At 40.9% G+C, this 72,089-nt stretch overlaps 1 protein-coding gene across 1 annotated transcript; it reads right to left on the reverse strand.

Annotated features, from left to right (window-relative positions):
• Window positions 1–5,604: 5,604 nt before the first annotated feature.
• On the reverse strand, window positions 5,605–59,920 carry LOC126251263 (CD63 antigen-like). The gene is made up of 5 exons (XM_049951625.1): window positions 59,768–59,920; window positions 21,847–22,035; window positions 17,408–17,578; window positions 6,797–7,021; window positions 5,605–5,923 (listed from the first exon to the last, which is right to left on the reverse strand). Exons 1-5 carry the CDS (start codon window positions 59,831–59,833, stop codon window positions 5,858–5,860), a joined length of 717 nt encoding a protein of 238 aa, XP_049807582.1. The 5' UTR covers window positions 59,834–59,920; the 3' UTR covers window positions 5,605–5,857.
• Window positions 59,921–72,089: the final 12,169 nt, after the last annotated feature.

A 72,089-nucleotide genomic window follows, 5' to 3' on the forward strand; every position in this document is an offset into this window, starting at 1 on the left:
TCATGGAGGTGGATGTGTTAGGACCAATCATCTGGATGACCGCAGGAAATAGGTTTGTGTTAATCATCATATATCATTTTTCTCATTGTATCAAGATGATGCTGATGCTGGACAAGCAGGCAGTCACAGTGACGCAAACAACAGCGAATGGGTATTGAAGTTACCATAACAATAACTGCTCACATAATGAACTTTATGTCCGACCTCATGAAGGAATTGGGTCAGTTGTAGAAATTAGAAACCATTCCACTTCATCCTCAGTCAAACAAAAGGACAGAGTGAGTTTATTCAACTACTGGGAGAATGCTTAGTTATTCAAACTCCCACCATACAGATTGGAACACGTTTATCTTTTGTGGTGAGTACTTTTAATTCAAAAGTGTGTACTAGTACAGGAGGTGATGTACAATAAGGTTATGCTACCGCCATTCAGTATGATTAAGCAGAAAAAGAGCAGGAATGGAAAGTCAGTCTGAAAATTGCGGAAATAGTGAGAGATCTGGAGGAAGGATTAGCAAGCAAACAACAAGGCATTGGAAAAACAAGAGGAGGCAATGAAAATAAGTACGATTTTAATTCAGTACAAGGTGGGCCAGTGGTAATAAGTCTGCATACAACAAAAGGAAAGATGTTTGTGACAAAGCACCAGGGTCTGTACCAAGTGATTGAAGCCATATCCCAACAATGTCAACAATTTAACATGTAGGGCATCTGCTAAAATTCAAAGGTGCCCCAGAAGCAATCCCAGTTGGAGTATTAATGGAAGCAAGGAAAGAAGTGAGAAAGCTGTGGAAGAATGAATGGTAGGAGATGGTACATATACATCTTATGGCATAGGCATTAAAGTTTGAAGTAGTTAATCTATATTGTGTTTTTTTATGATTCTTGTGAATTTGGTTATTTTATTTGTGTGTGGTATAGATTGTTGGAGGTAGCTATTGTATGTTAGGATAGGCATTATACGTAGTTACTGTATGGAATATGGAGGTTGTGGAGAGGATACGTTTAGGATCTCTTCAGCCATTCAGCGGAAGTGGAAACTTAACAAATGGTTGCACATATCAGTGAAAGTACCAGTTTCAGACGAGCATGCATTTGTCAATTGTTACAGAATGTACACCCATCTGGTGAGGCTACGAACAGTGGGGTAGATTATACAGATTAAAGGGCCTGTCATGTTACTTTAGCATTGCTGAAACTCGTTCAGTTGTCACCACATGTTTATGACTGCGGGAGAGTTTCAGCGATGCTAAAGCAGGGAAGTTACTATATGTCCTACTTATGAGATTTAGATGGAAGTACTCCTGCCATGCAGAAGGAGGTGATGAAACCAAAATTCTTCCATTGGGTTGGGATACACAGGGTATATTCAGTGTATGACAACACAGTAGTAGTTGCACATTGCTATGAGCAACAGAAGTTCATGGGTGTCAGATGCTCAGAACTAAGAATAACTCAGTTGTTTATAAACAAAGTACTATGATGTGTGATATTAACAGGACCAACTTCTCATCTAACAGCTACCGTGATGACTGTCACTGTGTTAAACGTAACACAACAACAGCTATATTGGCCAGCTGAGCCCTTAAAGTATTACCTTAGCAAAATATTACCCTTTCTAGACAATACCTGGTAACCATACCTAGTTCATTCACTGGGTCAGATGATAGTCGCAAAGGAAGGGCAGATCACTGTGGAGCAGGTAATGCAGCATGTGGAGCAGTTCAGGGTGGTAGACAAGTCGCCATTACCTTTAACACTGCAATTCCTAGTGCCATAGTGAGATACTTTGCAGAGCTTTTGTTTATCTGAGAGGAGCTGTACAAAAATGTATTCTACCAGTAATTCAGGTTCTAGTGGACTGGATCCCAAGAGCAAAAGATTGACAGTGAATTTGAAGAGTAAAAATGAGAGAAGCTAGCCATGAAATTTTAGTATAGTGAATGTATCATGTCTGAAGTTGATAGCATTGTGTAAAGGTGGAAGTGGTCATTGTGGAGAACCAGTCCTAAGCAAAGCCTGAGGGGCTGGGTCTCAGCCACACAAAATAGTGTCACTACCTAGTTCTGGTGGAACCAAACTACTGCTGGGCAGTAGCATAGTGTGACACATGAGTCATAGGAACGTGTATGCTAAAAGATTTCATGACAGGCTAGCCAAAATAAGTGGAAATCTACTCTGTGCAGTGATAATGGGCATGACTGTGTCGTTACACCAATACAATAATCCTGTTAACAATGCGACTGGGTGCAGGCTTTTAGTGTAACAGGTGTACACCTGAGCCATATAGTAGTAGTGGATATAGAGGCTCACACATTTGGAGTCTAGTAGCAGCACCATGATGCCAGGACAACACCAGGTGACAGGACGACTGGAGAGCACCAGCTGCAGCCACAGGTTCAAGACCAGATCGGGCCCGTCGCCGCCACCACCACTGTCAGTGAGTCTCCCTGTGGGATTTGGTGCCACAGAGCAGCTATCTGCTACCGTCCAACTCCTGCCAGGGGAAGCCAGTTGTGTCTCGTGCATGGCACTCTTCGCCTTTGCAGTGGACGGCACCGGGTCTAAGCCACCTACGTGCAGGCGTCGGTCATTGCAGAACACCATCACGGCACGCCATGGAGCACGCAAACATCAGAATGAACAGTGGCCCACTGCCAGGCCATTGGACATCACTGCCTGATATAAGCATTTGAGGACACTGATTCTGTTAGTTTTTGCCAAGGCTGAGGCCTTCATCTGCGAGCTTTTGCCAGCCAGAATCAATGGAGTGGGACATGTTAGGATTACATTTTTTTGTAGCATTGTTTATCAGTCATCATTGTATCTACTGGGCCCAATCACCACCACCACTCACCCTACTGAGTACCGCCAGCAGTCATCAGTTGAAACGTTTTCCAGGTCATTGTTACTAACAAATTTGACAACAGCATTAATTTATGGTAATTGCAGACAGTATACATTCCTTTCAAGAAGGGAAAAATAGTGTGGCATGATATTTTACTTATTTACTTACCTGTAGGAACTAAACTGCAAATGCCACTTTACCATGAAGCTGATTATGCACAAAATTTGCAACTTAAAATTCACAAAAGTACTCTTGCAAGCATCCAAAAATTCTCAAAAATATATCTTTTTCACATAAATACATGACTAAATTAGTAAACGACTGGTTTTGAACAGGGATGTTGTGTCCCTAAGTTTCTAGAAAGCACAAATTAAAGTTGCGACTGATTATAAAGTATTTTTTTTTTGGCACCACCCATGTTACAGCCATCAATACACACAAGTGTTGACAATGAAAGACTCCGTGAAAACAGCACGAGCAGTATTTCAGAAAATTAGAATCTAGATTTTCGGATCTGACTTATCTGGCATATGCACTCAAAAGAAAATTCAAGAATCTGCTTTTATAAGCTGTCCTGGGAGGAATGGTCAACGTTTGACGAGATGACAGGAATGATCATTTGAAGTAGAATGACTTCATATGGACGTATGCCATATTCAGAGTGGTTTCTGAACTAAAACATGTAATGTACATTGTTACTTTTCTGTATTATGCAACACATTGTCAGGTTTAACATGCGCAACCTTCACAAAACATTACTGCATGCGTTTTGAAAGTATAGATGGAAAAATACGTATGTTTTACACGTTCACGTCTAAGCATTATTGTACATGTCACATTACAGCTCTTTTATGGTTCCCAAATGTACGAATATCCCACCACCAATTTCAGTCTATTGGTGCACTCTTGGGAGAATGTGTGTTTCTTGCGAGTGTGCCTCTGCACACTCCCTAATGAGGGCAGCAACACAGACGTTGCACACCCAGACAATGAGAACTGAAGTGTGAGCACATGCAACATGCAGCCATTACCTCCAGATTTTGGCATAATTCATTTGGGTGATTAATAACCAATACAGATTTGTCCATGAACAAAAATATTTATTCAGAATTTCGATTTACATAAAAACAATTACCACTTGTGATTAAGAATCTATGAATAATCCAGTCACATTCATTGCTCCACTTTGTTATACATATGTACATTGTTAGTTCAAATTTGTTTTCAGGACAATTCTTCAAGCATTTCATCAGAAATCGTTTATTTTCAAAGACTGGCCACTGTGAGACTACATTCTCTACCTTCAAAGATATCACCTGAAATCATTTCATGTATTACTTTCAAATCACTATTTTCACCAAAAATTGAGAAATAATTCTGCTGTGATTTTTGGCACAGAACTTCCTATGATTCCACGTTAGTGTAAGCTCTTGGACCAATTTTCTTTTTACATTTCCGATTACTTCTTTGGCTGTTATGTCTTTAGTTTGTTATCATAACTCATTGATAGCACAAGTCAACTGTTTTTAAATTGTAGGTAAGATATTTTAATAATTTCATTTGGTGAAGAAAGATAAGGGTCTTCCAATCATCTCTGAACTTTGATAAAGTTGCCAGTATTCTAGAATTCCATAAACACAGTCAAAAAAAATTCTGTTCTGAAATTTATCCATCTTTAAACTTTTTGCCGGCCGGAGTGGCGGAGTGGTTCTGGGCGTTACAGTCTGGAACTGCGCAACCGCTACGGTCGCAGGTTCGAATCCTGCCTCGGGCATGGATGTGTGTGATATCCTTCGGTTGGTTAGGTTTAAGTAGTTCTAAGTTCTAGGGGACTGATGACCTCAGAAGTTAAGTCCCACAGTGCTCTGAGCCATTTGAACCATTTAAACTATTTAAATACATAGAAGCATGTCTGATCTGAAAGCTATCACATCTCTTAGTGGAAAGCTTACCCCATTAATCTTTGAACACTTTCAGATGAAGTCCAGTAGCATTCCACACATACATATTTTAGTAGCTTTTCAAATCTGTTGGCAACCACTGAGTTGTTCTGAAGTGCTGTGTAGCATGCACACCTGTGCAACAAGTCTACATCGATTTTCTAAAGAAGCTTTCAAATGTTTATTCATATTATCCAAGTGAAGTACAAATGTGGGGACATTACGTAACACACATTTACTTTGCATCTTCAAGTTATTTTTGCCCATACTACCTTTTTATGCTAACATTTCCCAACCCCAGCAATTTCTGTAATTGTACAATGTGTTGACAGTTCACTTTGAACAATGTTCTTACAGAGATGTGTGCCTGCCTGAAGGAACAGACATTGAATCCACAGCTGCTTATTATGTAACAACATTTGATTTGCAAATTATGAACATTTATTTCAGCTGTACTATTTATTGGCGACAAGAAAATTTTGCAATTTCGGCATCACTGAAGGAATCTACAATATATGCTCTCAATGTACTATTCTCCACTTCCAACACACAGTCCTTCACATAATTGAAGTATTTATATCACCAGGGAATGTGGCAACTAGAATACATTGGTCTCTCCAGAACCAGTACATTTTTGAATTATTTGTTCAGCAACACTAGCAATTTTTGTTTACTGGTGTGAAACAAGGAAGTTTGAAATTAAATTTTCTAAAGTCACCATACATTGTCTTTGTAGACCAGACCAATAATCCCATCAGTAGGATTAATTCACTGTAACTAAGTTGGAAGGTAGAGTAGAAAGTTTTTTCACTATAATCAAACTTGAGCTCAATTTTATTTGTTAAAATTGTAGTTTCAATACAAAAGGAACACAGAATTAGCCATTATTTATTTACACAACAGTTCTCAGTAATTGTCTCTGACCAACAAGATTAACTGTAATAACTTTCAATGCTTTTAATTTTGAGTATGGCACAACATGATTTTACTTCATTTCACATGCATCAGTCTGAAAATTGCAGTTGATGAATCATGTACATGTTTGCCTTACTTAGAGGAATTTCTAATGTTACACAGATTCATAGTGTTTTCGTATGGACTTGGCGAGACAGCAGGACAGAATAATTCCCAGTAGCTGAAACAAAAATATCACAATAGTACATTGCAGGTGGTGTGAGAAAGGAACGTATGGTGTACCTGTTCATAACAGGAAACATTCAGACAAAATTTTAAATCCTTCCAAAAATATAGGGTGTACTAGTTCCCCTTGAATTATTGTTATCACAATTAAAGTAGTTCATCTATTATCAAACACAGGAAGTATGTAATGCACCACTTTAAATTCTGTTAAATGCTTTAATTTCCCACACCATTCATTGAACATGCTCAGGTGTCAGGTACCTTGCACCTTGTGGAGTTGCACATGTAAGCATTTTTAGTAGCCTGTGGTTTATAGCATTTAGCAGCAAATGTAGTGGTAGTAGCAGTGGTGGTTATTTACATGTACCTTACACTATTAACACCTGTGGCAGCACAGTGTGGAACATGCATGAAGCTTTTTAATGATAAGTATTGTTCAGTTCACACAGAGTAAGAAATGGAGTGTGAAACCTTTTCTTGGCTGTAAAGCAATACATTAATCAGCAATTTAAATGGAAGAGGGGCTGACTATCTCCCTTGCCTCCTCACCAAAGTATTTCAAACACTTACGTTAACTATCACCATATCAAACATTTCATTGTTTATCCAAAGGCAGCACCACAACTGTGTTACAATACTTTTAAGGTTCAGAGGAAGATTGTTTACTGTAGTAGCTACATGACAAATTTTGGTAACCATCACTCAGGGCTAAATGATTGGATGTAACGTAATATCCTTTCAATGAAGGCACTATTAGAGTTACCACAAGCTATGCCTGGCATAGTATGATTCCTTTTTGAAGGAATCATCTGTGCTTTGCTTGCAAGTGACAACTTTACCACAAACCTCAATTTTAATTTACACTAACCTGAATAAATGCTATTCCAACACCAACACCACCCAGTGTAACAGCATTTGCTATTACAGATTCTTGAACTGCAACATGACAGCTCCTAATGTGATGCTCTTCTGCCATTGTGACATTACAGCTGTACTGTGTATGTAAGAAACTGGCACAGCAAGAGTCTGGTAGTGACCCATTTTTGTATATAATGCCCCAGTCTGTAATATTATTGGTCCCACAGCAACTGAACTGGAAAAGATGAATACTAATTGAGTACATACCGAATTAGGCACACTTTGTGAAACAGACATTTTAAGTTACATGACAATTGGCAGACATGAGGAATAGAAATGATAACTGAAGAGGGTCAGCAGAAGAAAGTACTAATAAACAACAGCATATTTTGCATTACTGTCTTAAGGAAAGAACATGTCTTAAAAGGCAAGGACATACAATGATACCAAACAAGTTATGTAGGAGATAATATTTTCTGATAGTTGCCTACTCAAAGAACTAATTGTTACATTCAGTACATAACTTTATCAGATCAATCATTATTAAATGAGAGTTAGCACTTTTTGTAACCCCTTCAATTCCTGGCTACTCAAAACAAATTAAAGGAATTTGTTAATGAGAACTTATGTAATTTTGAAAATATTTTAGTTCATGACAACTTTCAACTCTCATTAAACAGATCTCAATTGTCCGTTTACAGACAAATGACAATATTCTGTTCAGTGTTATGTAAATGTTATTAAGTGTCTAGAAACAAATGCTGAGTAGCTTAAGCATAAAAGCCATAATTTTTTCAGATTAGTTATTTTTCTCCAAATGGACAAAGTAATACAGCACTCAGCTTCTCGTATTTGCATGTGTGTGAGGTAGACAAATATAAATGCAACAAGCCAACAGCTTCTCTTAAATAGGGGCAAAGTTTCTTCTCCATTCCTTGGTGAAGGCTTTTAAATTCCAGGTTTCTTCCAACTTTTGTAAGGTACAATGTCAGATGTGCCGTAAGTCACCTTATGGTATTTGCAATGGCAGCAGGCCTGCTGTGGATGTCTCCTCAGCTCATATCAGCACAATCATTCCCTTGAATGTGTCAGTCAGCATCTTGAGCTTGGCCTCTATGTATGAGAATCAGGCCTTTCGACTGCTGTGTGTGCTACGGGAATAACCTGTACACTAGAATATCTTTAACACAATGACAGTAGTTTATTTGATCATAGAATGCCAAATACAGAGCTCAGACTGAATGCTGAACTCTCAGACTAGGAATGTGGGAACAGATCACTTGCACTTTGTGAGTTCTGTTTGCCTGTATTGCTAAATACATTGTGCATAGGAACCCACACAAGTCAAAGTAAAAAACAAAGAACAACAAACATACAAAATGTAACAAAAGAAAGCTTTGCATGTCATGAGAACAAAGACAGCATCCCTAGTGGAATGTGCCCAACTACTTAGCACACAAATGAAATTGACACTTGAGACTTGTGCACTAACAACATGTACCAGATGACATCTGCGGTCCCTACAACAGGCCCCTCAGTGGGAGCAGAGTGCCATCTAGAAAGTACACTGCGAAGTGCACATGACTGCCAGATCTTGTGCACTGTGGTACAGAAACTGCTGGCTTCTGGGGCACAGGTTGAAGCTGGACCAGGCAGCAGAGTAGGTAGTGGTTGTCAGCCCACACATGGAATACATACTGTCATGTCTGGTGACCATGGTCTATTTTCGATCTAAGATAATATCCGGGGTGCAGTTTCTCCTGCTGACAACCTCGTGTGGACCTATGTAGTGTGGCTGGAGAGCCACACTGTCACCACACAACACTACACTGCATCCTGTAAGCACAAGCTGAAGTCCTTGTGTGTGAACAGTGGACCAGTACCACGTCTGGATAGCTGTGGGGGTGTATCTCTCCAAGATGCCCAATAAGTGTTGATAGGTTTCTTGATGGGGGAGGGGGGGTGTGGCAGCTTCTATGAAATTACAGCATATTCTCAGTGTTTCCTCCATGTACCAGCTGTCAAGGAACCACCCAGGTCTGGTCTGTAGGTGTTGTGAAGCCCAAGGATAACTGGTAGATCCTCAGTCCACCTGACCACAGAGTATATCAGACCCACTTTTAGGGTGCAGTGCCATCATTCCATGATTCTGTTCCTGGCTGGATGGTAGCTGGTCATGCAATTATGGCTCATGCTGCCAGCTTTGTGACTGCCTCTATCTGTTGTGACATGGGAAGGGCAGCCAAACTGCAAAATCCAGTGCCTTTTGAAGGTGTCAATGTTTTGACTAAGATTGGCTACTAGGACTGCTTCAGGCCAACAAGTAAATCGGTTTAAAATGGTGAGCAGGTAATGTTGATCATTTGAGGGTGATAGCAATCAAAAGATATTGGTGTGGAAATGTGTAAAGCACACTGGCATTGGGAAATTACCTACTAGTGCATGAACATGCCTCCTAATCTTGCTGATTTGGTACTGCAGACATTTCGTCCACTCTCTGTAGTCCTCCATTTCCCCTGGATACACAAAGTCAGCTAGAATTAGATGGAGCTTAGATCTTGTGCCTGGGTGGCTCAGATTATGCAGATATTCAGACACTTTCTGACAGATGTTTGGAGGCAGGTATGGACGTGGGCATGGCTATGGATACATCACAATACAGTTGTACACTGGTTCCAGGAATGTTCACAAGCTGTTGTAATGATGACTGTCTTCACAGGCCTTTAAGCTCCTGATCAAACTTCTACACTTTTGCAAGTGCCATATATTCCATTGTAGAGACTACTCTGATGCAAGAGGCATTCTGCCATAATGTTGTCCATACCTGAGATGTGCTGGACATCTGTGGTAAATTGGGCTATGTACAGCAGCTCAAAGTGTTGTCTCAGCAAGCGGTTCAGGTTATTTTGCCATAATAATAATATAATAATAATATAATAATAATAATAATAATAATAATAATAATAATAATGTCAGGAGCTTGGGGGATAGTAAATATTTTGAAGGCATGAGCCTTGACATGAGGGTAGAAATACTAGATAGCTTCGTAAATCTCCAGTCATTTCCTCTCATATGTGCTCCATTTCTTTATGAGGCAGTCAGCTTTTTACAAAAGAAAGTTAGCAGCTGCCAGGTTTAACTGACATTTGAGTACACTGCCCACTGCAGTCTGATTCACATCTACCACAGCCAACAGTGCATTTGGCTCAGGATGTGCCACCAGTGCCACATCCACTATCACTTGTTTAGACAGGAAGTCTTTAGGACATGCAAAGAATTATGGTGCTATTTAGGCATACTGAACCTTTGACAGTATATGCTGCATGCAATTTAGTTAGAGCCACTAATAGCCATTCTGGTGGACCGACATCCTTAGGATGAGGTACTTTACCACGGTTTTGTTATGGTAAGTTGATATACTTTGATTGAAAAAGTTTTTACCTGTATCTTTAAATTTATTTTCTTTGTTGGTTTAAAGGTTTTTTATTTATTTCATTTATTTAGTGAAATAACGATGTCCTCAGGTCAGTCCACCAGAATGGATATCAGTGGCTTTAACTAAACTGCATGCAGCATATACTGTCAAAGGTTCAATATGCCCTAAATAGCACCATAATTCTTTGCATGTGGCTGGCTGGGGCAGCTGGCAGATAACATCAGCCTTGCTTATCAATGGTACCGAGAGTGAGGGGGTAATGTGGTTGCCTAGAAAGTCTATTTGTGGCTACTCTGAGATGCACTTCATCACATTCAGCATTATTCCTTGTTCACTAAGTAACTGGAAAACCTGAGAGAGATGCTGACAGCATTGTTCTGATGGTGCTGAGAAGACAGATGTCATCCAGGTATGTGAAGCAAAACAGCAGACGATGGATCACTGATTCAACAAACCTCTGTCACATGTGCTGCATTCTGGAGGCTGAAAGTCATGAACTTTCAAATAAACGAAAGTGTGTAGTAATAGATATCATTGATATGTCATTGGGATGTCATTTGCTACCAGAATCTGTGTGGGCATTGGCACAATCTAGTACACTGTATACACAAGCATCATCAGTCAATGTGTAGTTGTAGTCACAGAGCAGAGCAGAGCTGGTGGGCACCTGTGCAGGTGTTTAAAGCTCTAGTCTCTGCAAGGCTGCCCACGCACCCTACTTCTCAAATAAGGTGCAGGGGAAAGAGCAGGGTCTATCAGATAAATGCATAATGCCTTCTTCAACCCATGTTACCAAACTCCGCTTTTGCTATCTTCAACTGGTCTGACACCAGTCTTTGATATTGGCAGGAGATTGGTGGCCCCTCAGTTTGTGTGTGTTGGACAGTGTAGTGTCTGGTGTCCCTCAGTATGCCTGGTGGCTTTGTTAAAGCCATAAAGTCTTTCAGTAGTGTGGCATATTCACAGATCACAGTGGTCATCTGGGCAGATTGGGTGGGTGTCTGGTGCTGGAAGCCTGTGGCCATCAGCCCAGTGGTCCAGTCTGCAAGGCAGGTATTGGAGATGTCTTGCTGAAGATGCCAAGATATCTGTGCCTTTAATTGGTTCACCAATGTCTGCCACAGTGAAATTCCATGGGAAGACACAGCTGAGGCCAAAATATAGATCCTCATTCTCTGCGGCCCTGTGAAAATAGCCAAGTTATTTGCAGATGCTGGGCAGAATGTCATATGCAGTTGGCACCAATGTAGACAGGGTGTGTGGGTAGATGCATAAATCTGAGCTAGTGTATCAGGTATTTACAGACAGTGGATCAATCCCTGATGAATAGACACTGTGGCATTAGCCAGCAATCTAAGTGCCTATGGTCGATTGTCATCGGCATTTGGGTACACACACATCTTGGTACAGCATTGCCCATGTTCTTTGAAATACAGATGCTACCAGCAGACAACACCCTGCATGTTAGATGTCTGCATAGGCGAGTGAGATGTGGCACCTCTGCGGCAGCACCTTCTACCCTTCACCAGCTGCAGTCTCCATTGATGCTGCAAGACACTACCAGCTGGCTGATCTACAGCATCAGCTGGCCAACTTTCACCACTAATGCTTGTACTCTGCACATGCTACTGTGGTGGTTGTACTCTTGCACTACGCAGTTGATACCATGATAGGCACAGGTGATATGGCATCCAGTACTCAGATCTGCCTTGGCACCTAGTGATCTCTAAATTGCAATAATCACCTTGAGAGAAGGTGGCAAGCAGCTGCTTTAGATTGTACACAACAGCTGATTATGTATGTGTAACTGTGTCAATTTTGTTTCCAAGATGCTGCAAGTACTGTGACAGTCTTCAGTTGCCAATAGTCTTGGATCTGTACCTGTCTAATGCACTACTCTCGAGAGGCAGGAATACGGTGGATCAGTTTCAAGTTCAATTGGTCATATGCATTCCCTTCAGGTAGGGTGACAGTGATGTCCTATCATGTCTTTCTGTTCTTTAGGCCTTGAGAACATTTTTTGGCCTAACTGAAGTCTTAGAAAGTAAGCTGTCTACCACTTACATTCTGTTATCCAAGTATACAAGTATCATGTCTGAAGTTGAAACAATGCAATCAGCATTGTTTATTCACATTATTTCACCGATTTATCAATAAAACATAATATGTCTTATCTTTTATCTTACCTCATGTATTTCAATTGGAACCACTGAATGGTAACATTTTCTGTAATTTTTTTAACCACTGAGTGTAATTAACAAAAATTGTTTAAGTGTTTCAATTGGGATGATAGCAAAATCTTTAATGGGGGCCACAAACTCATGGGAGTACTTTTTAGGATAAAGTCAGTATCCAGTCATCCTACATTGATTGAAATTAAGCTTAATGAAAATTTCAGGCAGGCAGGTACTACTGATGTGAAAATATCAAGATTCTCATAACAGTACAGTGAAAAATAGTATGTCTAAAGATTCACTTACAGGCACAGTAAAAAAATGTTAATATATTGCATCAGAATATTAGGGGATTAAAAAAACAAAGTAGATGAGCTTCTTGTTTGTATACAAGATTTAGGAACTGAGGGTGGAATAGATGTACTATGCCTGTCTGATCATCATATAGTCACAGGTGTGGAAATGGTAAATGTAGGAGGATAGAAGCTTTCAGCACATTTAAGTAGACAGACTATGGAGAGGAGTTGCCATATATGTTGAAATCAGTCAGTGTGAAAAATTTGGAAACTAAAAAATTTTGCATAGAGCAAAACACAGAAGCTTGTGCATGTGAGCTTTAAATAAAGGCACTTTTCTAATTGTAGCTGTGTATAGGTCCCCACTGGGAAATTTTCAACTATTTTTGAAAAACTGATACTTTGTTGTGCTATTTGTCAGACAGAAGAAAGCAAATTATTGTTTGTGAGGATTTCAAAGCAGATTTTCTGAAAGAGTCCAATAGAAAACTTTACCTTTAAGTATTACTTTGTTCTTTCAACCTGGCATCAGTTATTGATTTTCCTACACAAGTGGTACAGGAAAGCAGCACACAATGATTTCATAGACCAAGATAAATTTAATCAAATAAAAACTTTTCCTGTTGAGAATGGTCTGTCTGATCATGACACAGCTAATTACAGTATATGATATAGCTCCATACAGTAATGCAAAACACTCCTCCAAAATAGTGCATTTCATTAACAATTTAACACTTCAAAATTTTAGGGAACACTTGCAACAACTACACTAGGATGAGATTTACAGGGAACATGATGCTAATTTGAAATTTAACTTATTTCATGATACCTTTGTGAGTATATTTGAAAACAGTTTCACTAAGAAAACTGTGAAATATAATTGAAGAAACCATGTAGAAAGCCATGGCTTACTACAGGAATAAATATCTCTTGTAAACAGAAAAGGGAAATGTATCTTATAGCTAGGAGGAGTAATTATCCCGAAACAACGAAACACTATAAAAACTACTGCACTGTATTAAGAAAAGTTATTTAAAAGTCCAGAAGTATGTGCATTATGTCAGATTAGCACATCTGATAATAAAATTGAAACAATTTGGCGTATTGTGAAAAGGGAAACAGGGCAACCAAGGCCTCAGGAAGACTATCAAACACAATGGAAAGTTTGTTAACAAGAAGTCAGAAGTAGAAAACATGAAAAATCATTTAAGTGTTTTCTCTAAAACTGGTTCCAGCTATTCTTTAGAAAATGCAAGGCAGTATATGGAAGTGGCAGTACCTATGCAATTTGATAAAGTTGAAGTTCAACCCATCTCTCCTACTGAAATCAGGAAAATAATAAATTCACTCTAGAAGCTCACATGGAATTGATGGCATTTCCAACACAGTACTAAAAGCTTGTTCCCAACAAAGATTCTCAGCCACATATGTAGCAGCTCATTGAAACAGGGAATTTTTCCAGGTAGACTGAAACACACTACTGTTAAACCATTGCATAAAAAAGGGGATAGATGTTATGCTAAAAACGACCATACAATCTCACTGACAGCTTTATTTAAAATTCTTGAAAAAGTAATGTATTCAAGAGTAGCATCAAATATTTGCAAAAATGAAGTACTAACAAAATGTCAATTTAGTTTTCAGAAAGGCTTTTCAACAGAAAATGCTATATATGCTTTCACTGATCAAATATTAAATGCAATGAATAACCGACCATCACTCATTGGGATATTTTATGATCTCTCCAAGGCTTTTGATTGTGTGAATCAAAAAATTCTTCTAGATAAGCTTAAGAATGGTGGTATGAATGGGACAGTGCACTTATGGTTTAATTCATATAACTGGAACAATGCAGAAGGTTGAAAATAACAGTACAGATAGCTACAAAAACCAGCAGAGTCCTCTAAGCGGGGAGGTATCAAGAATGGTGTCCCACAGGGTTCAGTGTTGGGTCCTTTATTCTTAATATATAAAGGACTTGCCACTATATTCATGAAGATATAAAGTTAGTTCTTTTTGCTGATACAAGTATAGTAATCACATCCAAGAAGCAAGAATCAGTTGAGGAAATTGTAAATGATGTCTTTCAGAAAATTATTAAGTGGTTCTCTGCAAATGGACTCACTACATTTTGAGAAAACACAGTTTATACAATTCTGTACAGTAAGTGACGTAACACCGTTGATAAATATAGACTGAATGGAAGTCTGTTGCTAAGGTAGATTACTCAAAATTACTGGGTGTGTACATTGATGAGAAATTGAACTGGAAGAAACACATCGATGATCTGCTGAAACAGTTAGGTTCAGCTACTTATGCTATTAGGGTTATTGCAAATTTTGGTGATATACATTTCAGTAAATTAGCCTACTATGCCTATTTTATTCACTGCTTTCTTATGGCATCATATCTGGGGCAATTTGTCATTAAGAGAAATTATTCACAGCACAAAAGCATGTAATCAGAATAATAGCTGACGCCCACCCAAGATCGCCTTGCAGACATTTAAGGAACTCAGGATATTCACAGTCACAATACATATATTCACTTATGAAATTCGTCATTAATAACCCATCCCAATTCAAAAATAACAGTGAAGTGTAAAGCTACAACACTAGAAGAAAGGATGATATTCACTAGTCTGGATTAAATTTCACTTTGGCACAGAATAGGGTGAATTATGCTGCCACAAAAATCTTCAGTCATTTGCCAAATAGTATTAAAAATCCGACAGATAACTAACCAACTTGCAAAAGCGAATTAAAAGAATTTCTGAATGCAAACTCTTAGTCAATAGATGAATTTTTAGATGTGAAGTAGTAACTGTAAAAAATTATTTTGTGTGAAGAAAACTTACTAACTTACTTACTTCTTGTCAGCAATTATGAGACCTGAGAATGTGTGTGAGACAGGGCCAGTACCTTAAAGACTGAGCTGCTCTGTGTGATGTAATGCCAAGTCACAGAAAGCAACTTTCAGTGTTCTAAATCTAAACACACCTGAATTGGTTTCACATTATCAGACAACCATGGTATTCTCTGGACCACAACAACTACAGAAATTTATTAGAAGAGTCAACTGCAGCAGAGCAATGAGAAATTAAGTTCCCATGAACATTTATTTTTAAGCAATCAGATCTGTGCAGCTTATTTCAGCTATCTCCTTCAAAATTAACATTTGTAAAGACTTATTTTTTCAACAATTATCCACAGCAAAGGGGTTACATTGCAGTGCTGTTTGGTTTATCCATACAGTATGTCAGTTAATAAGTAACTGAACACTGCAGGGCAAAGATGCAATATAAACATAGCCAAACCAAAAAAGATGCATGAAGGAAAGATCAACATATCTGTAGTCTAATGTTTTTGTAAGGTGACATCAAACTTTTCAATCTTTAACTTTCTTCCCCTGACCATGATTCTGGGTGGATGTATTGAATGTGTATGAGACAATACATACTTGCATAAAAGTCTTTACAGTACATCCTCTGAAAATGATACCTGGATATACCATAATATGGTAACTTTGGAAGCCATTGTGGAATGATTTATTACACAGCATTCTATATCACAACTGGATGATACTGCATCTCCAAGAAGGAAGAGGTAAATATCACTCTTTTCAAATGAGTGAATATTTCAATTTAGACTGCTACAGCAGTAATTTTAGTGAGACTAGAGGTGCAAACCTGGATGCTTGACTTGCCACTGGTTAAAGTATCCACCAGCCACACGCCTTGAATGGTCTACATTCACACCACCTTACAGCACCAGTATTTGAACACTGGTAGTGTTCTTATCTTTTGCACATTAAATATTTTTTCCATGTATTTTAATTATGGCCACATCAGTGTCAGTACTTTAATACTAAATGGATTTAAAAATTTTGTTCTATGAGTACTACCACCCAGTATCTGGATTTGCCCCAAATTTAACATTTCAAAGGTACACCCAGTTTTGATGACAGCCAGAACTGCTTCGTGAATACAGTCTTAATATCCAGCTTTTCTTTTCTTTTCTCTTCTCTTTTCTAAAATTTGCTTCTTAAACATGTACCATATGAAAACAGGAGACATATACTTGATTACTGTGATACCCTTTACACAAGCTTTACTTTGTGTACTTGTCTTAGTCTAAGGATTTAGGTTCTGCTTGACTTTTTAATCATTGGTCAATTTCTATGAAAATATTGTTTTCATTATTATAATGTAGAAATGCACAAAACTATTAGAACAGTTGTGTATCACCCAACTATATTATATTTTGCTGCTTGTATTATAGATGCTCTGCACAACATTGTGTTACTAGTAATCAGAAATTTTATGAATGAAATATACTGAAAGAACAAATCACTACTCCAGACAAATAGAGGTTAAATATGCTGATTGATATTTTTTGTACACAGAAGCAAAGGATCAAATCACCGGAGTGGGGAGTGGGCATAATAATTACGATGATAATCGCTCTCACTCCTGTCACTATGAATACTTTTATTCTCGCAACATATACACAGTGCGTGTCGCATAGAGCACATACTACAGAGAACTGATCTGGCGAAGACACGGTGTTCCTGCAGTAGACTAGTGCTATTATTGGGGGTGGGGGAGAGTAGAACCAGTGGTTTATGTCCCCAGAAAACCACATGTTTTAATTCCAAATGAAAAGTCAATGTTGTGACCAAAATTGCAACAGTAGTGTAAAAGTCAGAGTACTTACTTCTTTTTGAATGCTGTCCCATACAATAGTTATTTCTGGACTATCTCTATAATGCACCATACTGTCATTCATTCTCTTGTTTATTACTTCCACAGCTGCATCTTCAAGAACATAACCAGCTATTCCAGCTGCCAATTCTAAGATGAATATAACTCCCAACAATGCAGAAAACTGGAAAACATTGTATAAAAAGTTAACAGTAATCTTACACTTGAGAAACATTGCATATTTATGAATATGTGTAATATTTGTGAGGGTATTAAATATTGAAATACCCATTAACTAAACAACAGGATCATAATTCTTTTTTCTATACACACAGTTGGGTAACTGTTGCATGTATTAATGATCATTATTTACTAATTATTTGAAGGGAAAGTTTAATCTCTTTCAAAGCAATACTGTTTCAGTCATGGTACTCATTTCCGAAGTCAGTCACACTCATGAATCCACAATATATCATCTTTCTGTCCTTTTTCTTATTGACTCTGCAACATTACAATATCATTGTAAACTCAGTATCTCAGGCCTGAAGGTATGATATTAGCAGATTAGTTCCACAAGAAATCTGAGCTCTCCGCCACAGTGTGTATCCATGGAGCATGTATTTGTCTCCCCTCTTTAGTACATTATTTCATAAGAACAAACTTAACATTTAATTCCACAGTAATTCCATTTGGAATGCCAGAATGTTTGAAATTTGTAGGAATTATTTTTGGAAAGGCCTGTAGGAGTTTCTTCTCACCCAGTCAGTGCAGGCGGTTAGTAGTACTGTAGTCTTAATTTAAATAAATATAATTATGTATTAACAGTAACATTCTTTGACCAACTAGCTGTTTACATTTAATGAACAATGATTTCAGATTCTTTATTCACCATTGAGCACCTGAGGTTGAATAGGCAATTTACATGGATATCTTAACATTTTCCTTGAATAGTTAACTTAAAGCTAAATGAGCATTGCAAATAGTGCCCATAGATGATAACATAGACCCTAACATAAGAAATACATTCAGTGACATCACAATGAAATCCTTAAAAATTAATGTCAATTTATTTTATATTCATAAATTCTGTTATATTGTAAAAAGGATTTATAGTAACCAGTTTAGTAGCTTGCTCCTGAATCTACTTATGTGAGGCGACCAAGAAGAAAATGGAAGTTTATTAAATATTTTTAAACTATTGATTAGATGGGAATTCCCTGTTTTGTCAGCCTGTGCCTAGGTATGTCTAATTTTGTTTTGCTCTGGTATTATTGTGGTGCATGTTTTCCCTCATTTCAAAATCTGCTATATTGTTTTTTGCATACAATGCTGAGGCATATATAAAGATTAATAACTGTTAATATTTTCAGCTGAATGAACAATGGCCAGCAGTGCTCTGATCTACCAGAATTGCTCATTGCCCATGTCACTTCTGAATTTTTAGAACTTCAGGGATGTTAAGAGCATGTCCCCATATCAGCACTCCATACTTTATGTGCAACTGAAAGAGTCCAAAATAAATAACCCTTAAATATTCTTTTGTCACCAGGCTTCTCAGTTTCCACATGAAATATGTAACTAGGCAATTTTGTGCTGGTATGGTTGGTGTGTTTCCCACATTAACTTAGAGTCTACATGAATTCCTAGAATTTTAACTGCTTTCACCGCAACCTCTTGACAACCCTAGTATAATCTGTTCGTTTTTATCAGAATTACAAAGCAGTGTATTTGATGAGAACCAATTTAGTGCTGCTTCCAGGCCATCTTGCATCATATCTTGCAGAACTGATGTTCTCATGCTGAGCAAGCAAAGTTTTGTCAGAATAACAATTAACAGTATTGGGGATTCAATGGGGCAAATCATTGACTGAAATTATAAAAAAGAAGGGTCCAAGGACAGAACCTTGTGGGACTCTTGTCTTTACTTCTAGCAATTGTGAGTGTTTCTGACAGAGGCAAACTGCTTCCTATTGTTTAAATATGATTCAATTACTGCCAATGCAGAATCTTGCACATCATAGAATTTGAGTTTAGCAAGTAAGATGATATGAGAAATGCAGTCAAATGCCTTAAATCACATAAAAGAAGTGAGGCTTTATTTTTATTCTTAAAGGCTGTTATTACTTTATTCACAATTGAAAGAACATCAGTGATGGTATTTCTTCCCTTGCAGAAGCCAAATTGGCTATTAGAGAGTAAGTTATGTGACTCAAAGTAGTAGTTTAGTTGGTTATAAGAGATTCAAATATTTGAGAAAATGGGAACTATTGAAACTGGTCAGTAATTTTTGAGATCATGTTTGTCCCTTTTTTATACATTGGGATAACTTATGGCATTTTTAAAGTTGTAGGATAGACTACAAACTCTAGATACCTATTAAACAGAAAAGCCAATGGTTCACTAATTATATGCACTGTTTTTTTTTAATTATGCAGCTGGATAACTAAGAGTAGTCCATGCTCTTGGAGTTTGAGAACTTTGCCACTACCTTTGTAATCTCCACTTAAAGGTATTGTTTGCAGGTGGTTGTTGCTTAAGTAGATCACTTGCATTAGTGTGTTTCAGTTTTGTTCCTAATCTCACAGAGTCCATGAAAAAAAAAATTAACTTTATCCGGTCAAGAGCTATGCTAAATTCACCATTCCTGCAATGCTCTTGCACAACATTCCATGCAGCTTTGCACCTATTAGGAGCCCCTTCAATGTATCTTTCGTATGCTGTTCTTTTTGCCATTCTAAGCTTAGTTCTGTAGGTTCTCTTACATTCAAGATACACTTTGTACAGTTCATATTTCTGCTCCATTCCATATTTAAGAGAATTTTTATACATGTTGTACAATAGCATTTTCCCTCATATTGGTAAGTTCATCTGTGTACCACTTAATGTTTTTCTTTGTGTGTTGGCTTTTATGATTAATTTTTATAAGAGAACAAGAATACCACAAATCTAAATAAATTTTAATGAATTTCTCAAAAGCAGTTTCAGTTTTATTTATTCTCACGTGACAGTTATATATACAATCCACTACTTTAATACAAAACTGGCTCTGCAAAATAGCAAGATTTAATATTTACGTAATTCACTGAAGAGCCACATAAACAGTACCCTTTTACATGAAGATTTCATAGCCAGAAGTTATGCTGAACACTAAGGCCTATTAAGTAGGTTTATACTGAAAAAGCTCTTAAGCACAGTATACTAGAACTTTACTCACCCTGTTCATTTTAATAACAGTTCTTTAAAAGCACAAAAATTATAAATGCCTCTTAAAACTTATCTGAGTGCAGCCTGTATACACTTCATTCTATTGGTATGTGTCTAAGAGTCACTAAAGTTAGATAGTTGGGCATTGTTGGAAAGAGGTTATCAGTATAGTACATTGCCCACCACAGTGCTGTCAGTTAAGTATTCAGTCATTACCATGAGCCAAAGCAGTGAAGTTCTACTTTGAAATGGTCAGTTATAGTTGATAATTCTAGTTTATTGCTTTCAGGTACTCCATGAGAATGCAACAGAATTGTGTTCTACCTTCTTGAAGGTAATTTGAGGGCTTTTTCAACCCAGAAAGTTCACAACCCTCTCCACACAATCAATGTAGCTTCATTATGAACAGGTGATCTGCTCAGCACTGGTGCATGAGGAAAGAAGACCAGAGGGCAGGAAGCACCTGCAAAGAAACCTGGAACAATAGAATTGCTATTTTGTCACCAATAACTGCATGATGTATGCAGCACCCGATTAATGGAGAATAGTAGGTTGCCAGGCATGCAGTTCCATGGGTTCAACAGGGAGACTGTTTAGTCACTTTATCTTCTCACATAGGGATGTCCAATGTCATCAAGGGTAATTTGAGGGCTGCACAATCCCAGTAAAGAATCCTACAACCAACTGTCCAGCTACCACCAAAGTTTTGACAGTGGATTCATCTTTCAAGACAAATGCTGCAGTAACTGCACCTTCCTGGTGAACACTTCCCATGAGGAGTTTAACAAATGGAATGTCTGCAATATCACCAGACAAACCTGAAAGAACATAATACCAGTTGAAATGTGCAGTGTCATAGCAGTAAGCCTGCTTACATAATGGATCACCTGAGGGCCAATCAGAATGGGATATACTTCAGCAGCAATGTGTGTACCAGCTTTCAGACAACATACCAAGGAACAGCCAAACACATTACAATGCACAATGTAGGGCAACACTATTCAAACTTACCAAGCAGCAGATTTTGTAATCACAGATGTGAAAACCACCTTGCCTTTATTTTGGTTCTTTTTTATTTCACAGTAAAGTTATTTATTAGTGTCATTATCTCAGCCCTTTAATCTATGCACCATTAAATTCATAGGTATACAGGTGGAAAGAAACTGAGCAGTTTACTGTTTTAAAAGGGAGTGTATTACAACCCCTATAATTAACATTTAAAAAGTCACTTTCAAATTTCTAACTTACAGTAAGTATCATACAGTGGTTCTCTTTCACAGCACCACAGCATCCAAAAAATGATATTATCAGCACAATTGTTCCCACAGCAATAAGCAGTGCAGGTGCAGAAAAGAATCTATTATCCAGAAAGTGTTCATATTTGTAGTAAACTCCCTGAATGACAGCACCAACTGACAGGATAATTACTCCTGTAATCTGAAAAAGAAAACACACAAGGATAATTACACACCTCTTAACAAGATTTGTGTTACACCTGACCAAGGTAGTTAACTCTATAGTAAGTAAATTCAAATAAGCTGTACCTAAACAATACAAAGTGAGAATGCTTGAATTAATTTGATGTATGCCTCTGTAATCATCCCCCTGTCATGATCTGTAGATAAGTTTCAGTAATGTATAAATCAAGTAATTTGAAATAAAGTGAAATGCCTCATTAAGAAAATAACCTCTCAGCACATTAGCTAACAAAGCAAAAATTCAAACATTTATAGCTGACTATCAGTCGTGTTCCTAGAGTAAAATTCCGTAAAGATATTTTTCGATAACTTTAATATTAAAATCTTTCCCCAGCTGTGATTTAATAATAGTTTAAGGTTTCTTATTTCCTTTGTTACTGTAAGTGAATTTCAGCTTGTGGTCATTGAATGTTTAAAATAACTTCATAAAAAGAATTATAGTTCATCACAATCCATTTGTCATGGAAAAGGGCTTCATTTTTAGCTAGTCAATTCACAAAGAAACTTAATTCTGTGCTCTGTATTAGTAATTGGCTGTCATTTAATTGCTATGAACTACTCATGCTTATTCAACTTACGTTTAACAAAAAAGCAAAGATCTACTCCATCAGATACATAACTGACATTTTTCGATGACCACATTTATATTTATCGATGATTTAATGCAGGGTGATTCAAAAGTCACAACATGCCACAACTCATTTGTGCAGATAAAAAAATGATAGGACAAAATTTTCAGTGTTTTAAATCATGACCTCACAGTTTATTTTCTTTTTTCCACTACCCAACAATGTCACTACATAATTCAGGGAAGGTTGGAAATTGTTCTTTTCTATGCTGCCAGTGTAAGTCTACAGAAATCTGTGGAGAAATATCAGCCAGCATCCTTATCAACCACCCCCACATTACACAACCATTGGTCATTTACTGAAGCTGTTGAAGGCAACAAGCACTATCCGTGACAAACAATGGTCTGGGTAGCCATGTACAGCAACAGATCATCCAATCTCAGCTAGTGTACTAGCTGACAGTCCAACACAGTCAACACAGTAAGTGGCTCAAGAATGTGACAGGCACTCTTGTCCAGGAGCTTCATGGATATGGCAAAGACACAGTCCTGTGAGTTGTTTACAGGAAGATAAATGCACCAGCCACACATTTAAACTTTCATTCATTTAAGTAATGAGACCTGTTTCCATCTGAATGGAACTGAATAGACAACCCTCTTCATTTGGCCACTGTGAACCTATTCATTGTTGCAGATGCTTATCAGACTGACCAAGGGTAAATATGTGATGTGGCATACATGGGAATGATGTCATCGATCCTGTATTTAATGAACAGCTCACTGCTGGACTGTACAGATAGCATCTAGAGAGATTACCCCTGCCCTATATGTATGATGTACCCCCTAGCAAATCAACAGTATTTTTCTTTCAGCAAGATGGGCCTCCACCACATTTCAGATGAGCAACACTAATTCCTAATAAAGTTTCAACTGAGCACTGGATAAGTCAAAGGGATCCAGTGGAACAGCCACATAGGTCACCAGATTTCACACCACTACTTTTTTCCTCCGGGGCCATCTCAAATCTGTAGTGTACAGAAGCACACCACAGGGAAACATCAGACAAGTCTGTGCAGCAATAACATTTACAGTATTACATAAAGTGTAGAAGAGTTATGTGAATGATTTGGATGTGGCTTCAACAAGATGGCAACCAAATTTAACAATTCCTCCAGTTTCGTCCAAGCAGTGCAGCTGCAGGACATAGAAGTTTAACTATTTGTTTCAGTTTGCCACTCTGCAAGTGCTTTTGCAATTGTCAGTTTTATTAAGTCTTAAATGGTGTACAGATATGACATTGATTTGTTTTGTTTCAGTTTGTCATTCACCTCAAATGGTGAATTGTGTGTCACAACAATTAAGTACATGATTTATAATTCCATTTCCAACAACTCTGCCCTCTGTTTTTCAGCATCTCCACAAATAATGTAGTTGCAACTTTTGACTCACCTTATATGACCTAAATGCAAATTTGAATACCTGCAAAAAGAAACATTCACTAGAAGAAACAAAATGAGCAGTTTTATATGCATGGGTATGCCAGCAAACAGTTTCTGCAGCTTCCTTCATCATTTTTCATGTATGATATGTGTGCTGTTAGAGCATGTGGTGTCTGTCTACATAAACTACCTCCAATTGCCCATTTTTGCCCTTGCATTTTCAATTAATTTTAAGTGTAATTCATTTAACTTAGCAGCCAATGATTTGCACCGAACACCTACTCTGGGGATAATTTTCTTTTTGCTCATAGTGCCTGTTTAAGTTGTGATTAGAATTACACTGTGTTAAAGCTCTCTTCTATTTTTCACACAAGGTACTTTGACAGCAGATGTACATTTATTAGACAACCTACAGGAATGGTGTTCAATGATTAAATACAACTTTTGTAGAACAAAAGCAAAGACAATGGATGGCCAATACTTTGCTTTAAGCGAAAATTTCAATAATGCTGACAGTTGGAAGAGAAAACTGTTTGTAGCTTTCAGAACAATTTCTTCCTTCCTCAGAGGAAAGAGTGACAGTCTGGGAATATTAGAAAGGCCAAGCAAGTGTCTCAGACACCAAGATGAAAGGAACCCACATGTTGTGTGGATGAGGGAAACAAAGATGAAGGGCGAAATATCAGAGGGTAAATGGTGAATAAATGCTCTGTTTACTCTAGAGATGATATAAAGAGAGTGAGAAAAAATAGATAAAGGGAAGCATGAAGTAAAGTAATAATGCAATTACAAACTGGGAAAAATAGATAACTGAGTAAGTAATAAGATTGGGTGATTTTATGTTGATGGAGATCTAGTCCAGGACAGTGGTGGGATCCAAGGATTTTTTTAAGAGCAGTATCTTATCACCTCCCCCATGAATCATGGACCTTGCCTTTGGTGGGGAGGCTCACATGCCTCAGCGACAGCCATACCGTAGGTGCAACCACAATGGAGGGGTATCTGTTGAGGGGCCAGACAAATGTGTAGTTCCTGAAGATGGGCACCAGCCTTTTCACTAGTTGCAGGGCAACAGTCTGGATGATTGACTGATCTGGCCCCTTCATTTCAGGGGCAGATGTGGATTCTGACCACAATCTATTGGTTATGAACTGTATATTAAAACTTAAGAAACTGCAAAAAGGTGGGAATTTAAGGAGATGGGACCTGGATAAACTGAAAGAATCAGAGGTTTTACAGAGTTTCAGGGATAGCATAAGGAAACAACTGACAGGAATGGGGGAAAGAAACACAGTAGAAGAAGAATGGGTAGCTTTTTAGGAATGGAATAGTGAAGGCAGCAGAGGATCAAGTACATAAAAAGGCTAGTAGAAATCCTTGGGTAATAGAGATACTGAATTTAATTGATGAAAGGAGAAAATACAAAGATTCAGTAAATGAAGGAGGCAAAAAGGAATACAAATGTCTCAAAAACAAGATTGACAGGAAGTGCAAAATGGCTAAGCAGGTATGGCTAGAGGTCAAATTTAAGGATGTAGAGGCATATCTCACTAGGGGGTAAGATAGATACTGCCTACAGGAAAACTAAAGAGAACCACTTGTATGAATATCAAGAACTCAGATGGAAACCAAGTTCTAAGCAAAGAAGGGATAGCAGAAAGGTGGAAGGAGTATATAGAGGGTCTATACAAGGGCAATGTACTTCAGGACAATTACAGAAATGGAAGAGGATGTAGATGAAATGAAATGGGAGATATGATACTGCATGGAAAGTTTGACAGAGCACTGAAAGACCTAAGTCAAAACAAGGCCCTTGGAGTAGACGTTCTATTAGAACTATTGACAGCCATGGGAGAGCCAGCCATGACAAAACTCTACCATCTTGTGAGCAAGATGTTCGAGACAGGTGAAATACCCTCAGACTTCAAAAAATATATAATAATTCCAATCCCAAAGAAAGCAGGTGTTGACAGATGTGAAAATTACCAAACTATCAGTTGAATAAGTCACAGCTGCAAAATATTGACATTAATTCTTTAGACACAAATGGAAAACTGGTAGAAGCCAACCTCGGGGAAGATCAGTTTGGATTCCATAGAAATGATGTTACACGTGAGGCAATACTGACCCTATGACTTACCTTAGAAGAAAGATTAAGGAAAGGCAAACCTACATTTCTAGCATTTGTATACTTAGAGAAAGCTTTCGACAATGTTGACTGGAATATTCTTTCAAATTCTGAAGGTGGCAGGGGTAAAATACAGGGAGTGAAAGGCTATATACAATTTGTACAGAAATCAGATGGCAGTTACAAGAGTAGAGGGGCATGAAAGGGAAGCAGCGGTTGGGAAGGGAGTGAGACAGTGTTGTAGCCTATCCCCAATGTTATTCAATCTGTATATTGAGCAAGCAGTAAAGGAAACAAAAGAAAAATTCGGAGCAGGAATTAAAATCCATGAAGAAATAAAAACTTTGAGGTTCGCCATTGACATCTTAATTCTGTCAGACAGCAAAGGATCTGGAAGAGCAGCTCAATGGAATGGACAGTGTCTTGAAAGGAGGATATAAGATGAACATCAACAAAAGCAAAACAAGGATAATGGAATGTAATCTAAGTCAGGTGATGCTGAGGCAATTAGATTAGGAAATGAGACAAAGTAGTAAAGGAGTTTTGCTATTTGGGGAGCAAAGTAACTGACGATTGTCGAAGTAGGGAGGATATGAATATAGACTGGCATTGGCAAGGAAATCGTTTCTGAAGAAGAGAAATTTGTTAACAGTACAGATGTGTCAGGAAGTCGTTTTGGAAATTATTTGTATGGAACTTAGCCATGTATTGAAGTGAAACATGGACAATGAATAGTTTGGACAATAAGAGAATAGAAGGTTTCTAAATGTGGTACTACAGAAGAATGCTGAAGATTAGATGGGTAGATCATGTAACTAATGAGGAGGTACTGAATAGAATCAGGGAGAAGAGAAATTTGTGGCACAACCTGACTAGAAGAAGGGATCAGTATGACATGTTCTGTGGCATCAAGGGATCACCAATTTAGTATTGGAGGGCAGCATGGAGGGTAAAAATCGTAGAGGGAGACCAAGAGATGAATACACTAAATAGATTCAGAAGGATGTAGGTTGCAGTAGTTAATTGGAGATGAAGCTTGCACAGGATAGAGAAGTATGAAGAGCTGCATCAAACCAGACTGAAGCCAACAGCGTATCACCAAACTTCAGGGAACTGTTGTATCACTGGCCAGGCACTCAGGTCCGTTCAGTCACTCTGCAGAGCAATATCAGTAGTAAGGTACCGAGTGAAGGCCTATTTCCTTTCATTCCCTCAGCCAGTTTAGGGATTATCATTTCTACAGAGGACACCATGCAGTGGACATATGTTAATTTGTGAATAACATGTATTATATCACATTAGTCTGTCTTATGTTTTAGAATTTAGCAGTAGCGGAACTGAAAGAAGGTGGTAGCAGGTATGCATAGAGCATGTTTTTGTGGCAATAGTTGCAACAGTATCTTGGTGTAGGGGTAACTACTTTTTCCCTATCTTTCACCCTTTCCTCAGTTTTTAATTGCACAATGCATTCCACTTACCTGCCTATATGTCCATATTTGTTTCTCCCTCCACCCTTACACATGTGGACAGGGTGCCACAGTGCTTATCCATGTATCATCTTTCATATCTTATTTTGATTCCTTTATCTTTTTCACCCTTTAGCTTCACAAACAGGTGGACACCTCTTACCCTCACTTTGAGTTACCTACCACCACAACTAACACTTAATCAACCTAATTCTCTTTCCTCCATAAGGAAAGGAACCATGGTTCAGCTGGGAGGGTTTTTGAACTGTTAGCGTAATTCCATTTACGTGTAGTAGACGTTGAATGAAGATTGGCTCATTGTGAGAAAATCCGCACAATTTCTAGTGCCTCCGATGGAATGCTCCTTCCAACTGGTGGGGGGGGGGGGGGGGCTGCAGAAGGGGCTGCACCTTCCTTAGGTGACTTCACATATCAGCTCAAACCTCCCTAACAACAGATCAATCAGCAGTTTGGGACAGTAGCAGCTCAGGCAATCACCCCTCCCTGAGCCTGGCCTGTACCAGCAGTATGTGCAAACCCTATCTGTCGACTCAAGGTTCAAAATTATGCATTACCCAGTCACCTGTTATGCATCAGACGTGTGGGCCAGGCTTCAGGAGTGCACCAAGAGGAAGAAGAAAAAGAAGAATCTCAGACGTCTAAGCAGGTGAGTGATAGAAGACGAACGAAGAAAAAGGTAACAAACAGTGGAGAGTATTCTTATACTGATCACTGAAAATGCAGAATACATTTTCATTAACAGCCCATACAAGTTCGCCAGGGGAGGGGACAAAGAACAGCATGAGGATAAATGTGCAGCACAGAAGGGAAAAGATGCTGCAAAGGCTGAGGCCCCATGGAAACCAAACCCACCAAAGAGCAGTCAGTCCCCTGGGGAGGGGTGAGTTTCATGTAATGTCTGGTCTATATCAAAGCCATTACAGACTTAACACTAGCTTAAACAGGGCTGAATTGTTATTTATTGCAATGAATGGCAGCTTGCTGTAGATGCAGATATATCCGAGTTAGAGCACATAGGTAGAAGTAAAATTTCTATAATATTTAAATGTAATATCAGCATTATTGGCTTCCTGTATCTCAGACCTGTAAATGAACTACAAAATCTGCAAAATGATATGAATTTGACCAATCAGTTATGTAGGACAGTGGCTGATTGGTTTATTGGTATAATTCTCATGTCACCCAGTCCAGACATAAGCTCATCTTTCAAGTATTTCAACTGTTACATTAAAAAAGGCACAAATAATTCAAAGGATTGTTGCCAGATTTGTTCTTGTGCAATGCAAACTGTACAAAAAAGTTATAAAAGTTTTGAAATGCTAATCTTTTCAAGTCAATATTTTTTCACTCAATCACAAAAAACTAGAGATCAGGGCTCATACACAAGCAAGCAGATACTGTTTCCCACTGCTCTGTTTTGTGAACAGCACAGGACTGACAAGCCAACACTTAAGCACACAGGGGGCATGACTCCACCACGTAGACTGGCTACTGCCCTGGCTATCTAACGTTGAATGAAAACACCGTTGAGTAGGAGGTGAAAGGCAGCCTGGCCACACGGCTAAGACACTAAGTAAGGTGTTCTATCCCAGTTGTTTGCTTTTTTGTCAATCTTCTGCCTGGTTTGATGCAACCTGCCACGAAAACCTCTCCTGTGCTAGTCTTCATCTGAGTAGCACTTGCAACCTACATCCTCTGTTTGCTGGATGTATTCCATTGTTTTCTCTATAGTTTTTACCTTCTACAGCTCCCTGTAGTGCCATGGAAGTTATTCCCTGATGTCCCTGTCCTTGTCAATGATTTCAATGTATTCTTTTCCCTGCCAATTCTGCAGAGAACCAGCCCATTCCTTATCAGTCAACAATTTTCTACATTCGTCTGTAAGATCACGTCTCAGATGCTTCAATTCTATTCCAGTTTTTTTGCAATCCATGTTTCATTACTATACAATGCTGTGCTCCAAACATACTTCCTCAAATTTCTTCCTTTAAGACCTGTGTTTGATGCTAGTAGACTTCTCTGACAGGAGTGTCCTTGGTGCCAGTGCTAGTCTGCTTTTCATGTCGCCCTCACTCCGCCCATCACAGGTTATTTTGCAGCCTAGACAGCAGAGTTCCTTAATCTACTCTGACCACCAATCCTGATAAGTTTGTCACTGTCCTCATTTCTGCTGGTTCTCTTTACTTTCGCCTCTTACTCTTAATCCATATTCTGTATTCAGACTTCATTCCATCCAGCAGATCCTGTAATTCATTTTCATTGAAGATAGCAATTCCATCAGCAAATTTTATCAGTGATATTCTTTCACTTTAAATTTTAATTCCATTCTTAATCTTTCTTTTACATGTCATTGGTTCTTCGATGGAGACTGAACAGTAGGGGCGAAAGACTACATACCTGTTCACCCATTCTAATCTGAGTGCCTCGTTCTTTGTCATCCACTCTTATTCCCTCTTGACACACATACCACCATTCTTTCCCTGCAGTTTACCCCTATTTTTCTCAGAATTTTTAACATCTTGCACTATTTGACATTGTCTAATGCTTTTTTGAGGTAGACATAGCCTACGAAAGAGTGTTGTTTCTATTATCCACCACAATATCAGAACTGCCTCTGGTGCATTTGCCTTTCCTAAAGTCAAACTGATCATCTACCACATTATCAATTTTCTTTTCCACTCTTCTGCATATTATTTTAGCAACTTTGTTGCAATGAGCTGTCAAGAACTTTGTGCCTTAATTCTCGCACTTGGCTCTTGCAGTCTTCAGAATTGTGTAGATGGTGTATTGCAAGAATCTCACATTCTATGTACTAAATTAAATAGTCTTTTTGTTGCCACTTCTCCCAGTGATTTTCGAAATTCTGATGGAATGTTATCTGTCCCTTGTATCCAAAGCTTTTAATGTTTGATTCTAATACTGGATCCCAAGCTCAACTCCTGTTTCTTCTATCACATCAGACAAGTCTTCCCCTCAGAGGCCTTCAGTGTCCACTTTACACGTATCCACTCTGTCTTCTGCATTTAACAGTCATTTCCAGTGCACTCAGTGTTACCACCCTTCATTTTAATTTCTCCAAAGGTTGTTTTGACTTTTATATATTTTGGATCACGCTACAGAAAGAAAATTTAGAAGGGGGTCAAAGCCCAGATGGGGAACAAAACACCGAAAAGGGAAGGTTAAAAAGAAAGTGACAAAAACTGGTTGGTTGGTTTAAAAGATGGGGAGAGACCAAACTGCTAGGTCATCAGTCCCTTTTTCCAATTAAAATAATTCCACAAGGGTGGGAGTAAAATAATCGATACATTCAGAACAGCTAGAAGAAAAGAGAAAAATCACAAGAATGACAGAAGGGCAACAAACACTAAAATGAACAAAATGGACAAGAAAACCACAGAGACGCAAGAAACATGAAGAGATCAAAACAAGAGCAGATTACCATGGCTGGCTGACCATGAGAATAAGAAGGCAGCCACTCTGCAACACATTAAAACCTCCACCCTTGAAGCAGTAGGATGGAGGACGCAGAGGGACAAAGGACATGTGCTAAAACTCAGATCAAATAAAATCCACCCTCACAAATAAAACGTGAAACTAAAGCTGCTGCTGAGGCATTGTCGCCCAACACCGAAGGTAGGGAGCTGGGAAGTTAAAAGCCCACCGCAGAGCGGCTAAAAGTGGGCAGTCCAGAAAGAGGTGGACGACCGTCATTTGTGTCACAGCGACAATGAGGTGGGTCCTGGCGACAGACGAGGTAACCATGCGTTAGCCACGTATGGCCAATGCAGAGCCGCCAGAGGACAACTGATTCCCTGCGAGAGGCTTGCATGGAAGACTTCCACACATTCATAGTCTCCTTAATGACACGTAGTTTGTTGTGCGTGCTGTTATGCCATTTTGTCTCCCAAAGCCAAAAAACCCTGCGGTGTAAGAACACAGGTCAGCTTCGGAGATGCCTATCTCCAGAAGCTGTTTCCGTGTCGTCTGTTTGGCCAGCCTGTCGACAAGTTCGTTTCCGGGGATTCCGACGTGTCCTCGGGTCCACACAAACACCACAGAGCAGCACGACTGTTTCAGGGCATAGATGGACTCCTGAATGGACGCTACCAGAGGGTGGCGAGGGTAGCACTGGTCGATAGCTTTTAGGCTGCTCAATGCGTCAGTACACAGTAGAAATGACTCGCCAGGGCATGAGCGGATGTCCTGAAGAACACGAGATATGGCTGCCAGCTCTGCAGTGAAAACACCCCAGCCAACTGGCAAGGAGTGCTGCTCAGTGTGTCCTCCATGAACATACGCAAAGCCTACGTGACCATCAGCCATCGAGCCGGCCCCAGTACATGTCGAAGTGACAGCGGAGAGCTGCAGGGTTAACAGAGTCCTTAGGGCCATGCGAAAGGGCCAGAAGAATCTGCGGCCTAGGTGTTCACCATGGAGGTGTACGTAAGTGGACCTCGCAGAGAGGTGGTAACGGGAACGACTGCAGTTCAGACAGAAGGAACCGGGCGCGAACCGCAATTGTAAGCCCTGACCTGGGCCGCCGATGCAGAAGAACCGCTGTGGTTGGCAAAAAGGAGACAATAATTCGGACGCGCAGGAGTACTACGAACGTGTGCAACTTAACTGGCGAGCAGTGGTGCACGCCTAACCTTCAATGGAGGGACTCAGGCCTCCACCAGGACACTGGTCACCGAACTCTTTCTAAAAGCTCCCGTCACTATGCCAACACCACAGTGGTGCACTGGGTCGAGTAAATGCAACATTGAGGGCGCCGGCGAACCGTAAACCAGACTCCCATAGTCAAGGCGGGATTGACCAAGGGCTCTGTAGAGCTGCAGCAGTGTAGAGCTATCTGCACCCCAGTTGGCATTGCTCAGGCAGCAGAGAGCAATGAGGTGCTGTCAGCACTCCCACTTAAGCTGACGAAGGTGAGGTAGCCAAGTCAATCAGGCATAGAAAACCAGTCCTAAGAATCGATATGTCTCCATTACAGCGAGGGGATCGTTTTTAAGGTAAAGTTCTGGTTCTGGACGAACGGTGCGACGCCGTCAGAAATGCCTGACACGACTTCACGGCTGAAAACTAAGCCGTGGGATAGAGCCCGTGACTGCGCCTTGCATATGGTTCCCTGTAGGCCACTCAGCAACACGAGTACTGGAAGAGCAGTACGAAATGCAGAAGTCATCCACATACAGATGTGAGACCAACGGCCCTACAGCTGCTGCTAGACCGTTAATAACCACTAAAAATAGACAATACGGAGCTCTGCAGAACGCCATTCTCCTGAATACGGTGGGAACTATTGGAGACACTGACTTGGACACAGAAAGTACGGAGTGACGGGAAGTTTTGAATAAAAATCGGGAGCGGGTCCCAGAGACACCACTCATACAACGTGGCAAGGATATGACGTCGCCAGGTCGTGTCATATGCTTTACGTATGTAAAAAAACAGCAACCACATGTTGGCCTCTGGAAAAGGCTTTTTAGATGGTAGACTCGAGGGAAACAAGGTTACCAGTGGTAGAGCGACCCTGGCGGAAGCCGCCCTGAAATGGAGCCAGTAGGCCACGTGACTCCAGGACTCAACCGCCGACACGCCATACATTCTAGCAGCTTACAAAGAAAGTTGGTGAGGCTGATGGGTCGGTAACTATCTACATCAAGCAGGTTTTGACCAGGTTTGAACACTGGAATTACGCTCTCCCGCCATTGCGATAGAAAGACGCCATCGCACCAGATCTGGTTGAAGAAGAGGAAATGTCGCTTGTAGTCAGACGAGAGATGTTTAATCATCCGACTGGATCCGATCCGGCCCAGGCTGTATGGGGGCAATGTGCAAGGGCGCTGAGGAGCTCCCACTCTGTAAATGGGGCGTTATAGGGTTCACTGCTGCGTGAAGTGAACGAGAGGACTTTCCATCCGCCGTTTGAGGGTGCGAAAGGTTAGGGTAGTTCAACCGAGAGTCTCTAACAATGCTCAACCAAGTGCTTGGCAATCGCGGTTGCGTCAGTATATAACACGCCATTGATGTTAATACTAAGGACACTTGTTTGTGTTTTCCACCACAGAAACTATCGCTGTAGCGACCTGCTCAACGAAACCATCGATGGCATCATGCGGGGAAGATTCAGTGGTGACAACAGGTGAAGGCTTCCCAGTCTGCCTTATTTAAAGCCCATCTGGGAAGGCGTCCGTGGGTATGACACTGGGGGGAGTGACAGGAAGATGAAGTGGCCATTACCACACAGGTCATGTGCTCTCCAGCAGATAGGGGGCGGTCAGGGCTGCAAACCGAGAGAGCAATGGCCGAGTATGTGCCCTGTGCCACACTGAAATGTGGGGGCACCTGTATTTAAGACGCAGAGGTCAAGTTGTGAAAGTAAACTTACCTTGGCCAGTAAGCATGGCGCCACCCTGCAAGAGGTTATGCACGTTAAAATCTCCCAGAAGTAGTAAAGGTTTAGGGAGTTGATCAATCAGTGCAGCCAATATGTTCAGGGGTACTGCATCATCTGGAGGAAGACATACATTGCTAACAGTTATTTACTGTGTCGTCATTTTCCTGACAGCCACAGCTTCAAACCCCTCTCTAAGCGGCACATACTGATTTCAGGACATAGGCGCAAACTCCACCTGACACTATCATAGTCGCTACAGTTCCTGTAATATCCCTTATAGCTGTGGAGGGCAGGGTCTGCATTGCTGGGAACCAGGTTTCCTCGAGGGCAATGCAGAAAGCAGGTGTGAAGCTTCCGTAGCCCAGCCAGGTGGTGGAAAAAACCGCCGCAATTCCACTGGAGGGTTACGTGATTGTAAGACTGGGAAGGCATGAAACAATGAGGCAGTCTATGCCTCAGGGTCACCTGCTGCCGCAAGATGAGTATCTGTGCAATCGACATCCATTGTGTGAGGTCCAATGAGATCTAGATCCTCAGCAGACACCAGAATCTCCACCTCATCCTCAGAATCAAAGCTTGTAGGTAGTGGTGGTATGGGTGCCACTGCAGTGCCATGGTTCTTGGGGTCTTTTTCTTTTTAGGTTTCTCTCGCTACTCCTTAGGTTTGTCCAGATGGGAGGGCTTCACTAATTCTGTCTCAAGGACTGAGGAGGACCGTGAAGCCCTACAACCAGCTTGCTTCAGCCACTGGGGGGTGTCAGCATTTCACTGGTAGGAACCCAGAAAGGGAGTGACCCAGGTGATCCCTTCCTGGTGAGGAGCTGAAGAAGACTTGCGCTTCTCCGTGCAGGAGGAACAGCGCGGAAAATGCCCTCCACCATCAAGGGGGCAGGTGGAGTCTGACGGCTCAGAGCCAGTGTACACGGCAGAATGGATGATTGTAGAACCATTGTCATAGCGGCGGCGTAGGTTGACGTCATATGCACAGGATGTAGCCTCTCATATTTCCTTTTAGCTTCAGTGTAGGTCAGTCGGTCCAAGGTCTTTTATTCCATTATTTTTCTTTCTTTCTGGAGAATCCTGCAGTCATGCGAGCAAGGCGAATGGTGCTCTCCGCAGTTGACACATGATGGGAGGCGGGGCACATGGAGTGTTGGTATGTGATGGGCATCCGCGATCTCGGCATGTGACGCTGGAAGTACAACGGGAAGACATATGGCCAAACTTCCAGCACTTTAGGTTAGGTTAGTGTTTAACGTCCCGTCGACAACGAGGTCATTAGAGACTGAGCGCAAGCTCGGGTTAGGGAAGAAAATCGGCCGTGCCCTTTCAAAGGAACCATCCCGGCATTTGCTTGAAACTATTTAGGGAAATCACGGAAAACCTAAATCAGGATGGCTGGAGACGGGATTGAACCGTCGTCCTCCGAATGCGAGTCCAGTGTGCTCCAGCACTTTATGCACTGCGTTGTGGGAGGGATATATGGCTTTACGTCAGAATGGTAGACCATCACCTTGACCTCGGGTAATCCGAGATCCTCTAAGACCAATATGAAGTCACCAGTGGCAACGTGATTATCCCTCTGACCCCAGTGGATGCACCTGACGAAATGGACACCTCGCCACTCTAAATTGGCGCACAGCTCATCGTCAGACTGCAAAAGAATGTCCCTGTGAAATATGATACCCCGGACCATATTTAAGCTCTTATGGAAACAAACCTCCCCAGCTTGTCACATGTGAGTAGTGCCCACAACTGGGCAGATGATGCTGGTTTGATCAAGACTGACCCTGACCCCTCCACCTCACCAAACTTGTCCTCTAAATGCTAAAAAACTGAGGATTGATTAACAAGAAAGATTTTCCATCAACTCTCGTACATACGAGGTACCGGGTTGAATAAGCTTCGCTGCCATCCTTAGCCTGGCGTTCCTCCCATGGTGTGGCTGAGGGGAGGGGGGGGGGCGATTTGGGGTCGTATTTCTTAGTATTGAAGTTAGACCTTGATCGCTTAGAGACTTCTGTGTTTGGCCACCAACATGAGATGGTTTCCTACACTTAATTGTGTCACACACCCTGATGCCACCCACTCCAACCAGGGGCCCTCCCCACAGGCGCCACTCAGCCACAGCAAAGGCCACCTGGCAGGATGGCCATTGCCGGGAGTCCCGATGCCCCAGGGGAATGGGCATCTACTCCTTGGCATATATAGGGAGTTTACGGCGCAGGTATCAGCAGAGTGATCCCTGTGTAGTCAAGGGACTACAACCAACAGGGTACACGGCGGCCCCACCACAATGGACTGGCTACAAGGCTGGATATCAGATGCAACCAAGCAAACAAGTCCATTATCGTGAGCGTAGAAAAAGATACCGCCCAGTTGATGGAAAAATACGCACCCAGTAGGGTGACCTCGCCCATCAGTTGGAGAATGAGCGGAAGTGCAGATCCAAGTCGACGAAGGATGCGATAGGTCTCCGTGCATGATGGACACGTTGCATCGTGTAAGGCGTCCTTCCCAAATTGGCTCGCTCTTCGAGAAAATTTTTAAAATTTAAGGTCAAACCCAACAGGGTACAATCACAAAGGCCGAAACGTTTGAGGCTCGTTTTAGTCGCTTCTTACGACAGGCAGGAATACCTCAGGTCTATTCTTACCCCCGGACCCACAGGGGGAGGTGCAGAAGCGAGGGGGCGTATAATCGTATGGTGTATCAAGCAAAGCTTATGAATGGCTTTATCATTTCTTGGTAGGGAGGACACAGCATGTTACAAGTCATCGACAGATGAAGTTGCATCAGGTGTGCCCCAGGAAAATAGAGTTTATGTTTTATATTACTGGTCCTAAGACATACACACACAATAACGAGTTTAGGAAACACGCCCGACAAGATCACTGGACCTCTATAAACAACATGGCAGACGAAGTATCTCACGCACCATATGCAGGACACAAACAGGGGAGACCGTATGCTAAAGTAACAGGCTCCACATGAGACAGATCAGCAAGACACAGTAAACTACACAGACACGGAATCAGAGCTGTCACACACAGGAAGCGAAGACGAACATACAAACATAGCAAAAGTAAGCGAAGCTTCTACAACTCTAAATCGAATAACTCTGAAAATTTAACTATGTAGCTGTTTTTGTACGATTTCGTTGCTTGTAATACCGCCTGAAGATGTGGCTTTCTTCTTTCGTTGGATCAGGTGTGACTGGCTTTAAGTTTTACCGTGCCCTCGCACCTGATACAGCTGACATTTTAAATACACTCGCAATCTCTACTGTTACCGTAAGTTCGGAAACACATAACCTAACTAATCAATACATTAAATTAAGTATTACCATTGTCAATATAACATGTAACCATACACCCGGAAGGTATGAAGGGGAGAGCTGTCATGTCTACGGCAAATTTGTCTTGTTTCTTCCGTAAATACACTTCAATGTAAAACACATCCACAACCTATTACGTATCTTATTATCTAAGCTGGCAACAAGTTTAAACAACATCGTGTATAAGCATTTGTACTTTGCTTTTTTAATTTTATCCTTTTCTAAAATTTTCAACAAAGTTTTCTTGTAATAAAACTAAATTTGTTGATATAGCATAACATATCGCACAATGTACGACCTGCTATACAATAACAAGCAGAAGGTCTTTAGACAAATATTGCCCTGGCAATCTGTATTAATATAACCTCTAACATTTTGTTGATTAATCATTTGTCTATAATGAAGTACTAGCTGAGAAAATATGCTCAAATATCCAAGCTTATCTAGTGGCCTAAGAAGAACCATCTCTTAGACAATCAATGCCTGTTAATATCTGGTTATAACAATTTGTAGAGGTATGAAGTGCAATAAACACAAACCCAGTCTTAGGTAAAACAAGTGGTAGACTTCTGTTTCCAGCGTGAATTTTCACTCTGCAGCGGATTGTGCATTGATAATCTTACTGGTACATTAAAACTGTGTGCCTGACTGGGTCTCTAACATGGGACCTTTGCCTTTCGTGGGCAAGTGCTTCAACTGAGCTACCTGAGCTCAGCTAACGACACGTCCTCCACACCTTTACTTCCGCCAGCATTTAATATCCCACCTTCCGAATTCAGACATTCTCTCGTGGAACTTTCAGCACTACCATGCTTGGAAGAAAGGATACTGCAGAATGCAAAGGCCCTAGGCTCCAGTCCCAGTGCGGCAGGCAGTTAATCCGTCAGACAGATTCAAATTTTAGTTCATTGGCATATTTGAAGATGCAGTTATTCTACAAAGGAGACTGCTTACAAAATACACGTGTCCCAATGGTTGAATTGTGTGGGCGAATACCAAATATGACTAACAGGGTGTATTGAACGTATTCGAAGAAGTGCAGGAGTAAATGTCACAGGTTGACCTTACGAAACAGCACCATAGCAATCCTGCAAAACTTGTAATGGCCAACGTTCGGAAACAGGTGCAAGTTGTCCCACAAGATCCTTACTAAATTTCAAGAACCCTCATTATGTGAAGAAATTAGACATTACTTCAGCCCTCTCCGTATCGCCTTCTGCAGAGACCATGAAGCCAACATCAGATTCATTACAGCACAGCCATTTCAGCAGTTTTTCTTCCCATGCTCCTTACGCAATTGCAAGTGGAAGAAACCTTATGTGGTAAAATGTTAAGTACTCTTTGCCATTCACTTCAGTGGACTGCTGGATTTGCAGCCCCACTTATTTCACACTGACCCAAAGTAGATGCTGGAACAAGTTTTTCGCCAAAGTTTGAACCACTTTAAAATGGAAACTAACGTTCACACCAATTTGTGAATCTTTATATTTATCGGCGGTCCACACAAAAATTGATTTCATCTACCAGGAAAGTTCCCTGGAATGTAATCCGTAAAGCTTGCAGTCTGAAGATTGGTTTGAGTAAGTGCTTTGCTATGCATGATCCTGGAATGGCTACGACAGTATGACCCTGACTTCCTTAAGCCTCTGAACTGCCATACCCGGCCATTTCTAGAACAACCAACGGTTTAATTTTGACTCCGAACTACGATGTAACTTCGCATTTTTATCAGTAAGAAATCAGAATTTAAACTGTTACAAAAATGCTAGCAAAACTAAGATTGGGATAACAGCCCGTTGGCTTTGTAGTTTTATGGCTACTTCCTTACATAGCAACACTTTAAGCAACTTGCAGATATTACTGAAGTATTCAGAATTAATTGCATTAAAATACATGGAAAGAAGGTACATCACCAAAAAAAGCTTTGGCAGTGAGTGAAACAGTCAATGCACGAATTCTTGTAACATCCAGCTGCATCAGAATCTATACTTTTATTTCCAACTTTTCACACATGTGGCAGGAAAACAATCCAATGAAGACGTCATGGAAGCCGCAGATGGATATGCTGCAGACAGAGAATCTGCTCTTCAGGTTTGGAACCTACCCCCTAAACCAACAGTTTGGCAAAGTCCATTCGAAAGAGCATTATGTGACCTCAAAGCAAAGTATTTCTGCCAAGCCTTCAAATTTTCACTATCCTGTAATGTGCGGAGACCATCAGAAATTACGAAAAAGCGTCCACGTCCATTCTCTACTTCGCTGGATTAAAATCTTTGCATCTGCTTATTAGGTTTAAGACGAGAAACTGCTTACGTCTTTAGTGCTCCTACCTCTAGTTTAAATCGGTCCTTAAATATTTTAGAACATTCACTGGGAAGACCGTGGCGAGATAACTGCGACATCACCTAAGTTGTGTGCGCAAATCGCTGCTACGATATATAGCAATCTTGGCTCCATTGCACTGCACGAGCGGTCCTAACAAGCTACGTTTACTAGCTACGAGGTTAAAAAACAGATTGGGCACAGACGTGTCCTGCATGCCCTTCATGCTCTGTCCTGTTCAACGATCTGAGGTCAATGTGCCCCAAAAATTAATGACTGCTGAGACTAGATATCGAAGAGAGCCAAACCATCTCCTCAGAATTTTCGGGAGCTTAAAACATTGCAGGTATTAAAAAGTAACCTATGCTACCGAAAAAAGCAGGTGAATAAGTGAGATGCACTTCCTGATATGAAAGTCAGCTTTCAGCCAGTCGCAATAAATATGACAACATCCTCGAATTTTTACGATTATCAATTAGAAAGACTAATTCTGTGGTATTAGTTCGTTCAGAATACGACAGCTTTGTCTCGAGACTGCTCCAAAGAACTCTCGTTTCTACTGATAGAATTCTGTAGACTGAACACTTAAATCTTTCAGTCTATTACAATTGCGTGAAATGGTTTCACGCGTCATAGAAGTCATATTCGTCGAAGGGAAAAAAGAAATTTTGTCGGTACCAGTAGTGAACTTAGGGACTGAGCTCATTTGGAATGCAACCGTAATAACCTGACGAGACTTCTCAGCATCCGTTTCTAATGCTAGAAGGAAAACTTGCCTCAGGACAGAAAAAATGAAGGGAATTTGAATCATGTTCGTTCAGAATGCTAGCAGATGGAAAAACAATGACCTCGTATGGACTCAGACAATACGCATTATCCTCTTCATAACAGAAATAAATGATTGACGTTTCTAGTTTTAGTCCATGTCTCCATCGGAGCCAAGGTCAAAAGTGACGTATCGCAGTGTTTCCTAGTTGTCAGAAAAATGCAATGTGGCGATTAATCAGTTTATGCCGATAATGGGCCGGCTCGACTAAGATTAGTTAATCTGAATCGGGCAGCACACACGTCACACCTTCCATTATACCAGAACGACTGGTGTAACAAGTACCAGCAGCACGATTCTTACTTATTACCAAACTGAAGTTACATTGGCAACCATAGTGAGACGTCACAGCACTTCGTAAACTCCCTCGTCTTACACGTCATTTTTGTCGGGCAAAGATGCCGTGCTTTTTTCCCACCACAGCATTGTGACAGCTGAAGGATAAGTGTTGGTATTTTAATCCATTAGTGTGATCTTCAAAGCTTCGTCAATGCATATCTCCCAATTCACCTGACAGGAACAAAATTTTGAAGTAAATTTCATACTGTCAGCTACAGGTCGCCAGCCTTTCGGTAAATAGGGAAACATTCCCTTTGGGCGAATAATATCGCTATTAGTGATAAACTTGTGCTTGCTCTTTCAGCAACGAAGACAATTTCTTTAAGAACTACATACACCCGGAGCAATTTAAGCTGGTTACTCTTCAAGGCAAATCCTATATTTTCACTGTAGTCTTGACCATACACTAGCAAATTGAAAATAGTATTATTCAATCCATTTGTGCTACGCGTAACAAATGTTAAAGAGCATCTCCCATTCAAAAATGGGCTACGTAACAATGAAGTTGAATTTATGTCCCCTCCTCCAGCCCAACACAATTACAATTACGTACTTTGTGCGAGGACAATTGCATAAACTTTTTGAAACAGTGTAACTATGGAACGTTCTACAAAGAAAGGCAGTCAAACTTAACAACAAGGCTTTAAACATTCACATCTACAAGGAAGCCTTTCAGTCACGGCAAGAACCGCCAACTTTAAACACTACACAATTTTGAGTCAGCTTTTGAAAATAGGTATTTACATCAGTTCTCCCTAGCTTTAACGAAATAACTTCTGTTTTTAGTGGCTTACAAATGTAAAATTGCAGTATGTGACACTAAAAGAAACGCTCAAGACTATCAAAGGTGATTATTTTTGAAACTTGTGCAATACCCTAACTTGCCATCCGTGCTTGCTCTCTTGAGATACTGCAAGGTTAGGTCTTCTGTTGAAATTAGTTCGGCAAACGCGTTCTGAAACAAGCAGTGTGAGCGATTGTTGCAGACATTGCACAAGAACTGGAGAGCAGTTTTCCAATGTCAAGTACAGACACCATATATGGTGGCAATTTTACCAGAAAAATAAAGAAAAACGGTTACGTTGGGAAGAACATTTACTAGCTCACGCTGAAAAGCCTAGTCATTGCAGTTTTAACGTAGCACTTCACGTTACAGGAATTGTTTTAAATAGTCAAGCGACATACGACTCCTTAATAACACCTGTTAATGTGCGACCCCAATGCCAAAGTTAGGCAAGGAAATTTGATAGTTACACAAAATTATTCTAAAATTTCGGTGAGCAGCTAATACTGTACGAGATTCATTACCTGTGTTCTTAGCCAATTACCGTTTAACTATTGTTGGCTATTAAAATTACGTTTCGTATAACTGGCAACTTCGTGTGAGCCCGCTATTTAAATTTGTCTCTAGCACTGAAAAAGTTCAGTGATATTTCTGTTGGAGGATCCAGAGGATTTAACCAATGTTAGCACAAACTTAAACCAGTAAAAGAAAGGGTAAAGTTGTCCTCAACCACAAGGTTGGTAATTTACTAGGGATGGATCTACTGGATGCAGCGCGCCCTTAACTTCCTTTGACATCTGATCTCACCCTCCAAGTTACAGTGGTACATTTACTTAAGACATGGTTCAGATTCGACACACCTTGCAGTATCTAAGGAATTTTTTTCATGGTTTGCTTCATAGGAATAGTACTTAAAATTTGAGAATGCTTGATATGACGTTAAATGGTTGCTCATCGTATCCGTTTCTAATATTCCTGAAAATACTTTGAATGCTGATTGAGCTGCTGCTCTCGAGACGCGGAAATGACGGGGGTTGGGGTAGAGAGAGAGAGAGAGAGAGAGAGAGAGAGAGAGAGAGAGAGAGAGAGAGACATGTATTTAAGAAGTGATGGAATCTTCACTTAAAGGGCCGAATGAAAATCTCGACTGCCTTGTCCGACTACTGAACGAGCCAACTATTAATCTACACAGCACTGCGTGGCCTTATGCTACGACCGTAAGCTGCTGTGTGATATAGGAGCGAAAGGCAGTTTTTGAAGGACTTCTGACCGAATTATTTGTATCAGAAATAAAAGTATCATGAATATGTTGTTTACTAGCTACGTGAAAAGCTCACTAAAATGTTACCATATTAATTCAACCGTAGATGCAGAACTGACAATCCCATTACGCATGGTAAACCGTTTCGATTGCACCTCGCGTTGTCTAAATCAAATAGTCAACGTCTGATTTTTCTATCCTCCACCATTCTATGATTAATATCGGGAAGGCGTACAGCATTCACGAATTGGCGGTGTGAGCCTTTACGTTCACATCTTTTGCAAATTATTACATTTTCCCCAAGCTCCTCTAAACTTTTGCGCGTTTGTGACTCACATGATCACTTCGTAACATCAAAAATGCTACTTAAGTTAATAGTTGGAAGAATGACTTGATAAATAAGCCTAGAGACTAGCGGCAGAGAATTGATTGTTCCTACATTATATCTAGTAACACTAATTTCACGCCACTCATTACATTACAAATACTTGTAAACACGATTGACACTGAAGCCTGATACATTGTCGTTTGCATGAAATTCAAACACTGAGTAAACCACAATATCAGTGCACCCCTGAGCGAATCTGCTAGAGCTGCGAGAAAGCTCTATGGTAGCTAAACAGTATGCCCCAAACAAGGTGCTGTAGTACTCAATGCGGCTACTGTTTGATGCTCTGAAGAGCCTGGAAATCTGAAATCTTTTATCCCCAGCTGTTTGCTCAGCAAGTTCTAGCTTTGATTTTGATCATCAAAGAAGTTAACGTTTCATTTCTTCGTCTAAGCGATCCTTTAAAGCACTTGGGAGACTAAATTACCTCGAGCTTTAGAATTTTTTCCTTTTGAGAAGTCTCTCACGGTAGAATTTCATAAACTAAGAAGTAAAGTGTACCCGTCAGATTTCAACCAATGAGTATAGCATGCAGTATGAAAAATCAATTTCTATGAAACATGGTTGATAAGCCATCTGCAAAATTTAAGTATGACTATCTTTTCAGGAATACCTTATGAGTAACTTCTATGAAGGATTATAGGTACGTGCCGATAAGCGTAAAAATTATATCCTCTGACGTATCGCCTTAATCATTACACTCCTAATTATCCTCAACCACTACTATCTGAACACAGCAGAAATACTTGTTCTCAACAAAGTAAAATCTCTAACACTGCATTATTTTCTGCATCAGGAACCCGACTTGGGGACAATCTTCCTCAAAAGATTAGAGAACATAAAATCGTTTCAAACTTCAAAAGACAGCTAATGGCTCACCTACCACAATAGCTATCTCTTCTTGTAGTTCACAACCATTCCTCCTCCACTTTCCCCCCTTTATCTACAGAGCTCTATTGAAATTCTCATCTTTTCTAGCAGCCAGTCACTTTCATGTCAATATTCTACTCTTTCATTATCCCTACCACTTCTAATATCAAACAAGGCTTCGCAAGATTCAAACTAATCAATATTCTTAATGTCCCCATTGTTTCGTCTTAATGTTACTGTTACTGTATATAAAATAGAATGTCCCTACTGACACTCATCACCCAGCCCAAACAACCAAGGACAAATTTTAATTTTGCGGAGGGGTGTTTATTGTATACTACAGACGTCGTTCAGGAATGGATTATTTGAAATTCCATCCGTAAGTGGGTAAAATAGGGAATTGAAGTTTTTGAAAATACGTCGCTATTAATGCAATTTTGAGGCTAGACCTATGAAAACTGATTTTTTCCTTGGTCAGAAATAACTCAACATTTTTGGAAATTTAACCCTAATGGGGTGAAATGTGGGATGAAAATTTTGAAGAAAATTTCGGAATATTAAAACATATAGATCTATGAAAACTGATTTCACTTCTCCCTTAGATATAAAAGATGTGTTCGGTGATTAAAGATTCTATGGAAATTTCACCACAAAAACGCAACAGGCATGCTTAACAAACCTTCGACTCCAGTTACCAGAATCGCTTTTTGATCAGGAGTACATTAGGAGCAGCTCATGCTTCTATGACCTTAATTGGCGTGAAAAATTTAGACGTTGCAATCTGAAAATTCGATTAAAGAAAAAATCTGCAGATTATGCAGTCTACACGTGCGAAGCAGTGGGCACTAAGCTAGTTATTAATGCAAATTATTATTGTGATTGTTATGTATTATTTTTATACATTAATGTTTTATACGTGTCGTTCCTGGTAATGTTTAAGAGGACCTCAAGGCCCTTATCTGGTCAGGCTAAATCAGCTATAAATAAATTTGATTTAAAGGACCACTGTTTTCGGCGACTCGTTACAGAATAATTACGATTTGTTCGGTTTGTTGCCCCAGTTGCCTCTGTTTTCAGAGTTGCAACAGTGAAAAAGCCTGTAAATTACAACCACCACAACGTACAACACGAACTGGAGTAATACGGCAATCCGCGGACTATGCCGAACTGCTGTGATGGTGCTGACGTCTTCGTTGGAACAGCTCTGCATAGTGTCATCGCGTCGCTTTTGCAATGCGTTCGGAGACACGTGAATGACGTAGGTATCTGCTAACTATCAGTGAACCTGAAACTTCCTGGCAGATTAAAACTGTGTGCCCGACCGAGACTCGAACTCGGGACCTTTGCCTTTCGCGGGCAAGTGCTCTACCAACTGAGCTACCGAAGCACGACTCACTCCTGCAGGAGGGCTTCTGTAAAGTTTGGAAGGTAGGAGACGAGGTACTGGCAGAAGTAAAGCTGTGAGTACCGGACGTGTGTCGTGCTTCGGTAGCTCAGTTGGTAGAGCACTTGCCCGCGAAAGGCAAAGGTCCCGAGTTAGAGTCTCGGTCAGGCACACAGTTTTAATCTGCCAGGAAGTTTCATATCAGCGCACACTCCGCTGCAGAGTGAAAATCTCATTCTGGATCAGTGAACCTATCCGTTTTAGTCCAGTCAACGAAGCAAAATTAGGGGAAAACATTTCTAGTCGCAGAATAGTAGGAGGGAGCGTCGCGAACATTTTCGTGAAGAATGAAACTGCGATTCCTATCTAAAATATTTTACTATATAAAATTACATTAAATTTCCCACAAAAAGGTCTTGTTTTTTCTCTATGACTAAGTTCCACGTTGAAGGCCTCAAAAAATCGCAGTTTATTAAAAAGTGTTAACGGTATAAAATTAATGTCTATTGTTAAATGAATCAAGAACAAATTAAAAGATTACCACGTCCAACAGTAAGTGTAGTAGAGCCATATTAAAGGATAAATTGTGTTTTGGGGTGAATAGTAGAAGGGCAGGTGAGGGTACGTTGCCGGACTGATCATCTAGTTCCTCCTTCGTTCTGCAAACCGGAAAACAGCAAATTCCCCATCGTCTACCCCATCACATCACAAGAAGCAACTGAAGGATGTTTCAAAGTTACACCGAGCCTCCGCAGCGCGACTTATAAATCACTGGTGATTCAGCACGCAGACTTGCCTTAGAGTGCATTTTCGACGAAGTGCGTCAGCACTACATGGAACATTTGAGCTAATGCAACTACTGCAAGAAACTATGAACATCTGAATGTTGTGTGTGCACACTGATCTACACTGCCGCAGGGGAAATTTGTTACCAGTCGTCCTGTACGACAGCTTTAATGTTCTTCCAGAAAAAAACTTGCCCCAGTACTGCTGCTGCTCGCTTTTCAGTTTACGGAGGCTACACCCCACCACCATTCTCCAGACTTTTCTCTTACCTGAGCAGACAAAGTAAGGTAACTGAATATGTTTATGTAGGAATTATTCAGTTCATTAAATCAATACTTATTTACAGTTCAGTGAGCTTTTATTAAGAGTTACGTTCCTCTAAAGAATGACTGCGAAATGAATATGGAAGTATGATTTTGTCATTGCTTCGTAGTGTTGGTGGGGATCGGATAGTATTCTTAAGTGCACCACGTCTCTGCTGTCCATCGTTGGAATCGCACAGTAAAGCTGTGTACCCATGTTGTCATTTTGTGACTAATTAATAACCAACTTCTCTCACCGTTGTGTTACTGGTAGAGTGCACAACTTTTTCATTAAGAAATTCCTGGCACTTTTAGAGTGGGCTGCAATGAGTGGCGCCATTTACCACGCATCCACAGCGCGTCTTGCAATGTGTGTATCAATAGGTCTCACGGAATAGGACTGATCATGTTTAAATCTAGAACAGTACTCTGCTGTAACCCACTGACTTACGTTGAAATGTTAATTTCCACGACAACTAGGGGACCTACTTCTGTTGCAGACAGCCTCTGAGCCTCTGCAGGTATTGGGAGAGCTGAGGCTGGAGTGACGCATTTGATACTCTTCATGCTGCAGGAAGTATTCTGGACAGGTCAGACAATGAAACCGACATTTACTAACTCTCTTGGGACAGGTTCTTCAGTGTTACATAGTTGACCGCTCCAGCTGCTTAAGTTTTGTAAATAAAAGCTAGTTAGCCAGTGGAAATGAAGTAGCTCCACTGTATAAACATGAGCTGGGTGAGGTTATTTGGTCTGCCCGCATTAGCGAACATTACAGGGAATGCTGAGTAGGAACAATCATGTAATGTTTGTTTTTAATCCACTTCATTTAGCAGGGAACATTTTATACCATTAAAGTGGGACATGAGAATATACACTGGTACATAATAGCTAATGTAATTTTCACTGTTAGAGAAATCAAAACCCACTTACTGTGTTATTGGCTATAATCTGGATTTTTCAATTTACAACTGGTAATATAAGGACGCAGCTAGATACTTTCTGATCCCGCGATCACATGAACATTTTCCAGAGTTTACTTATTTTCAAAATGTTTCTTAGTAATTAGGTGAACAAATCTGTACCAGTTTGATATCAGTCTTTGAACTCTCGCAATAATTTTATAAATTTATATATATATGACAGCAATTTTTATTTCACAAAAATTTAAATACATAGCACCTTGAAAAATTTTGTACCAAAGGAAGTTTTGTTACAGTTTGCACAAAGACTGTAGCAAATTTCACTGTTTAACCTGCAATGGTTCAGTAAAAAATTTTCGTTACATACTGAGAAATGGGAGCTGTGGTAAATTTAGAAAGATTTCATTATGTTTTATGCTAGAAAAACGAACTTCAGTCTTAGCCGTCCCGATTTATTTGCTCTTTTTGATCCTCACGTAGCTCTTCTAGTGTGATGCTTCTGGCGTGCCCTTTTGGCAGTGATCACTGATTTTGGAACTAGCAATACGGACATCAGTCTTCAGTAGGTTTTCAGTGAAGCAACTGGCATCAAATTCTAGTTTCGTAAGGGTGGTAATTCTTCCAGTGTCACCATCAATGAACACCAGACAAGCATGACATGACGAAATTGCAATAACAGTACATTAGCGTAGTGTCTGGGTCTCTTCTAAATGAAGTTATCGAAGTTTTCGTTTGTGTTGTGTGTTGTGAAGTGCGCATTTTTTTAAATAAATCTGATCGTAAATGGGCTCACAGCTCTACTCAGATGCCTTCTCTGATGGCACGACATAATATCTCGCAAACAATGAGTTATGTAGAGGGGGCGTGGTCTGCGCATTGGTTGAAACAAGAGCTTTTCTATTATTTGTAGCACGAATTGAGCTCTGAAAAATTGAGACATTCCTAAAATGCTGCAGAACTATCCACTGGCAAAAAAACGTTTATCAATTTTGCGTACATCCCCTTAAACCACTTTAATAGTGGTTTTCCGATACCCTGGAACGTGGAAACTATTACAACTATTAGTCCTAGATAAAAATGAATAGCATCTTTGAAAGAAATTTGATATAGTTTAATTTTTACTGGGAAACATTTTCGCTAAGAACCACATCTTTCGAGTTGTTCAAGGTAAAGTTTTCTTTGAATGCCACGTCAAAACTTTTTTCAGGCATCCATGCCTCAAGGGCATTGTAATGTAAGATTCAGACACTAAGCACATTGTCATGTATAGATTCCCAATAGACAAACGATAATGGTAGAAGTTTTTCCTCCAATTGTGCTGGAGTCGCAAATGCGAGCATAAGAGACGGACAACCTGATCAAAGTACGCAAAGTGCAGGAGAGTGACCCAGGAGTTTTGTGTAAACTACATACGAGCAAAAAGTATATGCTCATATCATCGCCAACAATACCGTGAGAAAATAAGCCTGCAATGCAGTGCTTTACATCGTAAAAAACATTTTTGCACGTCCGCCTCAGTAGCTGCGCGATCAACACGGTGGATTGCTAAGCGAAGGAGTCCGCTTTCGATTTCAGGCCGGGTCCGAGATTTTTCTCCACTCGCGATCTGTTGTGTTGTCCCTACTTTTGTATCGTCACAGCTGACATTACACTGTTGAGGTGGGTGGATGAGCACGGCCTGAAACCCAATAAACTGAAGAAAAGTTCAGGTATAATGAATGCTGGCACTGAACACTTTTTTCGACGAAATTTATTGCTATCTCTTATTAGTCAATTTATGATTCTATGTTTCTGTAAGCTGTGTTCCTTAAATTGTACTTAATGTTACTTGTCCAATTTTATCAATGTCATTTTACATTCCTATTTCATAATGAAACATTTTAACTCGTACGTTTCTCTTTTGACTTTAGTACTAATTTTGCCTGATGTAGGTTCGAATGTCTTATGCATTACATTAAGTAAAAAATATTTGTGGTGGAAAAAGACTTGTTACACGAGGAGTCAAAGCGTTTAGAAAGGCAAGAAAGTGACCGCTCAATGGACTAATAATTAGCTGGTAACTTTCGACGAGGGAGAACTGCATGTCCATATTACTGTTTTACAGAATATAATGGAATTCACTGCCAAAATAACTAAAGGAAGGTTAACTATTAATACAATTTCATTGAATTCTTCAAGTCGAATTTTATCGAGTATTGCATTTCTGAGTTTCGTCACTGTTCTTGACCGGTTGCCACATACACTCCGCAAGCCACGGCACAGAGCTTGGCCGAGTACCAGTATTTTAGATTTTCTGTCTTATTTCATTCGCGAACTGAGCGAGGGGGCAATGACTATACACCTTCACACATGCTCTAATATCACATTTGGTCATTAATGAACTACCTTTGCTAGCTCCTTACTACTGAATTTCAAACACTAATGCCAACTTCCCCCTCACAACCTTCAGTATTGGGTTGACCTGCGACTCAAGCTGGTGCTCCACCTTGAGTGAGCAACATTTGAAGTATGTATGTGATGATCCGTTAACGTCCAGTGCAATCACATTTTTCCGGATAGTGTGGTGGTTGAACGCTTGTGTTCCTAACTGGTGCTTCAACACGCGTTCTCGGTGACGAGTATCGCAGCCCAAGACGCGTGCCCCGTTGCGTTACGTTACGCCTAAGCGGCGGCAGCCTCGCCTTGTCTGCTATGCGAGCAAACTGGTTTGGCAGCCGCGGGCCAGAGACCCGCCACCGCTGCCAAACGCTACCGCCCAAGCTCACTTAAAAACCATCTCTGTCCGAAGGCACCTGAATACGTTTGCGTAAGTTCAATCGACACTGCTACGTGTCAGTAATTCGTAAAACCTGTCAGCCATAGCCATTGCGTAATCTCAACAGGAAAATAACGGGAGAATTCTCAAGCAGAAGGGCAGGAGAGTCAATATACAAACCTTGCAATTTGTTTCTGTTTAGACTATCCGAGTAGTAAAAAGTCTAATGAAATATCAAAATGATGGAACGGTGGTGAACTATGCGCACGATAACTGTTCCCAGCGATTTGATTGAACGCAGTCCTAAGTCAGATGCTATCTCCAATTAAAGTGACAAACTGTCCCGTATTCCCGGAATCTCTCGTTTTAAAACAATTTTTTTCCCAGCTCCCTTCCTGACCGCCTGTTTCATATTTCGCCAGTGATCACTAATTCCGCGAAGTACTGTAGACCAAATTCCCTACCCGACAGATCTCCAAGAATTTTCATATTCTAATCCATACTATTGTTTCTCCTCTTCGTGCTTCTATTTAGGAGGAGATTAGTGTTTAACGTCCCGTCAATAACGAGGTCATTAGAGATGGAGCACAAGCTCGCATTAGAGAAGGGTGGAGAAGGAAAGCTGCCGAGCCCTTTCGAAGGAACCATCCCAGCGTTTGTCTTCAGAGATTGAGAGAAATCACGGAAAACCTAGATCAGGTTGGCCGGACGCGGGTTTGAACTGTCGTCGTACCGAATGCGAGTCGAGTGATAACCACTGCGCCACTTCGCTCTGCCCGTTTCTATGGGAAGTAGACAGTTTGGCTTGAGGGAATGCGAGTGGAGAAAAGTTGACAGCTTATGCGTATAGAAGAGATCATGAGAGAGGGCTGTTTAATTGTTTCTTGGTCAATATAGCCGGCCGGAGTGGCCGTGCGGTTCCAGGCGCTACAGTCTGGAGCCGCGTGACCGCTACGGTCGCAGGTTCGAATCCTGAATCGGGCATGGATGTGTGTGATAGGTTTAAGTAGTTCTAAGTTCTAGAGGACTGATGACCACGGCAGTTAAGTCCCATAGCGCTCAGAGCCATTTGAACCATTTTTTGATTTGGTCAGTATAGGCATTCGACGGATGCGTTCGTCTCGGACCGATCAGTAGGGGTGGTATAAAGTTATCAACAAGACTCGCTAAATTGTGGAGCTACCACGAAATATACCATATGAGTTAAGAGTAAAAATAAAGTATGCCAGTTTTTCATGTTTATACCCAGTCACTCTTTCCAAGGAAATACGATGTAGCTGTGCAATTTAAATTTATTGCAACTACATCTCCCTTGAAAGCATAGTCTTATGTTTGTAATTATCGATGTTTTAACATATGGATTGTGTTTCTGTGTAATGTAAACTAAAGTGACGTATCTGTTCAGTAGTTTGTATCTCTTTGCATTGCCTTCAATGCTTCATTGAATGTTTGACCTACTTTCTTCAGTGGATGAATATACCACACAAATGTCTAGGAAGTTAAATAGACAATGGTAAGTATTGGCTCTGAGCACTATGGGACTTAACATCTGAGGTCATCAGTCCCCTAGAACTTAGAACTACTTAAACCTAACTAACCTAAGGACATCACACACATCCATGCCCGAGGCAGGATTCGAACGTGCGACCGTAGCGGTCACGCGGTTCCAGACAAGCGCCTAGAACCGCACGGCCACAAAGGCCGGCAATGTTAAGTATTAATAACTAATTTCAATGATGCAGCAATGTACAACTACAACTTATTCCCATTACGCAAATGCCTAGTTGAAATGGTTTTGTAAGGACTTTGTTACAGTGATATAAGATGTGATCTATTTAATGTTTCACGTAACAGCTGCATACTTTAGTGTTACACAATTTTTGCGTATAGTGACGCCAGTGATGGCCTGGTCTTAGACCGAAATATACCGTTACAGCTGCGTATCGCATTGTAAAGTTCCTAACATTTACAAACCTCTCTACCGTGCCACAAGATATGTATGAAAGACATAAAATCAGTATCTGTAGGTTTCTTTTTCTTCGTGTAAGAAGTAACATGTTTAGCATATGCCTATCTGCAGAACGGAGTGACCTACATACAAAATTCATTTCCAGATGTTGGTCACCCTGCCATAAACACTATGGTTAGCAGCAAATAAGCAAATATCTGCAAGTTGCGTAGAACACTGGATAAAATAAGCTTCTCCATTGTGGATACTGTAAACTACATGAAAACATAGCTGTAACCAGCTGCTTATGAAAAATTTTTCATTGACTAGTTTCATGGGCTCTTCAAATGAGGCAGAAATTTGCATATCTATACGGCGATGTTGGACACTGGAGGTTTCTTCACTGCGACGGGATGGGAAACGCGTATCTCCTCAGGTTACATGGAAAGCTGTCAAAAACTATTTACTTACTGTCGCAGAATGATTTCGGCGTGATCAAAATGGTAGCTCCTGTTAACACCAAGTCGCCCACAGCACTATAGCAAGTGAAGGAATTTATTTTTTAACAACTTGCCATGAAACATACGAGGTGAGAAAGCGTTTCCTTTCTTACCACAGTGAACAACTGTATAGTTCCCAGCGTCCTGCTATAAATATGTAAGTTTCTGCATGTCTCACCTGAATATAAGTCTAAAGAAACTAGTCCATCACAATGTTTCATAAGCGACTGATTGCTGCTCTCTGCGTTTATATTTCATAACTGTTGGCCAATGTGGAACTTGGAAACTCACGAGCATTACGTGATTTGTGTCCGTGCTTACCCTTAGATAACTTAGTAATACGAAGTTTACGTTCTATAATAACCACTAAGCTGATACTATATTTTTAAAACATTACTTTTAGCAGTTTCGAACAGTTAATCAGCTACATTGCATATACAGGGTGTATTTATCAATTACTGAATATTTGAAGTGGCATGATGCCTCTCCAACAGCCCCATGTAAGTTATGGAAACTGGCATATTCCCTGTAGCCCTACACACGGCGTTGGTACCGCCAGCGTATTCTGTGCCTCTGTTAGCAGTCACGTGAGAGTCGAGAAAGCGAAACACCATTAGCACTGACAAATAGGCAGGTATTACTAACGACACGCGTTCTTAACACGCACTGGCAGCACAAATATAGAACACTACCATACAACCACGAAACTACAATTTAGCACAGGTAAACCATTTTAATCTAACCTAACACTATTCGATTTTAATATAGTGATAACAGTGCATTTTGGAACTTCAGGTGCATACCCAAGGACCCTGGGAACTTTTCGTTCAAATAAACGGTCCGGTTTCTAATAATGACTTGCTCTTAATAAGTACATCTTTTACCTCCTGAGTAAAACTCTTTGTTGCACACCTTTTAGGTCCCACTTTACTGTATAGGTTACAAGTCACATTCCTTTCTCTGACGAGTTCCCTGTTATGTTCAGAACAACGATTTTGGGAAGACTAGTTAAGTAATGTTACAAAAACACTGGAAAATGCTACAGTTAACTTCTAAACTGAAAAATATAAACTTAAAATGTAATTACTCTTGTTGAAAATTAATTCTGCACTTGTTTCATGGGCGGACAAACACATTCAGACTTAACTGACCAATCTTTTCTGCTGTCTTTAAGCATAGGTATCTTAGAGATATACACTGAAGCTACAGAAACAATGCATTTCGTGCTAAGAATCCGATACGTCAAGAGTGATACCCCTGACTAATCCTGTTACATAAACCGGCCAGCAAGTGTTCGGCTCCAATATGGCGTCAAGGACCGGCTAGCTTCAATCAAGCTTCGTTGCCACAGCGATTTCAGTGCTAGACTGTTTACCGGCGATCTTTCTGCACAATAAAACAGCGTGTTATATTTGCCAGCCTGGCCATAGAGCGCATGAACAATTTTGAGTATGTGTGCATTTCCCGGCGCAAAGAAAGTTTATAGTACCTGCCTGCTACATACCGCACTTAGTTCTTCCTGAATTTCGTGTGATACTGCGCCATACAAGGTATTAGCAAGTACATGCTATCAATGAGCTAAAACTAAATACCAACAGATTCCTTGAACGTTATTTCCTTTCAGGGATCTTTTCCTGTGCTGTTCTACTCGTCTTTATAATGCAGTGCCTCTGATGGGCAAATTATTTCCCTAAAATATACGCTGCAGAAACAAAACATTTAACAAAATTGTTTCATCTACTGCGACAGACGAAAAATGTTTCACTGTCAGTTTCGAAGTAAACATTATCCTGGAAAGTGTCTACCAATCATGCATAGCTATTTTATCTTTACTTCGGTACATTCATACTTAGAAACAGACATACTGCCTTAAGAAAACATCACTCCACACTACACTTTAGCGACCTGAGGCTAAAAAGAAATGACCCTTATCAGTTATTACTACGCGATACCTTAAATGACAAAGCTGTGAAACGTTTGCTGTAAAATCTGGCCTCTTCCTAATAACTGATTTATGCTCTGTTTCTAGTGAATAATTCTGTGGTTATAGAAGTATTTATTCAATTTTTATTAAAAATACAACTTATTATTTTGAGTACCTGTAGCGCAGTTTATACATATTCATGTTACTATCTTACCTATTTTTTGCCTTTGTGTATGTCACCTCATTCTGCAGATAGGCATATGCTAAACATTTCACTTACACGAAGAAAACACATAAGAAAGCATACTACCTATGCTTTTGCGTAATTAGAATAGCAGTTGTCAGATGTACAGTTCCATCATTGAAATTAGCTAATACGTAGCATTACGTCCATTTAACTGCCCAGGCATTTGTGCGGTATACTCATCCACTAAAAGTAGGTGAAATATTCAATGAAGCATTTAAGGCACTGTAAAGATGTACCGGCTAGTGAATAGAATTATCAGTAAGTTTACACAAACTCGAAATGCATGTTACATTAATAATTGAATTACGAACCATTTGCATTTTGTGGTTACTATATAACAACGTACGTACTTTGTTACAGTGATGTAAGATGTGTTTAATGTTTCGCGTAACAGCTGCATATTTAAATGTTGCACATGTTTTGTACTTTTGTACGAAACTAGACCGAAATTGATCGTCTGTAACAGACTATACCGTTACAGCTCTGTATTGCTAATGCTATTCTTAACATTCATTAAAGCTGTACAACACCTCCATAAAATATTTTTAACTATATTCAGTGTTTTATTCCCTATGCAGTCCTGTAACTTTACCAGCTTTCCGAAGCTGGTCGAGCCCTAGACCGCCTTTTGGTTTGTGGCAAGATTAGTAAGCTGTTCTTGCAGGTAGGAAATGTAAGTGTTAGCACCTGCTGGCAGCTGATAGCACGCGGCCACCTGCTGGCTGGTTTCGTAATCGCAAGCCAGCGATGTTAGACGCGGAACGCTGGTGAAAGCGGCCCTAACCTGAACCAGATTTAATTCTTGCTCCAGCCCCTCCCTGCCTGCCCTGTGTGCTTTAGGTTACCGTGTCATCTGTGTCTACATCATACCATGTAAGCCATGGCACAAACAAATCTCACCGAAAGCTTTCCATCGAGGAATGCTCTTCCCAAACACTACAGCTGTTTCGAATACTCTGAACTTCATGCAAACGCAACAGAAAAATTACTTTAGTCGCCACAGCTTCACAATACTGCAAACTAGAATATACTCGTCGGTACGAGCTAAGTAGTGGCCGCCTTGCCTTTTTCGTTCAAAAATGGTTCAAATGGCTCTGAGCACTATGGGGCTTAACATCTGAGGTGATCAGTCCCCTAGACTTACAACTACTTAAACCTAACTAAAGGACATCAGACACATCCATGCCCGAGGTAGGATTCGAACCTGCGACCTTAGCGGTCCTGAGGTTCCATTATGAAGCGCCTAGAACCGCTAGGCCACTACGGCCGGCTGCCTTTTTCGTACTTTATGTCCGCTATATGCACCGAAATACTCAGACTTTTGATGCAGCTTTTGTGGCTTTACCCGTTTTTAATTTTTATACTAAAACGTGCGTTAAATGTGGCGCGCACTTAGTCACTGAGCTACGCTACAGATCACTTACTACATCCTTTATTTCATATTCGTTAGCTTCATCTCAACCAGGTACCTTCCAAGCTAGGGCAGACCTTGACCTACTCTACAGATTAACCAATCGTAACCAAGACTTCGTGGTTCGTCCACTACCACGCCATAGCCCACCCGTCCTTACCTTCGCTATGTATACACTGGTGTCTAGACGCTTGCAGGGATTTTACCTATCAGCTGCTTCGGCCGGCCGTACGAACAGCACCCAGTGAGGCCTCCATGAAATGGAAAGCAGTGAGGGGACAAGCAGGCGCTATCTCTCCGTGGAAACGGCCTGCCTAGCTTCAGACTGCTCATTACGCCACAGGCGAGCCTCGAGCGCGCGCTCCTGGCTGCAAACCCACAGCCAGGTGTTGGTAGAGCGCTGGTTCTAGCCATGCAAGCTTGCCAGCACAAAACTTTCAACATTGTCAAATTTTGTACGTACTCTACGGTATCGTGTAGGAACGAGGCTTCAAGTGTAACTATTAGCTTCAAGCAATCTAAATTACTTTTTTGAATTTGAGGTCCGTCAATTATGCAAAACACCGCTTTTCGCAGTACCCAAACATGTTTCGGCACCACTGTGCCATCAGTGGATTTTCGTTTTTATTTTTCTTTACATTTGGTGAGCATGAATTTTCTGGAACACTTTCACAAACCACAACACTATTCTGGTGTAGTGAAAAGTGTTTTACTACGTTATTTGTGGAAAATACTTGTTATAGCTACGTATGCATCACAACATCTCACAAGGGAACCTCCCCATCGCACCCCACTCAGATTTAGTTATAAGTTGGCACAGTGGATAGGGCTTGATAAACTGAACACAAATCAATCGAGAAAACAGGAAGTTGTGTGGAACTATGGAAAAATAAGCAAAATATACAAACTGAGTAGTCCATCCGCAAGATAGGCAACATCAAGGACAGCGTAAGCTGAGCAGTGCCGTGGTCCCGTGATTAGCGAGAGCAGCTGCGGAACAAGAGTTCCTTGATTCAAGTCTTCAATCGAGTGAAAAAATTTATTTTATTTATTTTCGCAAAGTTATGATCTGTCCGTTTGTTCACTGACGTCTCTGTTCACTGTAACAAGTTTAGTGTGTGTTTTGCGACCGCACCGCAAAACCTTGCGATTAGTAGACGAAAGGACGTGCCTCTCCAATGGGAACCGAAAACAGTTGATCGCAAGGCCATAGTCAACCGATTCCTCCACAGGAAAACACGTCTTGTATATTCTATACGACACTGGTGACGGCATGACAGGAATATGTTGTCGACCCACCTAACTTGTACACTTGGCGAATGGGTAAAAAGATTCTACCTTGCCCTGTTTAGGCTTCCTTGTGGATTTCATAATCACTCCCAAAAAAGTGATGAAAACATAAGAGTGTGACAAACTGAAAAAAAAATTAAATTTCTCACTCGAGGGAAGGCCTGAACCAAGGACCTTTCGCTCCGCAGCTGCACACGCTAACCACGGGACCACGGCACTGCTGAGGTGACATTATCCTTTATGTTGATTATCTTACACATGGACTACTCAGTTTGAATATTTTGCTTATTTTTTCATAGTTCCACACAACTTCCTGTTTTCTCGATTGATCTGTGTTCAGTTTTTCAAGGCCTATCCACTGTGCCAAGTTATAACAATCTGAGGGGGGTGCGATGGGGAGGTTCCCTTGTCAGCATGAATCTGAGAAGGGAAGTGCTTGACACACGAAAACATGACAAGCTGCCTGTCATAATTAACAAAAGTGGTCCAGAAAATTCATGCTCACCAAATGTAACGAAAAATAAAAACGAAAAAATTTTAACTGCAAACACTGTCAATACAAGGAGCTGCAAATCAAAAAGATGGATAAAGCTAAATTACGTTTAGGTATAATACCCTTTGTTACAGTGGCGGAAGAATTAGAGGATATAAAATGGGCAGATAACACTTTCTGGTAAATAGCTCCTTTAGAAAATTCATTCACGTAAATGAATATTTTTGCCGTCAGAGGTTAATAAAACTTTCGTCAGTGTTGTAAGGTGTCAAAGTCACTCGCCGAATACAGACGATGTGCACTGCAACCGTGACCGAAATTTAGGTTTTATTCAGTGGCAATTTCCAGACACTGATGACAGTTTGCTTGGTACCATCGCAATTTTTTTAAATTGGACATCACTTAACATTCCAGGGTATTTTTCCATATGTGACAAACTAAGGCAAGTGCCACATGCTCATAAGTAGAGATTATAGCAAGTGGTTTTATTCTATCACCGACTCACTCTGAAGATGACAGTATGGTTACTTAACATCTTAAGAAATATTACCCTTCTGGATGTCGCCTGAAAAACGATGGAATAAAATGGCTAAAACTGGCAATTTTGAGTCGTGAAGCATACTACAGCAGTACCATTGTCAGTCCACGCGAAAGTAACGGACATTTACAAGATTTTGTTGTATCACTAATATCTACCTGGTCACAACATGGACTAAAAATGAAACTGTGCCGAAGAGTGAATGCCCGAGTATAAAAGCGATGTCAACCAAGTTTCTCGATACAAAATATAATAAAGCTTGAATCCACTGTTCAGTTCTTATCGAATTATACGCTATACACCCTGAAAGATTTTGACTACAGTACGCTCTTACGAAAAACGGAGAAACTTCTGGTTTTTACAAAGTCAAAAGAACGCACGAGTGTAAGTAACCGTATGTTTATACCAGGCTACTAAAGCTAGCCTAATTGGAACACGCCATCTGAACCAACTAACTTTTCGGAAGCCTCATTCGTCACTACCACGCAAATTATATTTGGATACCGTCTAACATTAGTAATACTGAGGCTGCAGTCTGCTGCCACGGACACATAGCTACACTTTCACTATAGGCGGGCCAACGTGTCACCGCTGCCCGGTACAAGCTGCTCACTCACGTGCTTGCAACAGGAAAAAGCGGTGGACAAGGCTTCCGCGTGGTGTGTGGCTCCTAAACTTCCTGATTAAGTGTGGAAGATCACCGACTAGCAAACTCTTGAGAGCTTTTACCATCTAGATTTACACACTGCAACTGAAGCAACAATTTCTGAAGAAAGCGGCAACACGGAGAGGGGCGGGGCAGATTTGCGGCGTCGCGGGAAAGTCGATGGCCCACACGCCGAGCGCGCTTAAAGTGACACACCACACAAGAGAAGCAGTAGGCCGATCCGACGAACTTGGGGGTGCACGTGGCCTTGACGATGCCGCGCAGTGAAATCCGAATGACACCTTACCCCGATGAACCTCGGCACGAGACATAGCTGTTTCTTCCTGTTCATGTCCGGGCGACGGCGCGAGCGATAGATAAATGCGAGCACTCACTACGAAGATGAGATTGAAGATGAAGAGCAGGTACTTGACGCAGGCGGAGCTTCCGCGGAGACCCATTGCGCTGTCGCTGTGTCCGAGTCGCTGTCTACGCGTCCACTGCGGCGGCTGCACGCTGGGCAACTAGAGACTGGCGCCTTGTACAGCCGACGTGGCCGCCGGGCCGCGGGGTGGCGGCGGTGGAGGGGATGACCGGCGCGCCAGCGCAGCGCACCACGCCGCGCCGCCCCGTGTTGACACGTCCTTACGTACAGTGCTGTTGTTTGACGGCTCTCGCGTTATCACAGAACGCGTTGGCACACCATTTGTTTCTCTTGGCGATAGTCCCCGGGTAGGTGCTCTGTTTCCACGCTGTCGGCAATACTCACGAAAAGCTGCCCTTTACTGTGCCGAAAATTAAGGAGAAACAGACGACGCTAATTAAGAGTACATTGGCGATGAAATGCATTTCATCGCTGCGCAGTAATGCTGTTGCTTTTGAAATACCTGTTAAACAGCAACAACGGGTTCTTTCTTAACTCCAGAACACTTAAATAACGGGGGAGGGGTGTCACATTGCTACTAAACCGTCGTAAATTTCACTAACTCCACATTTTATTGAAAGGAAGTCATAATTTATAGATTATGCACGAGTTTATTACAGTTGTTAGAGCTACAGTGGTATGTTACATACCAAATTAAGTACAAATTTCCTGTTTTATATCCTACTGCAATCGTAATTTTACGAGGGTTTAGTAATCTACGGTTAACTAGTTCCCGCACAGAAATTATGCAACAGACTGTGAAGGGTAGTCCTGAACATTAGAAAGTCATATTCTGTTTTTAAAGGAAAAAAAAGTCAAAATAAGTGCTAGTAGGACTCGCGCACCGAATGTTCCGTACAAACTTAATTTTATATGCAAATAGTTCATCCATTCCGGGAATCGCGAATCTAGACCATTTTTGGTTCATATCGATACAAGCAAGAGTATACGTCTGCCCATTCCTGAGAAAAAGATGGCTTAAATACAGGATGGCAGACAGATAGATAACAAATGACGAAAAATATTTTTTCGTTTGGTGTAAATACGAATTAACAATTTACGGATTTTATTTCCTTTAAATGAACTGTGAAACATTGCTTCTTGCCAAATTTTATGATTTTAGGTCATTGGGAAGCACCCTATAGGTTTCGATGAGTGACTTTGCGTTTGTCAAAATGTGTAACATAAATGGTCATATCTTTGAACTGGACAGACTTAGAACGTTACCCTCTTTACACCACAGAGGGACAGTAGAGCGTAATATGTGACATAAATTTCAACTTTATACTTCCACCCGTTCCTGAGAAAAAGGGGACTTAACATATGGACAGACAAACAGACAACAAATGACAATTTTTTCATATGATATAATTACAAACTGAAAATTTTACGATTTTTTTCCTTTCCTTTGACAGTGAAACCCTGCGCCTTGCCAAATTTCATGACTTTAGACCAACGGGAAGTACCCTATAGGTTTTGATGAGTGAGTTTCCGAGTGTCAAAATATGTGACATAAAACGCCGTGTCTGTTGGCTTGATAGAACTAGAACCTTACATTTATTACACCGCTAAGGTTCTTTAGACTGTATGTGAAATAAATTTCAACTTGATAGCTCTAGCCGTTCCTGAGAAAAAGGTGTCTTAGCAGATGGATGGAAAGGCAGACTATGAGATAACAGGAGAAAAAAAATTGTTTTCGTGTGATATAATTACAAATTTACAATTTTAGGAATTTTTCTTTTGGTTGTAGTGTGAGACCTTGCTTCTTGCCAAATTTCATGATTCTAGGCCAAAGGAAAGTGCCCTATGTGTTTCGAGGAGTGTGTTTGCTAATATCAAAATATGTGACATAAATGGCCGTATCGTTTGATTGCACCGACTTCGAAGCTTCAATTTTTTACTCCACCTATTTCAACGTGATACGTCCACATATTGCTGAGAAAAAGGTTTTTTAACAGTCGGAGGAACAGACAGACAACGGAGTGATCTTATAAGGGTTCCGTTTTTACCGATTTAGGTACGGAACCCTAAAACAGACAATATTAAAAACAACGAGACAAGTGCGAGTAGAATTCATGCTCCGTGGGATGCATACAAACTTAATTATATATACAGATAGTTCATCTACAGGTTTTGATGAGTGAGTTTGGGAGAATCAAAATATGTGACATAAATGGTCGTATCTTTTGACTGCATTGGCTTACAAGCTTAATTTTTTTACGCTACTAAGGGACTGCAGTCCTCAGTGTTTGACATAAATTTCGACTTGTTACATCTGCCTTTTCCTGAGAAAAACCAGTGTTAATAAATTGGGGTTTAAAATATGCAACCAGTCGCTTTTTTACTATTTATTCAACCATGAACATGTTTTCGAGACACTGCAGGCTCATCATCAGATCGCGGTGTTACAAAAACATTATTTTGTGGACCAAGTGTAGTTAGATGCAGTGTTGGTGCTGCTGGCGGAAATGACAGAAATATAGTAATCGGTGACGAAACATTTACAAACCAGAAAGTTTTTTTTTACGTTTTAGGTATTTACAGTGCTCTTCCTTACAGTATCCACATCAGATGGCGTCTTATAACGTGCATTATTAAGCTATGTGCACAAATAAACACAGTATGTAGCTACACTCGGTTTTAAACTGGTTCACAGGATGTAAATATTCGATGTTTCCAAAGAATATGGATATGACAGATACTACACTTTACTACATAATAGTCTTTGGCAAGAGATGCATTGTATTAAGGTACAAATATTACTAGTTCAGATTTTACATTTATGTAAATGTTGCTAGCTGCGGGCGTGTCTTTATATTGGCAAAAAGTTTTTAATAAGGGTTAAAAGTTATACAAAAGGCAAACAGCCAGAGTGGAATATTTAATTCATAATTAAAAACGTTTTATAAATTACGGAAAGCCATAGTCGTTACATGCCAAGAAGAACAAGATTTATGTAGAAAGATTAATTATTGTCATTTTTGTTGTTTTGGTGTCGGGACATCCTGGACATTTTGGAAGAAAAGGTTTTGTGTTGACTCTGTCTGTTCATTCAGGATTTTTTGCGGTGATTTTAGTTCGTGGATGAAAATTTCTAATCGTTCAAGGAGGTCCATCTGTATTCCTTTCTCAGCAATGTGTAGCACAGAAAGATTGTGATTAATGTCACCAGTCCTAATAGTTTGGTAGACATACGGACAACAAAGTGTTCCTATAAAGGTTCCGTTTTTACTGATTCAGGTACGAAACGAAACGTTTGGGAGAAAAGTGTGCAGCGCTGAATTACATATGAACTATTGTCCTAGTTAATATGAATGTACTAAAAAATGTAAATTTTTCGATTAACCCCCCACGCAATGGGGCTCAAATGTCGCCCATGGCCTACCTCACCATGAAATACAGTACTGCTTCAGCGCTTTACATGTTATAATGACCGGCCGCGGTGGTCTAGCGGTTCTGGCGCTGCAGTCCGGAACCGCGGGACTGCTACGGTCGCAGGTTCGAATCCTGCCTCGGGATGGGTGAGTGTGTTGTCCTTAGGTTAGTTAGGTTCTAAGTTCTAGGGGACTTATGACCTAAGATGTTGAGTCCCATAGTGCTCAGAGCCATTTGAACCATTTTGTTATAATGTACTGTACACTCGTCCCAGTTTAAGGAAGTGTTCCACGTGTCGTCCTGGCATTTGGATGAAATACTGTACTCACCTGTGCAGTTGATTTCGAATTCTTCCGGCCACATCTGTATCACCCAGTAAAGTTTGACAAAACTCTATAATTCGCTGCTCCATTCCTTCGGCCGTATCTACTAAAGTGCTGTACGACTGTAAGCATTAATAAAACCGTCAGACTGCTGGAAAAAAAGGTACTACGAACATATCTCCGGAAATTGACAGTGTGTGTGCGACGACCACAAATCGTCCCGGAACACAGTACAGAGTCGCGTCACATCCACGTCACAACGTATGTTCAGTGTGGCCTCCATGGGACTGAAGGTGATAGGGGTAGTAGCGGTTGTCATGCAGGATACACATAATCCTACGTACTTTGGCTTACGCCATGTTGGCGGAGCACTTGCCTTGAACTTGTACTAGGGTTCATCTCAATATACCGTAGAACCCGGTCCTCCAAATCTGGTGTACTCACAGTCCGTCTTTTCCTTGTACGTTCGTCTTTATGAAAGGATCCACGATCACACAAATGCCCAAAAAGGGCTTGAAATGTTGTGTGATGTGGTTGGTGTCTGTGAAGGTACTTGTTTTGGTACAACAGTGCTACTTCAAATGGTTCAAATGGCTCTGAGCACTATGGGACTCAACTGCTGAGGTCATTAGTCCCCTAGAACTTAGAACTAGTTAAACCTAACTAACCTAAGGACATCACAAACATCCATGCCCGAGGCAGGATTCGAACCTGCGACCGTAGCGGTCTTGCGGTTCCAGACTGCAGCGCCTTTAACCGCACGGCCACTTCGGCCGGCAACAGTGCTACTTCTCGACCGTTTTCATCTGCTAGGACGTGCACAAACATCACCTCGACTTGTTATCCACACGAATATCTGAACATTCTGCTGCTTACAGTACGCTGCGTCAATCATACAGTTTGCCTGCCAGCAACACACTGGGAAGACAGGGAACGTGGTCAGATGAACTGTCATTCTTCATCGCCATCTACCGCGGCAACGGCGCATTTCCGGACAAATGTTCATAGGACCTTTTCTCCTCCATTTCCAGTCAGGAATCCGTCCCTGCACTTTGTCGGTTTCATTACAAACAGTCATCTATCATGCGACGCCCAGTGCCGACTGAAAGAGTCGTTCTGTTTCCCGGTACAAGCAAAATGATTTTTAAAGCGAAGTTTTACATATGCTCATTCGATAGAGTGGTCGCAGATTAGTGTAGTGCGACATTTCTTTTATCGATACGTCTCCCCCACCCTCACCTGTCTTGGCCTCACCCTTGACTGTCACCTCGCCTGGATCGCTCATCTTCGCTCTATCTGATCCAAAGCTCACAACTGCCTCTGACTCCTTAAACTACTCTCTGGCCAGACATCGGGGTTGAACCCCTCTACCATCCTCCACGCCTACAAATCCTTAATCTGTCCCATCCTCTGTTATGCCAGTCCCGCCTGGATATCCGCCCCTCCCCCCAAATTCTATAAATACCTTCAGATCGTCGAGCACCATGCCCTCCACCTCGCCACCCGTCCCCCACGCAGATCCTCTATGACCTGATTCCTTTTCCCCGCCTGCTCCTTTTCCTAGAATGTATCTGCATCCTCTACACCTCCCGCCACCTTGATCTCCCTCATCCCGTGATTGCTCCTCTCCCCGCCTGCTGCCGCGCCTTCACCATTATGTCCCCCCTATCCTCCACCTTTACACCATTCACCTCCTTTCCCGAGATGGCTTCCGTCAACTCCCCCTCCTGGATGATGCCCTCTCTCCCTCCATTTATCCCTCCTATCAACTCTGATCCTCATCTCCCCCTTCCTCCCTCTGTCCTTTTCCTGGGCTCCCTCTCCCCCCTTTCCATCCTGTTCTTCCCTGCCTATCCTCTCTTTGACTCCCTTCTCTCTCCTCCAAGTCCTTTTGCTTTCCCCTCCACTGCCTTCCCCACTCCTTCTCGTGTCCGCTCTGCCCCCTTTTTCTGTGTCCTCTTCTTCCATTAGCTCCCCCTCTTTTCTTTTCCACTCCTCCCCCCTTTTCCCCCCTCATCGGTCCAGGTCCTCCCCCCGCCCTTATCTGCTGCCGTGTCGGCTATAGTGCTGTTTTCAGGGAATGTCCAGTGTTGTGCGTCCCCTGTTAGTGTTGCAAACAGCCACCATACTGTCGCTAGTTGTGTTTTTTATCCCGTGCAAACAGACACCAGACTGTCGCCATGTTTTTTAATTGTGCCTGTCTGCTTACTGTGTGTCTTCATCCGCGTCGTCCACGCTGTGTTTTTATATTTTAAATTCCGTAGCTTTCCGCCATTTTACTGTTATTAACAAAGTCACCGTTTTATCGCCTTTTTATATTGTTTGTTATCTTACCTTTGTTTGTTTCACTCTTCTCTCTCAGCTGTAGAGCAGCGTATTAAGCTGCTGTCATCCCGCCCCCCGCCCCCCCCCCTGGGGTGGGGGGAGGAAAAAAAATTATCGATATGTGTTGAGACAGACAGTAAAGCTGGAAGAATAGCCAGTACCCTAGCAGTGGCAGCACTGACCTGGCCTGTGCTGACTGCTACCGTCAAGCATGCAATGCTACTCACAAGGGAAACTCCTCATCGCACCCCTCTGAGATTTGGTGGTAAGAGGGCCCAGTGGACAGCTCATCAAAACCTGAACACAGATCAAGCGTTAAATCAGGTAGAAGATGTACTGGATTATTTAAAAAAAGCAAAACAGAAACAGTGAATAGCCCAAGAACAAGAAGTGCAATATAGAGCAGACGCCGGAGAGAAATGCCGTCGTGGTTAAGTAGTTACGTTGTTGGACTGATAAGGGGGGCGAGCCGTGTTCAATCCTCCCTCGTGCCAATTTATTTTTTTCGCTGTTTGCTTTATTCAAATTTATGTATGTGTCGTGGTGTGGCGTCCGTTTGCAACAGCGCGGTATAAGGTAGCGACCTATAATGACAGCTGATTCTGCACCACCATTCTGTCAGCAGTCGAAAGGAAGCGGGTTCTGAATGGGAATCACAAACGTTTGAAGAGTCAACCGAATCCTCCACTGGGAAACACATCTGGTGTGTCATACACTGCCTTAGTGACCGTACGTGTGTCTTGATAGGCGTCGGTAAGAATATCGACGCACATAATTTGTACGACTGGTAAGTTTGTGAGATACGCCTCTTTGCCCAATGTAGGTGTTCGTAAGAATGTGAATGTGATCACTCACAAGAAATTATGAAAACATAATACTTTGTCACATTGTAAGCTAACCTGTTTCTACGGGTTATTACGTTAAGAGTGGGAATGGAAATGGTTATTGATTGTGAAATTAACGTGAGAAGATTAGGGTCGCCACCCTAACCATACAACTAATCAAAGGTTTGGCCGAGTCGGAAAATAAATTAATTTTATCACAGACCAAAACTCATAAAAATACGTACGTCGTGATATCGCTCATAGGGGATGCGATGTAATTAATAGTATTTCCCGTGCATTGTCCACGAGAATCAACCATTTGAAATAAAATAGAAAGTGCATGAACACTGTGCAGAAGATCAGCTCCCAGCAACACACCTGAAAATAAGACAATCTAAAACATTTGTTTTAAAATAAAAGGGGAAACGAATCACTGGACCTGTGCGTAAGGAAACGCGTTGGATGTGCTAACAGGAAAGCTACGAGGTGAGTGGCTTAGGTGCAAAAACGTAACCTCGGAAAGCAAGAGAAAATTGTGTATAAAATCATTTATTCCTAAGATATGGATGTGAGGCATGTACACAATTCCTGATAACATTCATTCCTAAAACATTAAAGAAAAGCATCGATACATACTCCGTTATAATCTACACCTAAAATCATTGGTGTGAATCATTCATACAACTGCTGTTGCCTGATAACTGATCACAATAACTCGTGATACGGTACACGTTTCGCAGTACACCCGCGTGCCCACGTGGTTTGTGGTGACGCAATTTCTAGGTATCGTGGCCAAGTTGCAACAATATCACATCACACAATCATGAACAGTTAACATTCTTTAAAACAAACATAAGATCCGACAGTTAGTGATGATGGTAGCCCAACAAACTCTAATGTTCAACCACGTGGTCGGCTCCCCACGGATGAAAGATACATAAAGCAAGGAAAATTTACGAGAAGGCAAAGCTATAAATATTTAGAAATATGAAAGCTTATACAGGCACAGCTGAAGGCAAGCAGACATTCATACAGGAGCGAGTGCTGACTTCTTATCGACACCTTTGTGTGGCGCTCTTCCGGTGGGTCCAAGTCTGCTATAGACATTTACTAAAAGAAAAATCTGCCAAAGTTTTGCATTCCTTGCTGCGACAAGGAAAAGCGAGACCAAAAGCTAACAGCTCTCCCCTCGCCAAGTAACAACGCGCCACGCGGTCAGTCTAATAACTCACCCTTCTTCGACTGGAGCGCAGCTGTGGACGCTTCCCGTACCGGCGGCAGACTGCCCCCTATTTCTTCTCCAGCCTCCTCCACGCTCCGCGTGGCCCGGAGAACCCAAAGATGCCATTTCCACCACCAACCTAACGCAGGTGGATTTCTCACATGTAGCGCAAACCTCTTTGCCTACTTGACCACTACGAGAGTTGGCTATTCTGTACAATTGCTGCTGAATCTGTATCACTATCGCAGACTTACTGCAGCAGACTACGCCACCGTCTAGCAGCGCGACACACAACCACATTCATTCAATCACACCACTATGAGAGTTATGAGAAAAGATAAACAAGGAAAAGGAAAGAGAAATGCTAGTGAAAATGGGCTGCCGGACTAATGAAAGGTGGCTACAGGACCCTTTCAACATAAGCTGCAACAAATGAATGCAACAATTTCACAATTACACAGTTTCTCTGTGCTCTTTCAACGTTTTTAAAGAGAACAAACATTTCAATGACCAGATGGAAAGTTCATAATGTTGTGAACAAAAAAGAAAAAAATTGGCACGAGGTAGTTTTGCAACCGGCTCGCCCGCTTGGCAGTCCAACACCATAACCATTTAACACGCGATGCTACTGCAGTTACAGGCTGCTCTTTATTGTACATCTTGTTCTTGGACGTTCACTGTTTCTATTTTGCTTTTTTTTTCACAGTTCAGTACACCCTCTTGATGTTTTCATGCTTGATATGTTTTCAGTTTTTGACGGGTTACCCACTTGGCCATCTTATTACCACTAAATCTGAGGGTGAGAGGGGGGGGGGTGAAGTGGGAAGTTTCCCTTGTGAGTCACTTTTGGGCTGCTATCTGCGTTACTGTCGCTGTCAATACATATCGATAAAGCGAATATTGGAGTAAACAAATTTGGAAACGTTCTATCAAATGGGCACCTAAAATTCCGACAATTTTTTTTGTAAATAAAAGCCGCGTTTTTTTTGCTGCACTGTAATTGGTTTCTCCCAGACGCGTTTCGCCTTTTTTTACATGTTTCGGAAATGAAGTGGTAGTGCAACCTCCAGAGCACATGAGAGGAAACGCAGATGCGAACAAACTGTAAGTAATTACTAATTTACATAAGAAACGAGATGTGCACTGTTTGGTAATCTAAAAATAACACATATCAAAACAAAATTGTATCGTTTTAGATCCCACTTAAGAACCCTTAGAATAAAAAAAAGGTGAAACGCGTCTGGGAGAAAGAAATTACTGTGCAGCAAGAAAATACGGCTTTTATTTACAAAAAAATATTTCTGTGCTTGCTGCGGAGGATGGGCACGCAAACAAACTTGTTAAAAATAATTTTGTTTGTAATGAGACACAAAACCGACGCATTCTTTTGACACTTGGCGTCGCAGTAAATGTGTGGGCTACGTAATGTAAAAACTAAATTGCAAATACCTACCGAAACACTAGAGAAAGTGCGCCTGACGACACAAGTCATATATACATATATATAAAGGGTGAATCACATAAAACTTGTACCGCAAATATTGCGGAAATGGGAACTGCTATCGATGTGCGATTTTCACAGACTGGATTGGTAGTCAGGGGCTTGTATTGATAACCAATAAACAGATTGTAATAATACTTAGAAAGTGTATTTTTTGTGCGCACATACACTTCACATAACAAAGTAAAAGTAAGATAAATTAGAATGTCACTGGTGTTTGTTGCAGGATTCTAATGTGAGCCGTTTACGAGATATCGTATTTTGAAAGGTTGCCACACGGACACTTATTTTTGCCATTCAGCATGCTTAGTTGCTAGGTACGGTGTAGTTATGTTTGCTTACAGTGTGCTTGTATGTTCCTTGAGTGCAATGCGGCTGGCTGGTCAGTTATTGTGTGACAGTCCAAGTAGCAGGTCGCAAGTGAATGACGGGATTTACTATTGCAGAAAAAGCCGACATGTTCATGGTGTATGGAGAGTAAGAAGAAAGCAGCAGTTCGTTCTTGTACGGTGTATGCGGCAAAATATCCCAACAGACATCAACCATCTAGGCAGTTATTTGTCAATCTCTTCAACTAGTTCCGGGAAGTGGTAGTGTAGTACCCCGACATCTTAACAGAAGGAAATAAGTGACGACAGAAGACGAGGAAATTAATGTTGTTGCTGCTGTTGCAATTGATCCGCGCATTATCTCCCGCGCAAACGCATGAAGAAGTGGCATGAGTCAGGCAAGTGTCCTACACATTCTCCATCGACATATGTTCCATCTATATCACACCTCTCTCCATCAAGAGCCGCCTGGAAATGATTATGAGAATTAACTTCTGTGCATGAGCATTAAGATAGGCTACTCCAGATGAATCACGTACCTTGTTTAGTGATGAAGCCACTTTTACCACTCGTGGCCAGTAAACAGCCGTAACACTATTGGTCTGTTGACAATCCCCGTTGGCTTCGCCAAGTGGAACGTCAGCGTCCAGGGAGTGTAAACGTATGGTATCGAGTAGGGAATCAACAGCCCATAGGACCCTTTTTCATAGACGGAACACTGAACGCGCACAAGTAATGCATCCTTCTAACAGACCATCTTCCACAGTGCTAGAAGATGTCCCTCTGCAGACTACCTGTGATACCAACATGATGGTTTTCCAGCTCATAGTAAACGAAGTACTGCAGCATGTCTTCCCAATACTAAATTGATGATCCCTTGATGCCTCAGAACATGTCCTACTAACCGATCCCTTCTTCTAGTCAAGTTGTGCCACAAACTTCTCTTCTCCCCAATCCTATTCAACACTTCCTCATTAGTTATGTGATCTACCCATCTAATCTTCAGCATTCTTCTGTAGCACCACATTTCAAAAGCTTCTATTCTCTTCTTGTCCAAACTATTTATCGTCCATGTTTCACTTCCATACATGGCTACACTCCATACAAATACTTTCAGAAATGACTTCCTGACACTTAAATTTATACTCGATGTTAACAAATTTCTTTTCTTCAGAAACGCTTTCCTTGCCATTGCCAGTCTATATTTTATATCCTCTCTACATCGACCGTCATCAGTTATTTTGCCCCCCAAATAGCAAAACTCCTTTACTACTTTAAGTGTCTCATTTCCTAATCTAATTCCCTCAGCATCACCCGACTTAATTCGACTACATTCCATTATCCTCGTTTTGCTTTTGTTGATGTTCATCTTATATCCTCCTTTCAAGACACTATCCATTCCGTTCAACTGCTCTTCCAGGTCCTTTGCTGTCTCTGACAGAATTACAATGTCATCGGCGAACCTCAAAGTTTTTACTTCTTCTCCATGGATTTTAATACCTACTCCGAATTTTTCTTTTGTTTCCTTCACTGCTTGCTCAATATACAGATTGAATAACATCGGGGAGAGACTACAACCCTGTCTCACTCCCTTCCCAACCACTGCTTCCCTTTCATGTCCCTCTGCTCTTATAACTGCCATCTGGTTTCTGTACAAATTGTAAATAGCCTTTCGCTCCCTGTATTTTACCCCTGCCACCTTCAGAATTTGAAAGAGAGTATTCCAGTCAACATTGTCAAAAGCTTTCTCTAAGTCTACAAATGCTAGAAACGTAGGTTTGCCCTTCCTTAATCTAGCTTCTGAAATAAGTCGTAAGGTCAGTATTGCCTCACGTGTTCCAACATTTCTACGGAATCCAAACTGATCTTCCCCTAGGTCAGCTTCTACTAGCTTTTCCATTCGTCTGTAAAGAATTCGCGTTAGTATTTTGCAGCTGTGACTTATTAAACTGATAGTTCGGTAATTTTCACATCTGTCAACACCTGCTTTCTTTGGGATAGGAATTATTATATTCTTCTTGAAGTCTGAGGGTATTTCGCCTGTTTCATACATCTTGCTCACCAGATGGTAGAGTTTTGTCAGGACTGGCTCTCCCAAGGCCGTCAGTAGTTCTAATGGAATGTTGTCTACTCCGGGGCCCTTGTTTCGACTCAGGTCTTTCAGTGCTCTGTCAAACTCTTCATGCAGTATTGTATCTCCCATTTCATCTTCATCTACATCCTCTTCCATTTCCATAATACTGTCCTCAAGTACATCGCCCTTGTATAGACCCTCTATATATTCCTTCCACCTTTCTGCTTTCCCTTCTTTGCTTAGAACTGGGTTTCCATTTGAGCTCTTGATGTTCATGCAAGTGGTTCTCTTTTCTCCAAAGGTCTCTTTAATTTTCCTGT

Source organism: Schistocerca nitens, chromosome 1 (genome assembly GCF_023898315.1).
Source record: "Schistocerca nitens isolate TAMUIC-IGC-003100 chromosome 1, iqSchNite1.1, whole genome shotgun sequence".
NCBI classification, from domain to species: Eukaryota; Metazoa; Arthropoda; class Insecta; order Orthoptera; family Acrididae; genus Schistocerca; species Schistocerca nitens.

Bases quoted from the DNA above. Each gene is read 5' to 3' on its own strand.
- LOC126251263 (XM_049951625.1), bottom strand. From the start codon at position 59,833: ATGGGTCTCCGCGGAAGCTCCGCCTGCGTCAAGTACCTGCTCTTCATC. The intron at 22,036-59,767 runs GTGAGTGCTCGC...TTTCTTTTTCAG, and splicing joins TCTTCAATCTCATCTTCGTA to ATTACAGGAGTAATTATCCT. The intron at 17,579-21,846 runs GTAAGTTAGAAA...AATGTTTTCCAG, and splicing joins ACCACTGTATGATACTTACT to TTTTCTGCATTGTTGGGAGT.